The sequence below is a fragment of the Poeciliopsis prolifica genome, unplaced genomic scaffold, assembly GCF_027474105.1.
Source record: "Poeciliopsis prolifica strain line A6 unplaced genomic scaffold, Auburn_PproV2 SCAFFOLD059, whole genome shotgun sequence".
In the NCBI taxonomy this organism is placed as follows: domain Eukaryota; kingdom Metazoa; phylum Chordata; class Actinopteri; order Cyprinodontiformes; family Poeciliidae; genus Poeciliopsis; species Poeciliopsis prolifica.
Genome location: NW_026562434.1, coordinates 2,085,939 through 2,158,027, shown reverse-complemented (window position 1 = coordinate 2,158,027; position 72,089 = coordinate 2,085,939). Strand labels below are relative to the sequence as shown.

Sequence of the window (72,089 nt, the reverse complement as noted above, 5' to 3'; positions counted from 1 at the left end):
GAAGCTGATGGATGTTCCAAACTGTCCTGAACATTGTGTGGAAAGAGCCTTTATTTCCACTGTCCCCAAGTTCAGGGAAACTGAGGTCCAAGTTCAGCACCAACCTTTTAAAATGTGTTTATATCCTGACATTCTCGCTGGACAAAAACTAGAACAGGGGGAGACAGTTACATTTTCTTATGCAATCTTGGAAGTGAATGGAGAACCAGCATAGGGACATCTGCTATCTCGGTCTTGTGAAGAGGTTTTATTCGTATTAAATGATGTTCCTTTATGTGTCATATAAATGTAATGTTTTTTGAATCACAGTCAAGGTGTTTTTCTGTGCAGCTGGAAATGGTGTACAACCTAATGAAACATGATGTGTCTACTGAAGTAAGTTTCCCAGGGTTGCTGAACTTCCCCAGACAGTTATTTGGGAACTCGCTGTTTTTCCCGTGGCCTTCCCTATGGAGATAGTGTTTAGTTTTCACCTCCCATAGACATTACAGTGAATGAGCATACAAGGTTTCGTATGTTTTCCTTTGTTTCTTTTGTTTGGTCTTCGAAGATTGAGTCTCCGCCTCGGTAGTAAAGAAAGATGAATAAAGTAACTATGCAACTCTGAGTTCCTCAGAGCGGATCCTAATTTGTGCCTAATGCAGTGTATTTCTTGCTCTCCGTCTGCAGATGTATTAAAGATTGTTTTTGCTCCCTGACTTTTGTCTGGACCTCAGTCTCTGAATTGTGCACTTCACAATCTCCAGGAAAGTTCTCCTCCTGTCAGGGCAATTGTGACTGCAGGCATTCTGCTCCTCAATTCAACACTCTTCCTCCTCCTCCTTCTTGAGATGCTCTGTTTTTATGCTTTAAGGATTTTTAATGTGATATTCTTGGTGATTTCCTTTGTGAATTGGATGTTGGATAATATTTCCTGACTTCTAATTGTTCCTGGTTCCTCCACAGAGTGGACCAGCAGAGCTCAGAGGTTCCCAGGGGTCCATCTGCCCAGCAGCATCAAACACAGCTGGACTCCATATTTATGGTCTGTATATGAACAACAAATACTTTTCCATGAGTTCCGTTCAAAGTCACCTTCATGCTGCACTTTGTAGACCAGAGGACTGTCAGTCTGTCCAACATCCATCTGGTGTTTGGCTCCATAATTTCACTCTGATGTTTCCTTCATCTATTATTCTGTTCCAGCTGCTGGAGGACAACATTCTCACTTTTGTGAAGAAAGAACTGAAGAAGATCCAGAAAGTTCTGAGTCCAGATTACCCAGAACATTCAGAGAGTCAGAGAGATGATGAGGTGTTGGAAGGTGATGATGAAGAGCAGAGAGGAGCAGCAGAGAGGCGTGATGAAGATCACACTGAACTTCCTGAGGATGATGAAGGAGGACAAGCTGGCTGACCATCTGCAGACCAGTAAGAGGATTTCTTCAAAAATTTGATCTTTGTAGAATCAGACATTTACTGATGTCTGAAGAGACAGAATCATATTTATGCTAATCATCTTCTGAAGATGATTTTATTTAGTTGCTGATTTTATTTTTGTGTTAATTTAGGACTTTTGCTCCAATTTGTCAACATCAACTTAAATCTGGTCTGAAGAAGAAGTTCCAGTCTGTGTTTGAGGGGATTGCTAAAGCAGGAAGTCCAACCCTTCTGAACCAGATCTACACAGAGCTCTACATCACAGAGGGAGGGACTGGAGAGGTCAATGATGAACATGAGGTCAGACAGATTGAAACAGCATCCAGGAAACCACACAGACCAGAAACACAATCAGACAAGAAGACATCTTTAAAGTCCCACCTGGAAGAGATCAACCAATCAGAACAGTGATGACAAAGGGAGTGGCTGGCATTGGGAAAACAGTCCTAATACAGAAGTTCACTCTGGACTGGGCTGAAGACAAAGCCCACCAGAACATCCAGTTCATATTTCCATTCACCTTCAGAGAGCTGAATGTGCTGAAAGAGAAAAAGTTCAGCTTGGTGGAACTTGTTCATCATTTCTTTAGTGAAACCAAAGAAATCTGCAGCTTTGAACACTTCCAGGTTCTGTTCATCTTTGATGGCTTGGATGAGAGTCGACTTCCACTGGACTTCCACAACAAGGAGATCCTGACTGATGCTACAGAGTCCACCTCAGTGGATGTTCTGCTGACAAACCTCATCAGGGGAAACTGCTTCCCTCTGCTCTCCTCTGGATAACCACACGACCTGCAGCAGCCAATCAGATCCCTCCTCAGTGTGTTGGCATGGTGACAGAGGTCAGAGGGTTCAATGACCCTCAGAAGGAGGAGTACTTCAGGAAGAGATTCATAGATGAGAAACAGGCCAGCAGGATCATCTCCCACATGAAGACATCACGAAGCCTCCACATCATGTGCCACATCCCAGTCTTCTGCTGGATCACTGCTACAGTTCTGGAGGATGTGTTGGAGACCAGAGAGGGAGGAGAGCTGCCCAGAACCCTGACTGACATGTACATCCACTTCCTGGTGGTTCAGACCAAAGTGAAGAAGGTCAAGTATGATGGAGGAGCTGAAACAGATCCACACTGGAGTCCAGAGAGCAGGAAGATGATTGAGTCTCTGGGAAAACTGGCTTTTGATCAGCTGCAGAAAGGAAACCTGATCTTCTATGAATCAGACCTGACAGAGTGTGGCATCGATATCAGAGCAGCCTCAGTGTACTCAGGAGTGTTCACACAGATCTTTAAAGAGGAGAGAGGTCTGTACCAGGACAAGGTGTTCTGCTTCGTCCATCTGAGTGTTCAGGAGTTTCTGGCTGCTCTTCATGTTCATCTGACCTTCATCAACTCTGGTGTCAACCTGATGGAAGAAACATCAACATCTAAGAAATCTTCATTATTTAATAAACTTAAATTGAAGTCTCTCCATCAGAGAGCTGTTGACCAGGCCTTACAGAGTCCAAATGGACACCTGGACTTGTTCCTCCGCTTCCTCCTGGGACTTTCACTGCAGACCAATCAGAGACTCCTACAAGGTCTGCTGACAAAGACAGGAAGTAGCTCACAGACCAATCAGCAAACAGTTCAGTACATCAAGGAGAAGATCAATGAGAATGTGTCTGCAGAGAAAAGCATCAATCTGTTCCACTGTCTGAATGAACTGAATGATCGTTCTCTAGTGGAGGAGATCCAACAGTCTCTGAGTTCAGGAAGTCTCTCCACAGATAAACTGTCTCCTGCTCAGTGGTCAGCTCTGATTTCATCTTAGTGTCATCAGGAAAAGATCTGGATGTGTTTGACCTGAAGAAATACTTGCTTCAGAGGAGGTTCTTCTGAGGCTGCTGCCAGTGGTTAAAGCCTCCAACAAAGCTCTGTAAGGACACAGATTGTTACTGCATTTATTTTTATATAAATCTGCTATTGATGTGGTAAATATAGATTCATGTTTCAGATTATTTATAGGTGGATTGGCTCTTCAAAATGTCTAAATTGAATAGTATTTTAGATTTTTGTCTTACTTCAGGTTAACTTAGAAAGTGAGCTATTACTGTTACAGGTTAAGTTTCTAAACTAACGAAAAGTAACTGTTAGAGATGATCATTAAACTGAACTGATATTTTTGCAATATTAACACAGGTGTTATGCCAGATTTACCAAGATTTTATTTTATCATTGTTTTTTACAAAATTAATTGTAAGAATAATTGATAGATTACTTGATTACTAAAATATTTGTTTTAAGCATCCCTAGTAAAATAAAGTTTTCCGAAAAATATTTTTGATAGGGAAAAAAAAATATTATGAGGAATTGTTTAATAACAGATTTTCCTCCCTGTCTCCTCAGACTGAGTGGCTGTAACCTCTCAGAGAGAAGCTGTGAAGCTCTGTCCTCAGTTCTCAGCTCCAGTCCTCCAGTCCAGAGAACTGGACCTGAGTAACAACAACCTGCAGGATTCAGGAGTGAAGCTTCTCTCTGCTGGACTGAAGAGTCCAAACTGCAACCTGGAAACTCTCAGGTAAAATGTTCTCAATCCTGGTGAAACCAGATTTCTGTTCATTACTTGCTATAAGATATTATGTACATTTTATTTCAGTATCAGATTATAACATCAATAGATGTCTGACTGTGATGAGGCTAATCATGCTAAGTCTCAACACATAAACTCAGCTGGTTTTCATTTATTCCAGGCTGAAAGAACCAAGAAGAGAGGAATGTAGAAAGATGGAGATCAGGCTTTACTGTTAGTGTAACTGGACACTTGACAGATTGTTGCATCATCAGAGTACAAAGCATTATTGCAGATTCTTCCTCCAACCAGTTGTTAGACTTTATCATTAATTTTACAAATAACAAATTTAGATATATATTACCTACAGAGTGAAATACAGTTTTATTTCTATTTTATGTTATTAACAGGTGAATCTCCAGTTTCTTGAGAGTTTTCCTCTCATGAAAATATCCAGTTCAGACCTTGGTTTCTACCTCCATGTTGTCATTTTCTCATCATGTGATGAATTGTGTGTGTCTGTAGTTATCAGGCTGTTTGGTCTCAGAGGAAGGTTGTGCTTCTCATACTTTCAGAGACAATAGAGCAGCTACTCAGTCTAAAGGACAACTGAAAAACCAACCAGTTGAGCAATATTTAACAGTCATGTTCTCTGTACCCTAAACTATAGATTAGTTAAATAAATCTCATAACACTTATTATGTCAATAATGTCTAGTAAAAGAGGGAAACATTCATTCAAAGTCAATTTCAGATTGCATCAAAATAAACAATCCTGAGTTACTAAATCTAAACTTCCTGAGAGCAGCTTGTTGATTAATGCTGATTCTGATTGGCTGGTTCTGACATAGGTGAGTAATTCTGCAGAACACAGGAAGAGGGAGAGGAGATTGATTATCATTATTATTTATTTATTTTTTATGAATTATGTCTCATGTTTTAGAATAGCGACAGCTTTAATATGTGAATTGTTTTTGTTGTCATTGTTTACATTACCTGCTGCAGCTTTAAGCAGTGAGTTCACTGCAGGTGGAGGTTTAGCAGCACCATGTCTGTGAAATATACAGTGGGGCAAAAAAGTATTTAGTCAGCCACCAATTGTGCAAGTTCTCCCAATTAAAAAGATGAGAGAGGCCTGTAATTGTTATCTTTTTTACAGAAATCTGCCGATTATGATCAGAGGCCGATCACTCAGCTCACCTCTAATTAATTCATAAATATCATGTGTTAGGAAGGTCTAAGGATGGAAATGCATGCTCTTGTTTTGCAGAACAAACTTTGGGATTAAATGGATGTACAACTTCGCAAACAGCAGCCCTTAAAGTTGCAAACATGGATTCTTTCATCTGGTGCTTAATGTACCTAGGAAACCAAACCATCTACTGGTATTTACTGATTATTTATCGGTACATTGTTTCATAGTCTGCTGCTAGCAGGTGATGAGTAAAAGAGAGACCGACTTTCATATACAACTATTATGATGTTACATGTTGAAGCAGCAGAAATTCTCTACTTTCTATTGAAAGTGTTTCTGAATTAATGCAGTTTATTGTAGATTTTAATATTTCTCTTGCCAGTGTCCTTGTTGCCTGTAGTTCAGTTCTTCAAGTCTTGAGTCCCAACTATAGAATAAACCAGTTCAAAATAAAGATCATATAGTTTAGAAAAATATGACCTATTCTTCAATCAGTCCAAGAAGAATATTGTTGACTGTAAAGTAACACAAACATTTGATGGATTAATAACAGATTTTCCTCCCTGTCTCCTCAGACTGAGTGTCTGTAACCTCTCAGAAAGAAGCTGTGAAGCTCTGTCCTCAGTTCTCAGCTCCCAGTCCTCCAGTCTCAGAGAACTGGACCTGAGTAACAACAACCTGCAGGATTCAGGAGTGAAGCTTCTCTCTGCTGGACTGAAGAGTCCAAACTGCAACCTGGAAACTCTCAGGTAAAATGTTCTCAATCCTGGTGAAACCAGATTTCTGTTCATTACCTGCTATAAGATATGATAAATTTTATTTCAGTATCAGATTATAACATCAGTAGATGTCTGACTGTGATGAGGCTAATCATGCTAAGTCTTGACACATAAACTCAGCTGGTTTTCATTTATTTCAGGCTGAAAGAACCAAGAAGAGAGGAATGTAGAAAGATGGAGATCAGGCTTTAACTGTTAGTGTAACGCTGGACACTTGACAGATTGTTGCATCATCAGAGTAAAAAGTAGCATTAATGCAGATTCTTCCTCCAACCAGTTGTTAGACTTTATCATTAATTTTACAAATGACAAATTTAGATTTTTATTATCACCAAAATCAAATAGTTTTATTTCTATCTTATGTTATTAACAGGTAAATATCCAGTTTTTGTGTGTTTTCCTCTCATGAAAATATCCAGTTCAGACCTTGGTCTCTACCTCAATATTCTCATTTTCTCATCGTGATGAATTGTGTGTCTGCAGCTTATCAGGCTGTTTGGTCTCAGAGGAAGGCTGTGCTTCTCTGGCCTCAGCTCTGACCTCCAACCCCTCCCATCTGAAAGAGTTGGACCTGAGCTACAATCATCCAGGAGACTCAGGAGTGAAGCTGCTGTCGGCTGGACTGAAGGATCCACACTGGAGACTGGAAGCTCTCAGGTATGGAGGAACCTGCTGCAGGAGCAGAGAAGGTCTGATAGAGGAGGAAGAGGGAGAAATGTCTTTAGTCAGTCTGCTGGGAAACATTTAGTTTGAAGATTAAAATTTATTTTGCTAATTCAGTATCTGGCTTGTATTTATTACAGTTTAATTATAAATATTGCTGGTAATTTTAGCTTTGTAAGTTTGCAAACTACATCCAATTAAAAACTGTAGGAATCTTCCACATGGTTCTGAATGAACCTGGGAAACCAACCATCTACTGAACCACAATAACATGGTATTCAGAGCAGCAGGGGGCCAAATATAGCTCCATGTGGAACCAAGAGGTTGGAGAGAGAAAATCAGTTGAAACTGTTTCCTATCAGAGTTCAGTTTGTCTCTCTGTCTTCACAAACCAGGAGCATCATGGGCTGGGCGGGGCTTCCACTGATGGATCTACTGAGGAAATACAAGAAGCTGATTGGCTGATGGACAGGAAGTTAAAATATGAAGATTAATAACGTCATAAATCAGATATTATTGGTGTTGTGTATAGATGTAGTGCTGGATCACATGGTGTTAGTGATTATAGATCAGCTGTTGCTCACCTGGTGACTTTAGTCAGTGATGATGGAGGAGGTTTAGTTTTTACTGATCACTTTAAGCTTTTATGTTTTTATCTCTGATCTTTGTTTAAACCTGTTAATCTGGTTTTAATGCTTTTGGACACAAATATTATCCACTGATGTTCTGGATCTTTGATGATATTGAAGAAAATAAAATCATCTTAACTGCAGATTGGATTTAAGTTTTGATCAGAGATTTTGTTTGACAGTCGCTAATAATTAGTAATAAAGAGACATGGCTGAGAGCAAATATAGATTTTAGAATCAGTTTAAATGTTTCAGTGACAGGAAGAAAGAAACAAGAAACATAAATAGAGGAGCTGATCAAGAAAGATATAATTATTATCAATAACATGTAGTAACTTTAATGCATATGGAATATAATGGGATGGAAACAGAAAACTGAAAGTAACTGAAAGAGCAGAAGAACATTTAGAGATACGAACTGATGATGTTTGAATGATGGAAAAGAGACAAAAGATGTTGATGAAGGAAACGGATCAGTTCTTGATTTAACACTCGTGATTAGGAAGATTTCAGCTGATTGTGGAAAATTCTTCTGACTAAGAACGTGAGGAGAGCCTGGAGCTAAATAGGAACTGGAAATAATAATGAATTTATTCTGATTCAGCATCTTCAAACTGTCACATCACTCATTCAGGAGTCTAAGGAGTTCAGCTGTTAGATTCCTATGATGATTTACTGAGGATAGAAACATTAAAACCATGTTGGATGGAGCTTCAGACCAATCAGCCCCCAGAAGCAAAGAGGAGAAGAAAAGCAGCTCCATGGTGATCAGATGGATGTTTAAAGATCTCCGAGTGAAATAAATAAATTCATATTTAATGCAAACCTCTCAACTTTAATTATTTGTGTTTTAAAAATATAAAACACATGAAAAAGTGAAGAAAACTATTCATAATGCAAAGAGATTTAGAAGTTCAGTAGATCCATCTATGTGGCAGTTTATCTCCACCAGGGGGCGACATCTGGAAAATGATCAAAAGTATGAATGAAATCAGGGAATAAATTAAATCTCTTGTTTTCCAGAATGAAGGAAGAATTGAAGTGAATGATGGAAAAAGTAGAAAAAGTAAAAATGAGAGCAGAAACTGGTTCAGATCCAAAGTTCTGATAAATTTACTAGGAAAGATAAAAAGACAAGATCAGCTCATCCAGAACTTCTGCAGTGGAGGGAGGATTACTTTCACAAGCCATTACTGCAGCTGCTGGATTCAGGGTGGTGCTTCTTCTTCATGGGCTCATTGTAAATGTGTGCAGCGCCACCTGGTGGTGCTGGTTGGTAGAGGAAGTGCTGAAAGAGACTGATGGTCTGACCCCCCTCCTCCTTTCAGGGTGGAGCCTGCTGGAGGCCGATTCTTGACTCCAGGTCTGAGGAAATGTAAGTGTGTTTTTCATCTGATTCATGACAACAAAGCAGCTCACATTCAACCATCTTCAAACTGTCACATCACTCATTCAGGAGTCAAAGTGTCAATAAATGATCAATAACTGCAGCTGGATTGTGTTTGTTCTCTCCATCAGATTCCTGTCAACTCACCATCGACACAAACACAGTGAACAGAGAGCTCAAACTGTCTGAAGACAACAGGAAGGTGACATGGGTGAAGGAGCTTCAGTCATATCCTGATCATGCAGACAGATTTGATTTCTGGTATCAGCTGCTGTGTAGAACTGGTCTGACTGGTCGCTGTTACTGGGAGGTTGAGTGGAGAGGAGATGTTTTTATATCAGTGAGTTACAGAAGAATCAGGAGGAAAGGAGACAGTATAGACTGTGTTTGGATATAATGATCATTCCTGGAGTCTGAGATGCTCTGATGTTAATGGTTACTCTGATCGTCATGGTTACTCTGTCTGGCACAATAACATAGAAACTTGTCTTTCCTCCTCCTCTGTCTCTAACAGAGTAGCAGTGTATGTGGACTGTCCTGCTGGCATTCTGTCCTTCTACAGAGTCTCCTCTGACTCACTGATCCTCCTCCACACCTTCAACACACATTCACTGAACCTCTGATTCCTGGATTTACAGTCTGGTGGCCCAGTTCTGGTTCCTCTTCAGTGTTTCTGAGGTGATTTGAGTCTAAAGAGTCTAAAGTTTTCATCCTGCTAGAAAATCTCACTGATTAAAATATAGTTCAGTCTCTGTCTGTTTCATTCAGAAACATATTTTCATGGATCCAAACTGCTTCTTGGTTAAACTCTTCTACACAACCCTGGGATTATTCCAGGATTATTCCAGGATTATAACTGGATCAACATGTTTTATCTTTTTCCAGTCAAAAATTCACAATGAATCTCAGGATGTTTTTTCTCTCTCTCTTGATTTTTTTCCTTTCATTTATCATCAGATTCTTTGAATTTACTGCAGTTTTTCTCAATCACTGAATAATTTGTTTCTGTTATCTCCTATATTTTTAAATTAATCTTGGATTCAAATGTTATTTTTTGTATATTTACTGCAGTTGTACTTCATGTGTTTTATTGAACAATAAACATATTTTATTCATTTGCTGCTCATCCTGTTCTGTTCCTGTTTAAATGTCTGTAGATTATTTTTCAATTTCAAATCTGACTTGTAATTTACATTTAAACATTCCCATATTGAAACATTTTAAAATAAATTCTTATTTATTTTTTCTTTCTTTCTTAAAAATGTTTTCTATGTTTCATAAGTTTCAATATAATCTCAACAATTTCCCCCTTTTTGAAGTATTTTCTATATGGAAATACATTAATCAAAGTCCACTACTGCAAATAAAAATTCTGATGGAACAGATTCATCATTGTACCTTAAAACAAATCCTTAGTATTCAATGCTAAGTTTTCTTTCTCCATTTCACTGTTCCAGGTATCTTTTATGCATGATAGATTATTTTTCTACATCCAACACCTTTAGTTTCGCTACTATTGTTTCTGTTTTATATTTGATCAATTAACCGAGTGTCTTCAAAGAATTGCTACCTATTATAACGTTTTGTCAAATTTCACAAGGTAGAACATTTCCTTTTATCCCCCAAAAGATGTTTCTAGTTGGTTCTTCTCCAAAATACTGTTCTCACTTTTAATGAAAATTAGCCTTTCCAAAATTAAATCAAAATCCCAAATTGTCCAATTTCCAAAAATGTGTCAATTTAACGTCCATTAATCAATTAATCCTGGATTTAAAATTTCTAAACCTCAGTCAGAAACCAGGTTACTTTATCCACACGTTCTTTTCTTTTCAAATCAAAGTAATTAGTTACTTTATTTTCTAATATCAAATGAATAATGTGATCACTTTCTCAACTTCTGTGTACAATTTGTTTGCTATTTTCATTTTATTTTCTGATTTTATTCTAATCACACAAAGTCATACTATGTAATCACAAACAAACAACAACACAACAAACAAAAACATAAAACATTTAGTCTCGTCGTGGTCAGTCACAGTCAGTCTATTATCTACATTTTTCTTTCGCTCAAATTTGTTCAAAAGTATATTGAAACTTCAAATATTTTCCAAATGTTTTAGCATTTTTTGATGTTTTCCTGTTTAATTTAGTCTTCAATATTGTAATTACCATGTGCACATTCTAAAAAGATCACTAACTTTATTAGGGCCTGACAACAATTAGTAATTTCCTGCTGTTGAAACATGTTGTCAGTTTCAATAAAATATAGATTCATTTCCTTTAGTTTAGAATGATCTATTCCATTTTAGATGCATCAAATACTTAAATACCACTGTCTCTATAATTTTCAACAATTTAAGTTCTCAACAAATTCCTTCATTGAGGAAATTCCTTAAATTTCAACTTACTTCCATAACTAAATAGTTTAAAGACCTCTTAATTTCTTTATTTTATTTTCAGGATTGTTCGAATAAATTTGTTGTTGTTAATGTTTATCTTTATTAGTTTGTTTACTATTTTGTTAAAGATCACTGCCCTTTTCTTAAAAGAAAACTCTCACAACAAACATATCATTTATCTTTTAGGAAGATTTAAACCTTCAAGATGACTCTATTTTTTTCCCAAAACACTTCACATTATAGTTTTAATGTTCATCACATCATCTTACACATTAATAATTTTTTAATTCGCAGAATTTTATGATGTTTTAACTCCCTTGCAAAACATAAGTGGTTATAGATTCACTTCTCAACTTTCTTGATTTTTTGTTCTCAATATTCAGGGATCACTAGAACAACTTTTCAGAATTTCTGCATTGTAGAATCATTAAAAACATCTATTAATGCGTTCTTTGTTTATTTGATAATTCTTATATGAACAGATTAGCAAGCAAACAGTCTTGGCTGTGATCACAATGTGGATAAAATATATTACTCTTAATATATTTTATATTAATTAATATATTATTATTTTATATTAATTTATATTAATATATTTATATACTTTTCCTTGTTTTATATAGTTCTTAGGTTCCTTTTAGCTATCAGCTTTATTGCTGCATTTGTCTTTTCTCACCAACTTGCAACCTTCCCACAGGAGATTCATAACCAGCACATTCCTAAGTTATTCTGATTTTATCACTTGAACTAATAAAACAGCCTTTTTCTCATCAAAGCATAAATTGAGACATTAAATTAGATAATGTCCTCTCAAAAGATCACAGTACCAAATTAGTATTTTCTTTACAGTTGTACATTAATATAAAAGTATATTTATTTTTACAAACTGTCCTAAAGAATTTTAACTAATGTTTGACAAGGTATGTTTACCAATTTTTTAGACCCAGCGTTTGATGTTAAAAATGTACATTTAACATTTCCATATTATTTCATTAATCTCAATTAATTTGCTTGCTTAAACAATCCACTCTAAAAGAAAATGGTTCTTTGAACTTAGATGGGCCATAAAACAATTTCACACCTCCTTCACAAACTTTCCCTCACCTTGTGAAAGGAAGTATTTCATGGCAGCAGGAGAAATCTGCTGTTCATTCAGATTTTAGCATTTATATCTCAAATTCATCTTTTAACTTAAATTGTTTGGGGTACTTCTGTTTACATTCTTTAACCTTTTATTACGCACTGATGTTTTGTCATCAGGACTTGTTCTCACCTTTATATACAGCTTAAGATGTTGAACTGATGTTTAGATCTGCTATTCAAACTATTTTCTTTCTGTTGAACCAGCTGCAAGATCAGGGGAATAAGGCACAGCTACAACTTCTGCATATTGTAGTTCCTATTGTTCCTATTGCCTGTTGTTCTCCTGAACAGACCTGTTGCTTTGTCCTGCTTACTTTATTTTCAACATTGTCTCCTGTTGATTTTGTATTTTTATGTTTATCCATAACACTGAGATCATAGCATTAACTTTCTGTCAATCATTTGTTTCCCAAATGTTTCATCTTTCATCTGCACATTTGGAGTTTTGTTGTTGCTAACTTTGTAGTCTTCTTTAGCTAAATATTTCAAACAAGGCTAAAGTTTCCTTTTATTGGGGTCAATTTATTAAGTTCTAGTTCATAATTTTTTCTCTCATCCTGAAATTGTTTTAGAAAAACAGAGTTATCCTAAACTCTAAATGCAGCATTTCTCCAGTCTGCAATCAATGCTGAATCAGAGCTGCGTGGGGGTTTATTTGGGCAATCTAATCAATAATCACAGAACAGTTGCCCTGCTCTTTTGAGGACATCTGTTTTCTCCTGACTTTTCTATTTAGTTTCATTTTTGTTTCTTATATACCTAATTTATAATCACTTGTAATCATGTCACCACATTTTGATATCTTCAATTGTTTCAAATACTGTTTTTCCCATTAATCAATAAGTTATTTCAAACTTTAATACCCTTCTGACATCAAATCCCGTAAATATCAGCAAACTTTCCTGTATTTAATCAATTTCTATTTATCAAGAGAGTTACCTCTAGTTTATCCTGTACTGTAATTATCAATAAGTCCTGTAGATCTAATAATATTGATCCATTTTAATAGAGTTTTGTTCATTATTAAAAGAATGTTATTTGTTAAGGGCTTCTCTCCCTAAAGCTCTGCTCTTTTTATTATTTTATAATCAATTCATAAAATGTCCCTATTGTAATTTTTGTTTTTTTTTTATTCCTCCTTTTGACCTCATACAAAGTCCATCATGATGTTTCTCCTCATATTCTGGAGGTGAGGGCAAATCAGGGTATAATCTAGCACTCTGTTCAACATTTTTTAGATTTTTTCTCTCCAATCTCTCGTTTTCGTGCTACTTCTAACCAAAATTTTACATCACACCCTTCTTTGTATATATATATTTTTAATTTGAATTTTTTTTGTTTTATTTTATCTTGCAGTAGAATTAATTTCTGTATGTTCAGACTGCCATCAAAATGATACTTTGTTATCCATTTATCTAAGTGTTTTATTTTACACGGATCCTGATCTTTAATGAACTTCCAGTCGTTTGATTTGAGACTGTCTATTGGATTAGTTTTACTGATCTCTTTCCCCATTTTTTAAAATTTTTTAAATAAAATTTAGACCAGTTTCAGACTGATCCTTTGGACCTAGTCTGGCGAGGAGTAGCTGTATATTTTGGAGGTGCTCTTTTGATAGGTTGCAAAGGCACAGAGGGTGTTGCTGCTGCTGCTGCTTCCTCTGGCTCTTGCTTATCTCCTGCTTGCTCAATTAATCCCTGATAGGGTCCTGGCATTAATTCATCATCTTCCCTTCTATAAAACAGCACATTCTTTTCTTTTTCTTCATCTCTTTCTTTCTCTGCCTCTTGTTCTTTCTTTTTCTGCTCTTTTGCTCTTTTTTCCACTTCTCTCTTATTTGCCATTTTCATCCACACTCCTGTTTGTTCATAACCTTCTTTTTTCATCGGTTTTTCTTTGTCCTTACATTTTTCTCTTATTTCCCTTCTCAATTCTGCAATGTTTGCAGTGCTTAAATTACCATTAAAGCCATATTTGTGTACCCAGTATGCCAGTGGTTCAACTGCTCCTGGTTCTTGTTTCTCAACTACCTTCCAATCTTTACAAATTCAATCTTTTAGGTTTTTTTTTTTTCCATTTTTTAACTATGTTTTGGTCCAGTGTGGGGTAACACCTGGTGTGTTCTAACACTGGAATATTTTCAGCAAGATGATGATAAAACTTCCTGTCTGTGGTAAAGTTCACTTCAACTCTTTTGATTGGAACTTTCTTGCCTACATGCAGCCACAGAGGGTCACCATTTACTTCCTTGCTGTTTTGGTATGAAATCAAGTATCCAGTGATACTTAAATTTCCTTTCACTCTCACATACACACTCTGTTTTTTGTCATGGAATTGAAGCGCCTGTTTCGCTGGACTCCGCCGTCCATTTAAACACGGGTATTAGTCGGGCCCCGTTCCCACAACAGGTGGGGTTTGTAAGATCTCAAACCACGTGAGGTTGCAAAATACTGAAGCAGGTGAAGTTTGCCAGTCTTCGTCCCAGTAGGGTTTTACAAGACCTCCAGCTAGGTAAGGTTTACAAAGCATTATTTTCTAGTTTTTTTATGATTTTTTTTTTCTTCTTTTATTTTTTATTTTTATCACTCTTTATTTCTTCACTCTTTATTTCTTCAAGCAGGGATGTTAGATATTTTTTATTATTATCATTTTATTATTACTTTAGTTTATATTCAGTCTAAAGTATTATTGTGATTTAGTATAAACTGACCTGGAGGTTACAACTGTCTTCATGCGAGATAGTAAAACTTTATGGTTCTCAGACCCTAAAGTTTTCTCTGGTGTTTATCTACCCGGTCTTAGGTGACAGTTTGACCCAGAGCTGAACTGGGCTCAGATTGTAAATTAGATATCACACCTGGAACTGAGTTGTTGGTCTGTTTGTGTTAAATGTTTTACGACCTCTGTTGTTTGATGCTTTGACAATAAAGAGGGAGCTCACGTGAAAGCAGATCAGAACTCTCTTTTGACCAGCCCGGAGGAGCTGTTGATCGGGATTTCTCCTTCTGCAGAAGCCTGACCATATTTAATTCATATACGTTGTCTGTGGTTATTTTATTGTAGGTTCGAGGAAAATACCTAACAGGGAACTCCGTCATCCCATGGACTTTAATTACTTCTATGAGTAAAGGACTCCGCCGTCCTCACAGAATTTAACTGCTTGTTTTAAGTTACCTGATAGTGTCTAGAATTGTCAGGGTTTTATTTCTTCACTTCTTATTCTCTATTTTATTGCAATATCCATCATTCACCACTTCTTTTTAAAAGAAATTCCTACTCACTGATATGTGTCAGTTTCCCCTGGATGTCCACCAACCCCCAGATCCCAGCCTGTGAGAAAGGACCAGTCCTGGAAAGGGTCTTAGTGCTATGGCCACAGGCTTTTCCTGGATCTCGCTCACCCGCTGGAATCTGTAGGGTCTCGAGACTCCGGCTCGAAGGACCAATTTAATGTCAGGTTTAAACCCCTAACATTAGTAAAACACTACCTGGACAGAAAGACAGAACATATCAGTTAAGTTTTACTCGCGAGGAGAGTGCCTCAGAGACGTACATCAGTTACAATCTCCAACACACTCTGAGTACGTCTTGGCTCTCTTTTATATCCTTGGGTCACCCTGGTTACACAAGAGTCACAGCCTCTATAGGGGGAAGAGTAACAAATGGCTGCAACTCAGAGATAAACACATTCCAACATACAGAGTAAGAAAAACAAGAACTGGTTGCTGGTGCGACCTCTTGACCTGCACTACATAGTTTAAAGCCATCTGGTTGAGGTCTTTACAGCTCTTCCTCTCCCGCTGTTAAACCGACTCTTGCACACACTTCAGACCAGGCCGCACCAACTCAACAACAGACAAGAAACAACAATACATGGGATAACTTATATACAATTATTCCAACAGTCTGATAGAGGAGGAAGAGGGAGTCAGTCTGCTGGGAAACATTTACTGTGAGCTGAACAGTTAGGTTATTGCTCAAAGGAACAGTTTTTGTCTGTTTCTGCTCAGTTTTTCATCTCTGAATCCAAGCAGTTAAAAGAGAGAAAGGTAAAAATATGAGATTATTTCTGCTTTGCTTGAAGCTGGTGTTTTCTGTCAAACCAGCTCTGATGCTGTTTTTAAGACTAGATTTTCACTGGACTTTTTCTGTTAAAACTGAACCTGAATTCATTCATTTCATGGTGGATTATAATATTTCTCTTGCCTCCTTGTTGTCTATTCAATCTTTCAAGAAAGGAGGACCATCTACAAAATGACCCAGTTCAGAATAAAAGTCAACATAAAACTAGTAAAAAGTCCTTTCAGTCTTTCCAAGAACATTCTTGACTGGAAATAAAGAAATAAATATTTGAGATTTGTTTAATAGATTTTCCTCCCTGTCTCCTCAGACTGAGTGGCTGTAACCTCTCAGAGAGAAGCTGTGAAGCTCTGTCCTCAGTTCTCAGCTCCCAGTCCTCCAGTCTCAGAGAACTGGACCTGAGTAACAACAACCTGCAGGATTCAGGAGTGAAGCTTCTCTCTGCTGGACTGAAGAGTCCAAACTGCAACCTGGAAACTCTCAGGTAACTCTGGGCTCTTGACAAATTGCTGCATCTGAGGTGCAAAAAGAAGAATAATTATAGATCCATCCATCCATCCATCCATCCATCCATCCATCCATCCATCCATCCATCCATCCATCCATCCATCCATCCATCCATCCATCCATCCATCCATCCATCCATCCATCCATCCATCCATCCATCCATCATCCATCCATCCATCCATCCATCCATCCATCCATCCATCCATCCATCCATCCATCATCCATCCATCCATCCATCATCCATCCATCCATCCATCATCCATCCATCCATCAGTTCAGACCTTGGTTTCTACCTCAATGTTCTCATTTTCTCATCATGTGATGAATTGTGTGTCTGCAGCTTATCAGGCTGTTTGGTCTCAGAGGAAGGCTGTGCTTCTCTGGCCTCAGCTCTGACCTCCAACCCCTCCCATCTGAAAGAGTTGGACCTGAGCTACAATCATCCAGGAGACTCAGGAGTGAAGCTGCTGTCGGCTGGACTGAAGGATCCAGACTGGAGACTGGAAGCTCTCAGGTATGGAGGAACCTGCTGCAGGAGCAACAGAACTTATTCTCTCAAATAAGTTTTTCCTCCTGTCAGAGAAACTCTCTCACTGTTGAACAGATAGTTCAGTCTCTACAATCTATTTCTTGGTGAAATGATTCTGATTGAGTCCTTGGAAACTTTTTCTTCTTCCAGTCCTTTAAAGATAGAAATTGGGATTATTCCAGGATTATTCCAGAATCCTCATATTTTTCTCTGTTTCCAGTCAAAGCTTCACTCTGAATATCAAGATTTTTTTCTTATTTTTTCCTTTCATTCATCAGATTTCATTGAAATATTGATCAGTTTTTCTCATCTGATCATTTTCTGTTTCTACCGGCTCCTATTTTTCTCAACATGTGAGATTTGAATATTAAATTTTCCTTTTGTAAATTTGCTTCAGTTTTTCTTCATGTGTTTTAAATAAAAACATTTTTCTTCTGCATTTGGTTCATTTGCTCATTCTGTTCTTTTCCTGTTCAAATTTAAATATTTGTATTAAAAAGATTTTTTCATCAACTCTGCCTTTCACAATGTCCTAATTATAGTAAAACATTTCCATCCCATGAAGGTCAGAGGTCAATGCTTTGAAGCATAAAGTGGGAAAATCTTAATATTTTCTGTTTCATTCAGAAACTCTACCTGAAACTCAGAACCTGCAGAACATTTTTCTCTTTGGAGAAAAAATCCAAAAGCCAATCAGAACCATCATTAATCATTAGCTGCTCTCAGGAAGTTTTGATTCATTGACTTTTGATTGTTGATTTTGGTTCAAGCTGCATTTTTACTTTGAATAAATTTTCCCCTGTTTTATTTATGGAAGCCCATTTCTGCTACTCTGTTAAAAAAAAAAAAATTATCTCATTATAATGAGATAACTTGAGTTGGCCCTATAGTTTGAGATATGCTCAGCTTGATTAAAGAAATGGATATTGATAACATCATTGATTAATACTTCAGAAGTGGTTTTACTAATCTTGAAATCTTACGAGTTTTGGAAGAAGCCCATAATGTCACATTAAGTCTCCGGACGCTGGAGAGAAGACGGCAAAAGAAGAGCCTTTGGTGTAGAAAAAATAAGCCAGATGTTGCAGAAGTGGCTTCTTTTATTGAGCAACAACTCCAAGGATCTGGGAGACAGCATGGCTACAGGTGGATGCACCAGAAATGTTGGATGGCTGGCAGAGTCACAGACAGGGAAACAGAAGGTCTTTTGATGCACCTATTGGATCCCAACGGGGTCGACCTGCCTGCACAAAATCACTTGAGACGACGATTATATGTCAGTCTGGGACCAAACTATGTCTGGCACATCGATGGTACGACAAATTAAAGCCTTATGGGAAATGTATTAATGGATGCATAGATGGCTTTTCAAGGAAAATGATCTGGCTAGAAGCAAATAAGACTAATAGTGATCCTCACATCATTGCTGGCTATTTCATTGACGCTGTGATGGAGTATAATGGATTTCCTCTAAAGATACGAATGGATCATGGCACAGAGAACACTGATGTGGCAGCGATGCAAAGATTTCTGCACAACACCGAGAATGACAATGGTTTAGACTCTGTTATTCTGGGCCCAGTGCAGGAAATCAAAGGATAGAGCGATGGTGGTGCACTTTAAGAAGTGAATGTTCCCAGTTTTGGATGGAACATTTCGACCAGCTTAAAGCCGACGGCCATTTTGTTGACAGTTTTCTGGACAAATCACTGATCCAGTTTTGCTTCTTACAAACAATACAGGTACTATAAATTTACTGCTTACTTTCAGCACACAAATTTGAAATAAGTTACAAATAATACAAAAGCATGATTTTTTTGATAACTATTTTATTTTATTCTTTCCATTTTTTATCATACAGATGGAGCTGGATGAAGTTGTCCATGCATGGACAAATAATCCTCGGGCTCCTCCTGGTCGTCCCACATTAATGCCTGGTCTTCCCAACCTGTATGGGCTTCCAAACCTTTTACAGTCTGCTAATCTAACAAAGCTGGAAATATGTATAGAAGAATGCCATTTCAAGGACTTTCCCTGGGATGTATTTCACTTATGCACTGAACTCAGAGCACAGACTGGTGATGACAGACGATGTTTATGAAATTACTAATCTTTATGCAAGACTCCGCCAAATGATCCGTGATGGGCTGAGAGAATAGTTCCTCTAAATCGCCCAGGTCTACAAAACATCCAACAAGTCAGATATTATGTCAGTATGTTCTGTGTAAACACTGCCATTGTAAAACTAAAATGCATGAATGAGTTACAATTTGTTTCTATGGTTTATTTAAAAACACTAATACATTTTAGTGACCTTCAACATTGAGGTCAAGGTCACTCTATTAGTTTCTACGTATTTAATCTTCTTTATTATTGCAAAATACTAGTCTCTTCTTCAAAACAGCAATAAATAGTGCCAGCATTTGCAGCTTCTCCGTTTTCTTACCCTGACTTGGTCAGGGAAACTGTTGATGTCTGGACAGGACTGTTACATGTACAAGGCAACGTTTTAATCACGTTATTACTAAGATAACCATTTGTGACACTTTTCCTACCAATATGATTGTTTGCAGTTGGTATTAATTCGATAAGAGAACAAATGTTGTCATTACTCTTGACATTCAGTACAGAGCAAAAGTTTGGACTCACCTTTTCATTCAATGAGTTTCCTTTATTTTCATGACTATCAACACTGGAGATTCACACTGAAGGCATCAAACTATGAACTAACACATGTGGAATTATGGACTAAACAAAAAAGTGTAAAACAACTGAAAATACGCCTTATATTGTAGTTTCTTCAAACCTTTTGCTGTGATCACTGCTCTGCACTCTCTGCATTCTCCTGATGAGCTTCAAGGTCGTCACCTGAAATGGTTTTCACTTCACAGGTGTGTCAGATTAATAAGTGGCTTTCTTGCAGGTTGTGTCCAAACTTTGGGTCTGTACTGTATATATGTTTTTCAGTATTATGGCCAATACATTTATTTACAGTGCAACAGCAAATCATAAACAGACTCGACGCTTTACTCAAAATATATTTATTTTGTATTCTGCCAACAGAGAACAATCCATTATTTTGACATTCCACTGACAGTCAACAGATCTGAAATTGCAGAACTTGTGCATGTATGGTAGAGTTTGTCCCCTGTTGACTTTTGACAATCTACCCTTAAACAAACCAACTACTGTGCTGCACAAACAAGCATTCACCTTTCACAAATAGGTGATCCCTTTTTATAACATCTGTAGAAATTTGGGAAGGGTAACATCACCCAGGGAAAATGTCTAAAACCTTCAATTCTGACAAGGAAAGTTTGGGGGAAAACGTCGACTTAGATCTTGATAGGCAACTTGTTACTTTAAATAGCCACCTTAATGTCTTTTTCCCTCTTCCTCCACCACCTTCAAGTCTTTAAATAATGTCCATGAGCCAAATATTAGAGTCCAAAACCTTGTTCATTTCAGCACTGAAATCTGGACAGCTATCATAATAGATTGGCAGCTCTAGGACACGGCTACATGTGTGAGCCACAGGTCTTCTGAGAAACCCTTGAATCTTTGTAAAATCAATCAGAATATTCTTATCCAGGAACAGGTCTGAACCTGTGCAGAACCTTAGAAACAAGGACAGGTGCTGCAAATCTGCGTTCCTGATGTATGTGCTAGCGTACTTTTCAATGTCCGTCTGATGAAAACTCATTTCCTGAGGAAAGACAATGGACTTCAAAGTTTTTCTTGCATTTGGTTGTAAGTTTTCATACAGTGAAGAAAGGTCCTGGAAGCTGTTCCCGGTGATCCTGAGTGTTTTGGCCCACTGTTCAATAACATAAGCAGCTCTTGGACAAGCGCTTTGTGTGCAAGATCCTGGAGGATTTCATTTACATCGCTGGCAGTGGGCATTCGTCTGCAACTGTGCTTATCAAGAATCTCTATCAATTCCTCTTGGTCAACACTGCTGAAGTCTGACTGAAACACAAAGCGCTCAGATTCAGGAATGTGAGGAAATTTTCCACTACATCACTTTTTACCTGTCCAAAGGCTGCTTGCTCTAGTAGGACAGGTGCAATCTTCATAGGAAGACATTTCTCTTGTCCATCCAAAAACAATTATTCAGCCTTCACTCTCCCACCGGCTCTGTCCATAATCATGTCTCAGAAAAGCCACTCTGTAAGTGTTTCCTGCAGTACACTGGTCACACAATTCTTTCCAGAACTCAGAAAGACGGTCTCTGACGACTCAGCCGTCATCATAACCCATCTCAGGGGTCCATCTGGCAGGACAAGCTGGATTTTGAAGTCTCTAACTAAAAGTCCGTCACCACAGAAGTGAGCTATGAGCTCAGGAAGTACCTGTCCTCTGTGAACTATCAGTATCTCCTTCACTGCCTTGGCAGATGATGTGGATTGAGGGGATATTGGCAAAGTGTCGTCCAGAATCTGTGGCTCAGTGTCAGAAAACGGTCCTAGAAACACGATGCCACTGCTATCCAAATCCTCCTCCTCCCTAAGCTCTGCAGAATGAAGTGAAAAGTTTATACTGTCATGATTTGTTCTGTTTCCAATAAATAGGAAGTCAGGAGTTCCTTCTGTGGACATTGTGGATTGGCTGGTCATTGCAACATTAACAGCAGATGAAGAGGAGGGCCGACTCACAGAACTGTCTTGATCCTGAAAAAATGCTGAAGGCAAAACTTCATCCCTGACTGACTGGTCAGCCTTCTTTTTATGGGTGGTCAGGTAAAACCTGACAATAGTCAGTTTGGTAACATGAAACATTTGTCCAGCAGTGATTTTGTCATCAACTGCCACTTCCTGATAATCTTTCAGATCTATTTCAAAATCTGCTCTGGACCCGTCTCTATTTCTTCCATTTGGAAAGAAAATGCCAACAGCTTTGTGGATGATCTCACTTTTTTTAGCATCCTTTGAAACCTTCCTTGTTCCTCCACCTCTTCTTGCTCTGACTTGTTTAAAAGCCTGTTGGTCTTCATCATAAAGCAGCCAGCCTGTTTCTATTTGTCTCTTTGACTTCAGAGCATTCTTCTCAACGTTTGTTTTAGATTGCTCTTCTTTTTCCACACCACAACCATCTTGATGAGCAGTTTTCCTTTTACCCAGCTTTGATTTCAGGCGCTCAAACAGTTTTGCTTTGCGACTGTTTGGGGGCCATTTTCCTTCCTTTTACAGGATCCTAATAGGGCGATGCGGTCTCCATGCGATGGCAAATCATTCTTTAGCTCTTCATCTGTCATGAGCTGGATGACGCTGGTATCAATCTGAGCAAGGAGAATAACAAATAATTTATTTAAAACTGATGGAACTAGAATTGCATGCAAATTATTTGAATTAAATTACATAACATTGCTGGACACGTGCCTTAAAAAACTAGTTTTTGAAATACTGATTATTTTTTAGCTTGCACCTTCTCTCTCAGCCTGGTCTCAATAGTTTCCTCAGGAATATTTCTTTGTCTCAGGAATTCACTCAGGTCATCCATTCTGTGATCAAACACTGGAAGGGAAGATACACAAGACCAACATCATATATATGTTACAGTAAAATGTAAAGCAAGTCATACTACAAATTATAATTTTACTGAAAAATTAATCATAATATAGTCATTCATAATGCCATCTATCCATCCATTTTCTAACACCATTTTCTAATCCCTGCTGGGGTTGGGAGTTGCTGCTGCCTCTCAAGCTGCGTTCAGGGGGAGAGGCGGGTTCAACCTGGACAGGTTGCCTGGACAGGTTGCCAGTCTGTGGCAGGGCAACACAGAGACAGACAGGACAAACAATCACACACACACACACGCACACACACACACACACACACATATATATACACCTTTCTATGTGTTTCAATATGTGTGTAAATTAAAACAATAATAATAATAATAATGATAATACAGACCTTTGGGCATTTAAATAACTTTAAAACAACATATGTAGGAGAAAACATAAAATACACAGTACAGTACAATTTGCCCATTCAACTTAACTCACCAAACAGGATGTTTTCAGGCTTCAGATCCATGTGCAAAATTCCATGCGAGTTGAGTTCCTGAAGTCCAAGCAATAACTCCTCGCAGATTTTCAATCTCCACTGGTCAGTCAGGTTTTGTCGCTCCGGAAAATCCTTATTCTGGATCAAGTCCTTGAGATTATACTCACAGAGAGGGGAGAGAAAATAGAGAAAGTCTGAGTCTTCCAACACAGCAAGGGGCTGCAACAAATGTTTCATCTGTAATTTTTCTGAACATAAAAAGTTTGCAATTTTCAATTCGTTTTTGGCAACATGTTTGACAACTCTCTTCACTGCGACAGCACGGTCAGACAAGAGTCCTAAAAAGACTTCTGCTCCATTGCATCCATTTTAATCTTAGTGTTCAGATTGTAGACAAGGTCATCAATTTCTTTCACGTCAGGCTCAGTCTGCAGATTTTCCAGAGAGCTCTTCCATCGGGATTCCTTTACTGTTGAGCAAAAAAAATCTCAATTAGTTGATAGAAAACCAATTAAATACATAGAACAAGCATGTAATATACTAGAAAAATGTATAGAATTTCTCCAGTGAATGTAGATGAAGAATGAAACTGCCACACATCTTTACCTTCTTTTCCATCTGCTCTTTCCCAGATGATGAAGCGGGCTTCTAAAACAAATTACAATTACAGCATTGAATGAATTATGCAGGATTAAAACAATGGTTTGTTTAACCATGGACAGTATTTTGAAATTTTACAGGTTTCCTCTCATCCACTTTGAGATCTTCAGCCTCCTTTAGATTCAACCTGAAGCTTCTTCTGACAGATTAGCTGCAGCTGATATTTAGCATGATGTTTATTATTCTAGCCTCAGTTTTCTGTTCTTCATATGACTCCACTGAATCCAACTCTGATGTCGTCCACTTCACAAGTGATGAAAATCCATTTTTCTTTCACTTCCTGCTGATTTCTTTCCAAAGCTCCATTTTGTCCAGGAGGATCTTCAATGTTCTCTTTAGATGATGAAGGAACTCAGACTGACTCCACCCGGCTGGTGCTCCAGGTGAGCAGAAACAAACAAACCCTAAATTCATTCATAATGAAACCTGAGAACTGGTTCTGGTTCTGATCACTTTTGACCGTCTCTGACATGCAGCTCTGGAAGAAATGAAGAGCCACTGCACTGAAGCTCATTGAAAACCTCCTGGTTATTCAGCAAATATTGATTTCTGATCTCTTCCTGACTTCATATATTAGTATTGTTGTTTCTAAATCAACTTCTTTTCTTTGCATTATTTGAGGTCTGAAGATTTTTTTCCTTATTTCCACCATTTCTCATTTTCTGCTAATAAATTAATTTCTGAGAAATGTTGTCAGTAGTTCATAGAATAAAAGAACAAAGTTCATTTTACTCTAAGAGTTCATTCAGTTGGTTCCAAGTTAAAAAGGTTCTGGTTCAATTGGTGTTGAACAGAACCTGGATCAGCAGAATAACAGCAGATCCAGTTTTATGGGACGTGATCCTGTCTTCAGACGTCAACAGAATAACTTTCCTTTGACTCCCAGTCAGTGAGACCAGTCCTGACTTGTTTCTTCTCTTAAGACTTTCAGTTTAAACTAACCAGTTTATTTGTGGCACCAGTCTGGATCTACCGTGGTTCTGTTGGGTCTCAGGTTGTTGTTCAGATTTTCTTCATCACCTCTTTGGATCATTTGAACAAACTGTAAGTTTGCTTTGTTTCCTACTTGAACTTTGTCATCAGGATATTCCTGCTTGTTTCTGCTCTGATGTTTGGACAAAATGTTCACTTCTGATTTCAGCTGAAAAACTAAAATATCTGCTGTTTGAAGTTTTCTGCTGAACATCTGGTTTTCTTTATTTTCTTCTCTGAACAAACTGATTCTTGTTTTATTTCCTGGATTCAAACTCTGGTCTCCACCATTAAAGCCAGAAAGTCCTGTTGCTTCCTTTCAAAATGAAATAAGGTTATTTTAAAAATATAATATGAACAACAAATATACTTTTCCATGAGTTCTGTTCAAAGTCACCTTCATGCTGTACTTTGTAGACCAGAGGACTGTCAGTCTGTCCAACATCCATCTGGTGTTTGGCTCCATGACTTCACTCTGATGTTTCCTTCATCTATTATTCTGTTCCAGCTGCTGGAAGAAAACATTGTTACTTTTGTGAAGAAAGAACTGAAGAAGATCCAGAAAGTTCTGAGTCCAGATTATCCAGAAAGTTCAGAGAGTCAGAGAGATGATGAGGTGTTGGAAGGTGATGATGAAGAACAGAGGAGGAGCAGCAGAGAGGCAGTGATGAAGATCACACTGAACTTCCTGAGGAGGATGAAGCAGGAAAAGCTGGTTGACTATCTGCAGAGCAGTAAGAAGATTTCTAAAGAGATTTGAAATGATAGATAAAATACACATGTACTGATGTTGGAAGAGATGAAATCACATTTATTAACATCATCTTCTGAAAATAATTTTGTTTAGTTACTGATTTTACTTTTTGTGTTATTAGAACAATTTGTTGAAGTTTGTCAACATCAACTTAAATCTGGTCTGAAGAAGAAGTTCCAGTCTGTGTTTGAGGGAATTGCTAAAGCAGGAAGTCCAACCCTTCTGAACCAGATCTACACAGAGCTCTACATCACAGAGGGAGGGACTGGAGAAGTCAATGATGAACATGAGGTCAGACAGATTGAAACTGCATCCAGGAAACCAGACAGGACAGAAACAACAATCAGACAAGAAGACATCTTTAAAGTCCCACCTGGAAGAGATCAACCAATGAGGACAGTGATGACAAAGGGAGTGGCTGGCATTGGGAAAACAGTCCTAACACAGAAGTTCACTCTGGACTGGGCTGAAGACAAAGCCCACCAGAACATCCACTTCATATTTCCATTCACATTCAGAGAGCTGAATGTGCTGAAAGAGAAAAAGTTCAGCTTGGTGGAACTTGTTCATCATTTCTTTACTGAAACCAAGAAATCTGCAGCTTTGAACACTTCCAGGTTCTGTTCATCTTTGATGGCTTGGATGAGAGTCGACTTCCACTGGACTTCCACAACAAGGAGATCCTGACTGATGCTACAGAGTCCACCTCAGTGGATGTTCTGCTGACAAACCTCATCAGGGGAAACTGCTTCCCTCTGCTCTCCTCTGGATAACCACACGACCTGCAGCAGCCAATCAGATCCCTCCTCAGTGTGTTGGCATGGTGACAGAGGTCAGAGGGTTCAATGACCCACAGAAGGAGGAGTACTTCAGGAAGAGATTCAGAGATAAGAAACAGACTAGCAGGATCATCTCCCACATGAAGACATCACGAAGCCTCCACATCATGTGCCACATCCCAGTCTTCTGCTGGATCACTGCTACAGTTCTGGAGGATGTGTTGGAGACCAGAGAGGGAGGAGAGCTGCCCAGAACCCTGACTGAGATGTACATCCACTTCCTGGTGGTTCAGACCAAAGTGAAGAAGGTCAAATATGACGGAGGAGCTGAAACAGATCCACACTGGAGTCCAGAGAGCAGGAAGATGATCAAGTCTCTGGGAAAACTGGCTTTTGATCAGCTGCAGAAAGGAAACCTGATCTTCTATGAATCAGACCTGACAGAGTGTGGCATCGATATCAGTGCAGCCTCAGTGTACTCAGGAGTGTTCACACAGATCTTTAAAGAGGAGAGAGGTCTGTACCAGGACAAGGTGTTCTGCTTCGTCCATCTGAGTGTTCAGGAGTTTCTGGCTGCTCTTCATGTTCATCTGACCTTCATCAACTCTTGGGTCAACCTGATGGAAGAAAAACAAACATCTAAGAAATCTTCATTATTTCATTTACCTAAACTAAAGTCTCTCCATCAGAGAGCTGTTGACCAGGCCTTACAGAGTCCAAATGGACACCTGGACTTGTTCCTCCGCTTCCTCCTGGGACTTTCACTGCAGACCAATCAGAGACTCCTACAAGGTCTGCTGACAAAGACAGGAAGTAGCTCACAGACCAATCAGGAAACAGTTCAGTACATCAAGGAGAAGATCAATGAGAATGTGTCTGCAGAGAAAAGCATCAATCTGTTCCACTGTCTGAATGAACTGAATGATCGTTCTCTAGTGGAGGAGATCCAACAGTCTCTGAGTTCAGGAAGTCTCTCCACAGATAAACTGTCTCCTGCTCAGTGGTCAGCTCTGGGTTTCATCTTAGTGTCATCAGGAAAAGATCTGGATGTGTTTGACCTGAAGAAATACTCTGCTTCAGAGGAGGTTTTTCTGAGGCTGCTGCCAGTGGTTAAAGCCTCCAACAAAGCTCTGTAAGGACACAGATTGATAATACAGTTATGTGCATAAAAATCTGCTATTGATGAGGTAAACATGTATTTATGTTTCAGATTATTTATCGGTGGATTGTTTCTTCAAAGTGTCTAAATTGAATAGTATTTCAGATTTTTGACTTATTTCAGGTTAACTTAGAAAGTGAGCTATTACTGTTACAAGTTAATTTTCTAAACTAACAAAAAGTAACTGTTAGAAATGATCAATAAACTGGACTGATATTTTCATGCAATATTAACACCGGTCTTATACCAGATTTACCAAGATTTTATTTTATCATTGTTTTTTACCAAATTAATTGTAAGAATAATTGATAGATTACTCGATTACTAAAATATTTGTTTTAAGCATCCCTAGTAAAATAAAGTTTTCCGAAAAATATTTTTGATAGGAAAAGAAAAAATGATGAGATTTTTTAATAATATATTTTCCTCCCTGTCTCCTCAGACTGAGGGTCTGTAACCTCTCAGAGAGAAGCTGTGAAGCTCTGTCCTCAGTTCTCAGCTCCCAGTCCTCCAGTCTCAGAGAACTGGACCTGAGTAACAACAACCTGCAGGATTCAGGAGTGAAGCTTCTCTCTGCTGGACTGAAGAGTCCAAACTGCAACCTGGAAACTCTCAGGTAAAATGTTCTACATCCTGGTGACACCAGATTTCTGTTCATTACCTGCTATAAGATATTATGTGAATTTTATTTCAGTATCAGATTATAACATCAGTAGATGTCTGACTGTGATTAGGCTAATCATGCTAAGTCTTGACACATAAACTCAGCTGGTTTTTATTTATTCCAGGTTGAAAGAACCAAGAAGAGAGGAATGTAGAAAGATGGAGATCAGGCTTTAACTGTTAGTGTAACGCTGGACACTTGACAGATTGTTGCATCATTAGAGTACAAAGAAGCATTATTGCAGATTCTTCCTCCAACCACTTGTTAGACTTTATCATCCATTTTACAAATAACAAATTTATATTTTTTTATTATCTACAAAATGAAACAGTTTTATTTCTATTTTATGTTATCATCAGGTGAATCTCCTGTTTCTTGTGTGTTTTCTTGTCGTGAAAATATCCAATTCAGACCTTGGTTTCTACCTCCATGTTCTCATTTTCTCATCATGTGATGAATTGTGTGTCTGCAGCTTATCAGGCTGTTTGGTCTCAGAGGAAGGCTGTGCTTCTCTGGCCTCAGCTCTGACCTCCAACCCCTCCCATCTGAAAGAGTTGGACCTGAGCTACAATCATCCAGGAGACTCAGGAGTGAAGCTGCTGTCGGCTGGACTGAAGGATCCACACTGGAGACTGGAAACTCTCAGGTATGGAGGAACCTGCTGCAGGAGCAGAGAAGGTCTGATAGAGGAGGAAGAGGGAGAAATGTCTTTAGTCTGTCTGCTGGGAAACATTTAGTTTGAAGTTTAAAATGTATTATGCTAATTCACTATTTGGCTTGTATTTATTACAGTTAAATTATAAATATTGCTGGTAAATTTGGCTGTGTAAGTTTGAAAACTACATCCAATTAAAAACTGTATGAATCTTCCACATGGTTCAAAATGAAACTTGGAAACAAACCCATCTACTGGCGCCACAATAACATGGTATTCAGAGCAGCAGGGGGCCAAATATACCAAGAGGATGGAGAGAGAAAATCAGTTGAAACTGTTTCCTATCAGAGTTCAGTTTGTCTCTCTGTCTTCACAAACCAGGAGCATCATGGGCTGGGCGGGGCTTCCACTGATGATCTACTGAGGAAATACAAGAAGCTGATTGGCTGCTGAACCTCTAAACTTTAATGAATTTGTTTGTTTTAAAATATAAAACACGTGAAAAAGTGAAGAAAACTATTCATAATGCAAAGAGATTTAGAAGTTTAGTAGATCCATCTATGTGGCAGTTTATCTCCACCAGGGGGCGACATCTGGAAAATGATCAAAAGTATGAATGAAATCAGGGAATAAAATAAATCCCTTGTTTTCCAGAAGGAAGGAAGAATTGCAGTGAATGATGAAAAAACTAGAAAATGTAAAAATGAGAGCAGAAACTGGTTCAGATCCAAAGTTCTGATAAATTTACTAGGAAAGATAAAAAGACAAGATCAGCTCATCCAGAACTTCTGCAGTGGAGGGAGGATTACTTTCACAAGCCATTACTGCAGCTGCTGGGTTCAGGATGCTGCTTCTTCTTCTTGGGCTCATTGTAAATGTGTGCAGCGCCACCTGGAGGTGCTGGTTGGTAGAGGAAGTGCTGAAAGAGACTGATGGTCTGACCCCCCTCCTCCTTTCAGGGTGGAGCCTGCTGGAGGCCGATTCTTGACTCCAGGTCCATGGAGATGTAAGTGTGTTTTTCATCTGATTCATGACAACAAAGCAGCTCACATTCAACCATCTTCAAACTGTCACATCACTCATTCAGGAGTCAAAGTGTCAATAAATGATCAATAACTGCAGCTGGATTGTGTTTGTTCTCCATCAGATTCCTGTCAACTCACCATCGACACAAACACAGTGAGCAGAGAGCTCAAACTGTCTGAAGACAACAGGAAGGTGACAAATGTGAAGAAGCTTCAGTCATATCCTGATCATCCAGACAGATTTGATTTCTGGTATCAGCTGCTGTGTAGAACTGGTCTGACTGGTCGCTGTTACTTTGAGGTCGAGTGGAGAGGATATGTTAATATATCAGTGAGTTACAGAAGAATCAGGAGGAAAGGAAACAGTGGAGACTGTTGGTTTGGATATAATGATCATTCATGGAGTCTGATCTGCTCTGATATTGATGGTTACTCTGTCTGTCACAATAAGAGAGAAACTGGTCTCTCCTCCTCCTCTGTCTCTAACAGAGTAGCAGTGTATGTGGACTGTCCTGCTGGCATTCTGTCCTTCTACAGAGTCTCCTCTGACTCACTGATCCTCCTCCACACCTTCAACACCACATTCACTGAACCTCTGATTCCTGGATTCAGGTTCTGGTCTTATGGTTCCTCAGTGTTTCTGAGCTGATTTGAGTCTAAAGAGACTAAAGTTTCTCATCCAGCTAGAAAATCTCATTGATTAAAACATAGTTCAGTCTCTACATATTTTCATAGATCCAATCTGTGTCTTGGTTAAACTTTTCTACACAACCCTGGGATTATTCCAGGATTATAACTGGATCATCATGTTGTTTTTTGATGTTTTCAGTCAAAGATTCACAATGAATCTCAGGATGTTTTCTTGATTGTTTTTCTTTCTTTTATCATTTCAGTTTCTTTGAATTTACTGCAGTTTTTCTCAATCACTTTTTTTTCTGTCAACTCCAATATTATTAAATTCATCTTGGATACAAATGTTATTTTTTTGTATGTTTAATGAGCAATAAACACATTTTATTCATTTGCTGCTCATCCTGTTCTGTTCCTGTTTAAATGTCAGTAGATTATTTTTCAATTTTAACTCTAACTCTTCATTTACATTTAAATATTCCCATATTGAAACTAGTTGAAGTTGACGGTGCTTTACAGAATAACAGGGAGAACATGTTATTATATTTAGTTTCATTCAGAACCTGCTGTTGTTGCTGCACATCTCCTCCCATCCTTCTCTCTCTACTCTCTCTCTCTGCTTCCTCTTCTGAGAGAACGAGATGAGCTTCCAGCTCTCCGTCTAACGGGGGAAATGAGTTTCCTAAATCTGCTGGGATTCACCCTGTAGAAGTAGGAAGGAGAAGTAAAGCAAAGTTTACAGGAGACAAAAACAACCAGATTGATTTATTGAAGTTTAACTCTATTGTTGGGTCTTGATGTTATTGTGTGATTAACTTTTAAGGTAACTTTATCTATTGTTGCTGTTAAATTAAAATCTCCAGCATGGGGAACTGGGATGATCTCAGGTTTTCTTGACACTGCAGAACATTTTCCACCTTGGAAAAAAATCCCAGAAACTGGAAGATCAGATTTGGACAGAAAAGATCTGATTGATTTGAAAAATATCAGAAAATTTAAAATATGATTTTGTTAACAAAAATGAATTGAGTCTCTTTGTTGCTGCCAACAGCAGACATGGTTCAGTTTAATGGACCCAACATGTTGGAGAAGAAAGAGAGGAAAATATTCTGCTTCTCTGTGATTGTCATGTTATTATCAAATTGGTCATAAAATATTAATATTTATACAAATACAGCCGTCAAACCTGACCCAGTTCTACTGGTTCTGTCAGGAGGAATGGACCAGAACTCCAACAAGCTCTCATGAGAACCTTGTGGAGGAAACCCTGATATTTGACAAAGTTTCATGGAAATTTAACCAAAACCTGAGGAGATAAAACTCAGATTTACTGGAGGTTATTAGAGTACTGGGTCCTAAATGTTTTCACTTTATATAAATGATATTTATAATGAATCTAACTGGTTCACATTTACTTTATGTGCTGATGGTTCTACATTATGAAGCTCTGGGACATTTTTAGAAGCTTCTTTTTAGAAACCACCATGGGTCCATTAAGCCCACTATGGGTTTAATGGACCACATCCAACAGCTATGATGAAATGTATTATGAAATTGTCTGAATGCACCAAGTCTTGGTGCATCCACCATGTTGGAGCCATTAAATACAAGCATTGAACAAATTGGTATGGAAAGAAATACAATATCACAAATTTATGGCAAAAGAAGTTTTGATATTTAGTAACAAGAAAATAAAAAGTGATGTCAAGCTCATAATGATACAGAAATAAAATGAGTTTAGGAAATCTGATTTTTGCAAATGGTAATAGATCACAAATTGGAAGGAAAATCTTGACAGTCTTAAAGCTAATTCAATAAAAAAAAATAAAAAAAACTTAATTGATCCTAAAGAGAAATTAAATTTTGTTGTAACTCATAAATACAAAGTCTTCAAAGGGTTTTTGTAAATCATGATGGCGGTTGGCAGGTAAGATCTCTTAACCCTTTCATACATTTATAATATTTTTAAGTCAATGTTATTTTTCCAAAGTGGTTTTGATTTTCTTAAGAAATTTAAAAATGGTCTGAAAAAAATTTTGTAAAACAAAATATATCAAATTATAGGATTTATCCAAATATCCACTCAGGTGGACAACATGCACTTAAATTTTTTACTAATGAAATGCTTTATACATCAAAATGTAAATATATTTTGACATTAGTTTATGGTCAGTGATCTCATGCGGTGCTTTAGGCCAGTGGTGTCCAAAGTCTGTCCAGGAGGGCCGACATCCTGCATGTTGTAGTTCTGATTCAACAAACCTGAACCAAATGATGATTAGAGGCCTAAGCAGGACACTGACATGCTGAGGAGGAAGTTACAACCAGACAGAATCAAGAAATCAAATTTCTTTCATTTGTAATGAGAAGATCTGAGCATCTGGTTTGGTTGATCCAGAAGGTTCTGGACTGATCCAGAATCCCAGAACAACTGGACTTCAGTCACACCTTAAACAGAACATTTTTCTAAATCCAGAGTGGACCGCTTGATTTATTGTGACCTGAAACATAAAGTGCTGTGAAAAGTATTTGCTCCTTTACAGATTATTTCTGTTTTGCCTTTTTGTTGATCTGAAATGTTTCAGATCATCAAACTGATTTTAACATTTGATGAAGAAAACTTTATTAAATATAATAAACAGTTTTCAAATTATGATTTTATTCATTAAATGAAAAGAGCAAAAAAAAAAAAAAAAAAAAAACAAACACAAAACCAAGACAAACTCAAAGCTGGAAAAACAAGACAAGAATTGAAATAATTAAAGAAAGTTTAAATTACTGTTAATGGCAAGAATACAAAGTGTAGACTGAAAAAAGTTCAGATAGAAAAAACAAACTTTTCAAACTTTCACTCTTTTCTACAAATCATCCAAATCAAAGCAGCAAAATATTTCCTGTTTATTTTTCTAAAACATCTTCAAGGATTTCCAGCTAAGTTTGTAGAGAAACTTTAAAACATCATAAACCTGATTTTATTTGTTTAGCAAATATTTTAAAGAGAGAAAAACACTTTTATCTCCTCACTAAAATATTGCAAACTAGAAATCCTTCTAACTGAACTACAATTGTTTTAATATTCATCCTAAATAAATCATTTTCTATTAGTTTATAGTTTCTTTCATTTCTAACAATGTTTCTTTACATCATGAAAGTTTATTATAGACTTTGTAAATAATTAATGTTGTTCTGATCTCTACTAAATCATAACATTTTAAAGTTTGCACTTTCATTTATTTATTTCCTTGTTACTAAATATTAAAATGTTTCCATAATTTAGTGTTAATCTATTTTTGTCACATCAATATTTGTAATTCTCCTTCCATTAAACTGTTGCTGCTCCAAACTGACCAGATCAAAATAATGAATCAGCAAATAAAGTAAATGTTAACAAATTAGATTCATTGCATAAATCATTTATGTAAAGTAATAAAGTTTAGGATCCAGTTCTGACCCTTGTGGTTTTCCACAAGTAACTTTTAGTAAATTATAATTCATATTATTTGTACATTTTGATGTTTTGAGTAACTTTTACCAGGAATGTGAAATGAATCATGATTCAGAAATAAGAGAATAATTATATAAATATATATTGGAGACAGTTTATATGAGCTATAGTAATAATCTGTGGGATTATTACTATATCCCACAGATTATTACTTTCTACTGCAGCTGAAATAATGTTATTTCAGCTGCAGTAGTTTGGTGATATCAGGAACTACTGATTATTTTGTTGGATCTTTCTGATTATCTTCAGTTTGTATTTATAGTCAGTTCAGTTACTGCTGCAGGAATCAGCTGATATTTTTCTCTGGACTTTTTTCTCCTCATGATTCCATCATGAAACATTTTCATCAGAACTTCTCTTTTCCTCATGAAGGTTTTATCAACACGTCTCTAATTTCACTGCAGATTTTCTGCTGCTCTGAAAGAAGAAACTAAAAATCATGTGAGTTGTGATGTCATCAGTCCCACCACATCCCTCACATTTACTTTCAGTTTTAGAGTCAGACTGTTGTTCATATATTCTTCATCAACTCTTTGGATCATTTGATCAAACTGTAAGTTTTCTTGTTTTTCCTATTGAACTTTGATTTTCTTGTTTGTTTTCTCTCATGTTTTTAGAAAACATCCACTTCTGATTTCTGGTCAAAGTTTCATCTCTCTTCCTTTTAAAGTTTAATCTTCAGGATTATTAGATTAGTGATGAACAGCTGATGTTTCTTTGGTTTTTCTCTGAACAAATTATTTCATGTTTCTATTTCCTGGATTCAAACTTTAAGTTGTTTCCCAAAAAAAGATAGAAGAAACCATGATTTATCAGATATCCTGACTTAATTACACCTTGATTTGGTTTCTCAAAAGCAATAACACATCTGTTACATTTATCCAATTATCCACATATGTGACAATTTATCCTCTGCCAATAACCTGGCAGAGGATAAATTGCTGTTCTTAGTTCATCCTGGTTCCCCAAACCCATCAGAAACCAAAGTGTTTATCAGTGATTCACCATCTTGTCTGCATGTTTTGGTCTTTTTTCCCTTCCTGAAATAAAATGCTGCAAATTCATGTTGATATTCAGTCATGTACTATTATTATTTTTAACATTATGATGGTAGAAAATACTATTATCAAGCTTAAAAAGATTTATGTTACAGTTTGTTTCTGAAGACTGATGTTCTAACTTTGTCGAATTACACAGTGAGGTTGTAAAAAACCTCTAGATATGAAAAGCAACATGTTGACAATATAAAAAACAGGACATGTGGTATGAGAGGGAGAAATTATGGAGAAATGAGGTGAGCAACGCAGCAACCTGGTGCGTTGCAGCAACCTGGTGCATTGCAGCAACCTGGTGCGTTGCAGCAACCTGGGTTGCTCTGTGGGGGATGAGGGAGGGGAGCCGGCGACGCCAGCATCTCAGTGGGGAGCCAGACTCAGATGACAATAATTGTTCTCACTATTACACCTCAATGCCAACTCCAGACAGACAAATTTATGATCGGTTCTGCTGAGCTGAGCTTGCAATTTCTCCAAGGTTTATTCCTGAGGTTTCAGGAACTGCAACTGAACTGTTCCTCTCAGTAAGAACCAGTTCTTGTTTGTGGTTCTGCTCACACAGCATGTGAGTCTGAATGTTCACAGCAAGGCATTTCCTTGTATAAGACAGGCAGCCTCTCAATGGGCAGAACAGCTGCCAATGTTTTCTGAATTGTATGATATACCAGATAACTGACAAGCCCAAAAAGCAGAAATCCTGTTATCATACATTTAATTATATAACATCTTAAAATCCTCAACCAACAATATGGACAGACGGAGGGTCTTCCACTTCCCCCAGGGATTCATTATGTATAAATATCCTGTTGGGTAAAAAAGGCTCTCCTTTGCTCATTCTCCTCATCAAACCCAGATCCATTGTTTACAATTTGAAAGATATGAAAGAGAGGATCCAAAAGTGATGGTGCAAAACACAGAGCAAAACGCACAGCAGATGAGGAAGATAATAGGAGAATAAAAGCATAAAAGACAAATAAATAAACACTATCAGGCCCCCACATTATAATATTGACTTTCTGATTTATGAATTTAAAGTTGTTAAATTGAGCAAATGGCTGATTATGATGATTTTTAATAGGAAATTGTTTGAAAATGTACATTTTGAGCAAATTATGCCTTCAATCATTCAATCCACTATTGGTTACTATTGTACCAACAGTTGTTTTGCCTTGAGTTTGATGTTCTTCAATTCCTCATAATCTTCCATCAAAAGATGTTATTTGTTTGGTGTGAGGTTTGGTGAATGGAAATGATCTATTATAGCATCAGTGAGCCTGTGAGCGAACTCATGGTTTCTTTAAGACATTTGTTAACATATAGTCATCTGATTTATTTAGGCCTGGCTCAAACTAAGTGAGTCACAACTCCTTAGTTTGGTTTGTTTTTGTGAAATGGATAAAACTAGAATGAACTGATGGCGTTGTGTCAAGATTGGCTTTATCTCTCATCCTGGATTTCTGAATCAGACTTTTGTAAAAGAGCTCTCCACCATTAAAATCATATGCAACAGTTTCCTGCTGCTTCCTTTCAATATAAAATATTAAAATGTGTTTGATTCAGTCAGAATATTAGCTTTTTAATCCAACTCCTTCACTGAATTGGCAGTTTTGTGCGGGCCTGAATCACTGCCAACAAAAACACACAAAATATGCATCCAGTTTTTCATTTTTCCTTGCTCCCTTTTTTTCCATCATTTTCACTTTGACGCTCCATGGAGCTCCACTCATATCAACGTAGTCCATAAAAATGTTCTAGCTAGTTAGCCATCTGTTGCCAAGTGAATCATGGACGGCTGGAAAGAAGCTTCACCAAGAAGACTCTTGGATACAATATGGACAATCCACTTGAAACTTTGTCATAAAGTTAAATGTACTGGAAAAATGAAGCCAGTCATGGAGCATTTTATGAAATACTTTTATTCAATATTTTACACCCACTATGTCGCTAAAACCATGAGACACAGTGGCGGAGCCAGAGGGGTGGCCGGGGTGGCACTTGCCACCCCCAACAGACCCCTGGCCACCCCTACTGCCACCCACTGGAAATGGTCATTTTAAAATATAACACTTATGAGATCGGCAAAGATTTGCCAGGAAAACTGTAATTTCCGATTGTCCCTGAAGGTAGCTAGATGCCCGACGCTGTTCATTGGTTAAACTGACATGTTGGTTCCTTCTTGATCCAAAACACATCCGCGGCTTTAGAGTTACACCGTCAGGAGTTTTGCAGGTATTTACAACATTTTACCGCTCAGCTGTAACCGCTGTTACCTTCCTAATGAGAGGCGGCACTTGTCATACATTTCTAAAAAGAAAAAAAAATGGTTGTGTACCGCTGCATAGTGCCTCGTTTATTATATTAGCTATGCTAGTGCTGATAGATCGTGTTTTAGACAGATTCTTTTAACATATGTTTTAGTGACATGCTGCCCTGTAACGTTTTCTATCTCCCAGCTCTTGCTTGAAATGTCTGTGGTAAGAATATGTGAAAAACCATTAAGTTTTATAATGACTGAAATGTAAGTAGGCTATGTCATATGAAAGCTTTGAATTATAATCTAACTAGTTATATTAATTAATTTTGAACGAAAGGAAACAAATATTTTTTCCTTTCGTTCCATGGAACGGTCCATTTGTATGTGGACCCCTCTGATAAAGCCTTGCTCACCTTTGGCCACCCTTGAAAAAAAGTCTAGCTCCGCCACTGATGAGACAATGCCTCGGGCAACCTACTAAATAATCCAAATTCCTCTAATTCCCATCAAACGTGATAAAGGCTTGAATCTGACTCTAGTGGACTGATAGTAGAAGTGCAGCAGCTGATGGCAGCTTCCTCTGCCTCTCTGCTGTCTGACTGCATTCACCTGACACTGATATGAAGCAGAGAAGAAGAGCCAATCAGAGGAGGAGCAGCTGATCTTTTTCCAGCACTAATGATGTAAAGGATGATCAGAGTTGATGTGCAGATGAATGATGTGTGTTTCCTCTGCAGGTGAAGCTAGAAAGTGTGTGTGAGCTGATGTGGATTCAGCAGCATGGATCAGTGTGAGGACAGAGAGGAGGGAGTCCCTCCCTCTAAAACCACTCTGTGTGGGGAAGATGAGAGCCAGAGCAAAGGTCAGAGGTGAGGTCACCATCTCTAACTGTCCACAGCCCTTTTCACACAGCGTTCACTATATCAGGCCAGAACAGACGTGGTGATGAAGCTGCTGCTGCTCCTCTTTGCTGATTAAGTTTTAATCATCATGTTTCTGTCAGGATCCATCAGAGACTCAAACCAGAACCAGAACCAAAACCAGAATCAGAACCCAGCTGTGTGTCCTTGAAGAGCAACAGGTCAAAGGTCGAAGCCATTCTATTTAAATATTCTAGAGCCTCATTATCAGAGAGGTGAGCTGTTTCTAACTGCTGTAACTTCTATTTATATCTGTTATTGTGGCCATGTGATGATAAGTTCTGTTTAATGGGAATATTAGACTTTAGATTATTTTCTTTTTATATGTCATACATCAATGACATTGATGTCTCTATGCTTACATGGTCTAATAATCAACTTAGGAACTTTGTATCATGGACTTTATTGGTCTCTATATATGTATATTTTGGGTTTTTTGGTGACTAGATGGGACAATGGCCTCCAGTATAAGAACCAAGAGTTAACAGGTGTTGAACCTTGAAAGGCATACAAGTTATTGACTGCTGTGGCAGAGTCATTGTTAACGCTGTTGCCATGAATACTGGAGTAATTGGGATTTGTTCACAAATTATTCATCTGACTGGAATGAATTTGAACAACAAGAAGATCTCTGGATTGACTTTACATGCAATCAACAGGTAGAAAATTAACCGCTCAGCACGTCTTAACAAAGCCACAATGGATCAACACTTAAGTATTACTTACGACAACCAGTTTCATACTGGCTACCAATGGCTGCAATGAAGTCGAACTGAATTGTTGGTAAATTAATAAAAGATCTTTGGAGTATTAATCAGGTCCGTTTAGATCCACAGTCTCTATCCATAGTTTTTTCAGGTCCATCTAGTTAACATAGGTCTAGAAATCCCATCTGATTTCCAGATGTTTCCCTGATATTAAATAAACAATCATTCATGTAGTGATAATCCTCTCTATAGGCAACCAGAACTGAAACATTACTGCTGATGAATAACAGGAAACAAAATATCCAACCAGAATAAACTCACTTTTCTGCTTTAACCTCTAAATGTAAAATATAAAGAACAAGAAAATCCTCAATCAGGACATAAAACTATTATGCTGACATGACCTTTGAACCTCACATTTAACTGCATTTTATTCTGTTTTGCATCAACTTAATTTTTCCAAATGAAACAGGCACATTTAATTCATCAAATATTATTAAGATACAAACCAAAAGAAAGAAGTGAATTTAATGTCTAGGTTGATATTAATATTGTTGTTTAAATCTGATGAATGATTAATGTTGAAAGAAAAATGTTTACATGGATTTTGTGATTCCGATTTTAACCATCACCCAAAATCTCAGAAACAAATCTTTCTGCTCTTTAAAAAGACGGACATTATGTAGGAGGATCAATGATCAGGAATGTGTTGGAGGATTGGACCGGTTCTGATGGGAATCAATTAGAACATGAAGTTGATGAAGTTCTGTTGTGTCTCAAACCTCTTTATTTTACAAGGAGACAAAATAAAAATGATCTTTAAATCAAACCTCCACAGAAAATTTATAATGGATGTTTTTCTATCAGGATCCATCAGAGATTCAAACCAGAACCAGAACCAGAACCCAGCTGTGTGTCCTTTAAAATTGACGTGTCAATGGATCCTCCCATTCACTTTAAATCTCCTGGATCTCCATCATCAGAGAGGTGAGCTGTATCTAGTTGCTGTAACTATGGAAACTGAACCAGTAAGAACTCAGATGTTTCCAGTTATATTTCCAGAGGTTTGATCCATTATCTACAGAAATCAGCTGCTCTGTTCTCATGAAAACACCTTCACATCTTTATCTCTGGATGTTGATGATGATGTTCTGTTGCTTCCTGGCTCCATGTCAGACTAACAGTGGATCACATTTCCACTGGAAATACCTGGTAAAGCCATTCTGGTCCATCAGGACTTGGTTCCTGTGTGCATTGTGAGAGCAGTTCAGGGAAGGAAAGCTTCATGATGTGGTTGGTGAGATCTGTTAGGATTCAAGTTGGTGTGAGTGCTCCTCCGAATAGACGATCTTCGTGGGAGCGTTCTGGCAGGCTGATGCACCTGAAGCGGATTTCTGAAATCGGCTGCAGGATTCTTAAGAAGCGGTGGATCAGCCATTCATCGCTCGATGGTCCCACTTGTTGATTTTGGATGCACTGCCTGGACCCAGCTAGGAACCACGCCCACCCGAACACTGACACCGATTGCCCACCGGACTGAACGCTCTCGTCTGCCGCGCGAGCCCCGCAACCTTCTCGGAGCCTTTGCACTAACGGATACCTTCTCCTCGGCATTCCTCCATCAGATGAACTGTAAGCCTTTCCCTCCACTTTCCTGTCAAGTTCCTCTCAAGTTCCTCTCACTCCAGCTCCTACTAACCTCTCCCCTCTCCAAGCAGTACCTGAGCCGCCCAGCCGCTCCCGATCCCAGAGGACAACTTAGGCTCAATATATTCAATAATAACTGTAAATAAATCATTGAATCAAAAACCTTCCGGTCTGATGTCTAAACCTGCATGTGGGTAAAGAAACTCAAACCCAACATGACAAGATCTGCTGGAACTCAACCAAACTGAGCTGATGTGGACCATCAGAGGTTCTGCTGGTTCTTAATGGGATCAGCAGGAACATTAAATCTTTACTACTACTTAGATCACCTGGTTCACTGCTCACAACCAGATATCACTTCATGGACCTTTACCTTCTGATTGTCTCTGTGTGGACAGATAAAATGTGAGCTCACTGGATTCCAGGGATCTAATGGATCCATTTTAAAATCCCCACCACAACATCCAGGAGAGGATCCCACATGGACACACCCACATATTTCAGACCTCCTCCATGTCCACATCACCTCATATCTAGTCATCAGAACCTGATGGATGTCCCACACTGTCCTGAAGACCTGTGTGGACAGAGCCTTCACTTCCACTGTCCCCGAGCTCTGGGAAACTGTCTCCACCAGCATCAGATCTACTGACAGTTTGGACTGTTTGAAGTCCAAATTCAAAATCAACCTTTTAAAATGTCTATTGGATGATTCTGGTGTTATTTTACATCATTTTTGTATTGCATCTTATTTTTAATGTCTTTGTATTGTGTTTATGTGACGGTCTATTTTTCTGCTTTAGGGCTTTAATTGTGAAACTTTTGATGATTTAATCTGTTAACTGCTGGATGAATATTTCCTGACTTCCTAATTGTTCCTGGTTCCTCCACAGAGTGGACCAGCAGAGCTCAGAGGTTCCCAGGGGTCCATCTGTCCAGCACCATCAAACACAGCTGGACTCCATATTTATGGTCTGTATATGAACAACAACTTTTCCTTGAGTTCTGTTCAAAGTCACCTTCATGCTGCACTTTGTAGACCAGAGGACTGTCAGTCTGTCCAACATCCATCTGGTGTTTGGCTCCATGATTTCACTCTGATGTTTCCTTAATCTATTATTCTGTTCCAGCTGCTGGAGGAAAACATTGTTACTTTTGTGAAGGAAGAACTGAAGAAGATCCAGAAGGTTCTGAGTCCAGATTATCCAGAACATTCAGAGAGTCAGAGAGATGATGAGGTGTTGGAAGGTGATGATGAAGAGCATAGGAGGAGCAGCAGAGAGGCAGTGATGAAGATCACACTGAACTTCCTGAGGATGATGAAGGAGGAAAAGCTGGCTGACCATCTGCAGACCAGTAAGAGGATTTATAAAGAACTTTGAAATGATAAATAAATTACACATTTGCTTTAGTGATGTAATCAAATTCAAAAGATGATTTTTTTTCATATCTGATTTTCATTATTGTGTTAATTTAGGATATTTTGCTGCAGTTTGTGAACATAAACTTAAATCTGGTCTGAAAAAGAAGTTCCAGTCTGTGTTTGAGGGAATTGCTAAAGCAGGAAGTCCAACCCTTCTGAACCAGATCTACACAGAGCTCTACATCACAGAGGGAGGGACTGGAGAGGTCAATGATGAACATGAGGTCAGACAGATTGAAAGAGCATCCAGGAAACCAGACAGACCAGAAACAACAATCAGACAAGAAGACATCTTTAAAGTCCCACCTGGAAGAGATCAACCAATCAGAACAGTGATGACAAAGGGAGTGGCTGGCATTGGGAAAACAGTCCTAACACAGAAGTTCACTCTGGACTGGGCTGAAGACAAAGCCCACCAGAACATCCAGTTCATATTTCCATTCACCTTCAGAGAGCTGAATGTGCTGAAAGAGAAAAAGTTCAGCTTGGTGGAACTTGTTCATCACTTCTTTAGTGAAACCAAAGAAATCTGCAGCTTTGAACACTTCCAGGTTCTATTCATCTTTGATGGCTTGGATGAGAGTCGACTTCCACTGGACTTCCACAACAAGGAGATCCTGACTGATGCTACAGAGTCCACCTCAGTGGATGTTCTGCTGACAAACCTCATCAGGGGAAACTGCTTCCCTCTGCTCTCCTCTGGATAACCACACGACCTGCAGCAGCCAATCAGATCCCTCCTCAGTGTGTTGGCATGGTGACAGAGGTCAGAGGGTTCAATGACCCTCAGAAGGAGGAGTACTTCAGGAAGAGATTCAGAGATGAGAATCAGGCCAGCAGGATCATCTCCCACATGAAGACATCACAAAGCCTCCACATCATGTGCCACATCCCAGTCTTCTGCTGGATCACTGCTACAGTTCTGGAGGATGTGTTGGAGACCAGAGAGGGAGGAGAGCTGCCCAGAACCCTGACTAAGATGTACATCCACTTCCTGGTGGTTCAGACCAAAGTGAAGAAGGTCAAGTATGATGGAGGAGCTGAAACAGATCCACACTGGAGTCCAGAGAGCAGGAAGATGATTGAGTCTCTGGGAAAACTGGCTTTTGATCAGCTGCAGAAAGGAAACCTGATCTTCTATGAATCAGACCTGACAGAGTGTGGCATCAATATCAGAGCAGCCTCAGTGTACTCAGGAGTGTTCACACAGATCTTTAAAGAGGAGAGAGGTCTGTACCAGGACAAGGTGTTCTGCTTCGTCCATCTGAGTGTTCAGGAGTTTCTGGCTGCTCTTCATGTTCATCTGACCTTCATCAACTCTGGTGTCAATCTGATGAAAGAATCGCAAACATCTAAAAAATCTTCATTATTTAATAAACCTAAACTAAAGTCTCTCCATCAGAGAGCTGTTGACCAGGCCTTACAGAGTCCAAATGGACACCTGGACTTGTTCCTCCGCTTCCTCATGGGCCTTTCACTGCAGACCAATCAGAGACTCCTACAAGATCTGCTGACAAAGACAGAAAGTGGCTCACAGACCAATCAGGAAACAGTTCAGTACATCAAAGAGAAGATTAATGAGAATGTGTCTGCAGAGAAAAGCATCAATCTGTTCCACTGTCTGAATGAACTGAATGATCGTTCTCTAGTGGAGGAGATCCAACAGTCTCTGAGTTCAGGAAGTCTTTCCACAGATAAACTGTCTAATGCTCATTGGTCAGCTCTGGGTTTCATCTTAGTGTCATCAGGAAAAGATCTGGATGTGTTTGACCTGAAGAAATACTCTGCTTCAGAGGAGGTTCTTCTGAGGCTGCTGCCAGTGGTTAAAGCCTCCAACAAAGCTCTGTAAGGACACACATTGTTATTGCAGTTATGTGGATAGAAATCTGCTATTGATGAGGTAAATATTTATGTTACATTTTATTTATCAGTGCATTGTGTCTTAAAAGTGTCTCTGGGAGACAGATTTCCTTGAGCATCTGGACATAATTTTACATATTAAAGTAATAAAAGAACTCTGTTTTATGTTAAAATTGATTCACTTACTTCCTTATGGAATTGTATAATTTTGTCCTTTAAACTGGAGGATTATACCATGAACATCAATAGGTGTAAAATGTAGGGCTGAAACGATTCCGCTAATGATTCGAATATTAAAATTCGTCAAGAAAAATGTACATGCCTCGTATGAAACATATATTTTTTTCCCTGCACCTGGTTCCTGCCAGAACATTATTTGAGTTACACGGAGCTCTGACTTCTCCCTCTGAGTTGTTGATGAAAGTTAAGTGTTAGTGACATAACGTCCAATTTTCAAGTTCGGCTCTTGGGGATTTTATTGATTGATGATCATGCCTGGGGTTTCATCATTTTTGGGGGACTAATGGACATCCTTAAAATGACTTGCAGCAGCCTTTCTCCTCCCGGAGCTGCTGGTTCTGAGTGAATAGTGGGAAGAGCGCTATGTTTATAAAATATTACTACCAGTAATGAATAGTGAAGGTTCAACAGCAAGAGCAGAACCAGTGTCTTTCACCACCAGCTTGAAGACTCGGATTATTTTTCAGGTTATTTGTTTATCTTTCTGACCGTGATGCTGATCCAGGTGATTGTTGGTAGTTGAGCTGCTTTACCTGCTGTCTGGTCGCTCAGGATGTCATTTTGTTTCTGCATTGAGCCTCAATGTAGCTAAACTCCATCAAATGCTTGTTTATTAAATGTCATATTAGATTACTTTTATTGATGGATTTTAACATGCTTCACCTGTGAGGTAATTTCCCGCTGCAATACACAAACTTCCCCATTCACTATCAGAGTGTTATAGTTCCTCATGACAGGATTTGTTGCTGTGCAGTGAGAAGGAAAGATGAGATGAGCTGCACATGCAGGCTGAGAAGTGAGATTAATGTGATCGACAACAGGAGACGGTGATCACTGATCATATACTTTTTCATGGAAATCAACCAATTATGATCGGTGGCCGATCAATCAGCTCACCTCTAATTAATTCATAAATATGTTAGGGGGTCTAAGGATGGAAATGCATGCTCTTATTTTGCAGAAACAACTTTGGGATTAAATGGACTGTACAACTTTGTAAACAGCAGCCCATTAAAACATTAGGATTCTTTCACTTGGTGCTTAATGTACCTAGGAAACCAAACCATCTACTGGTATTTACTGATTATTTATCGGTACATTGTTTCCTAGTCTGCTGCTAGCAGGTGATGAGTAAAGGAGAGACAGACTCTCATATGCAACTATTCATGATGTTACATGTTGAAGCAGCAGAAATTCTCTACCTTCTATGAAAGTGTCACTGAATTAATGCAGATTATTGTAGATTTTAATATTTCTCTTGCCTCCTTGTTGCCTGTAGTTCAGATCTTCAAGTCTTGAGTCCCAACTAAAGAATAAAGAAGTTCAAAATAAAGATATCATAAAGTTTAGAAAAATATGACCTATTCTTCAATCAGTCCAAGAAGAATATTATTGACTGTAAAGTAACACAAACATTTGATGGATTAATAACATATTTTCCTCCCTGTCTCCTCAGACTGAGTGGCTGTAACCTCTCAGAGAGAAGCTGTGAAGCTCTGTCCTCAGTTCTCAGCTCCCAGTCCTCCAGTCTCAGAGAATTGGACCTGAGTAACAACAACCTGCAGGATTCAGGAGTGAAGCTTCTCTCTGCTGGACTGAAGAGTCCAAACTGCAACCTGGAAACTCTCAGGTAAAATGTCCTCAATCCTGGTGAAACCAGATTTCTGTCCATTACCTGCTATAAGATATTATGTAAATTTATTTCAGTATCAGATTATAACATCAGTAGATGTCTGACTGTGATGAGGCTAATCATTCTAAGTCTTGACACATAAACTCAGTTGGTTTCATTTATTCCAGGCTGAAAGAACCAAGAAGAGAGGAATGTAGAAAGATGGAGATCAGGCTTTAACTGTTAGTGTATCGCTGAACACTTGATAGATTGCTAAATACTGCACGACACAAAAAAGCATTATTGCAGATTCTTCCTCCAACCAGTTGTTAGACTTTATCATCCATTTTACAAATGACAAATTTGTACAATTTATCACCTACAGAATAAAATACAGTTTTATTTCTATTTTATGTTATTAACAGGTGAATCTTGATAGGTATTTGTGAATCTAGATAAAAGAACAAACAGACAACGCAAGTGAATTTTATGAAAGCTTTTGCAAAAGGAGACAACCCAGCAAACCGCTGCTTCCAGCCGTTCACTGAGCGCTCTGAAGACCCTTTGTTAGGGCTTTCTCTTTTATTACAAAGTAGAAAAGGAATGTGGAGGGAGGCAGATAGGAGTATCCCGAAGATACAAGTGGCTGCAGCTCCAAAGTCTAACAAGTATGAGAGCTTTTCTCAGGGATGTGAATAATAAATCTATTATAGCTACCAATGTAAGAATGATAACAAAACATAATTATTCTAACATTCCCCCCTGTTTATAATTCTTATGTAATAACTATGCAAAAAATAGTATAAAAATAAAAAGAATGGATTACACATGTTATACAAGAGTTGTAGAATACATAATATATAATATAAGAAGGATAGAAAAAAGAAAATAAAAAAGAAACATTAAAAACCAAATGCATATAATGTTTTGTTAATAATATAATAATGTTGAATGTAAGAATGAGAACACAGAAAAAAACAACCCAAAAACAAACAAACAGCAGAAAATCAAGTGCAGTTATCATCACTAACACTATTTGTTTTCACATTTTCAGTGTAGGAGTCATCAAGCAAATGATTCAATCTGTTTATTAATTTACAAGACATCATCTCATGTACTCATTTTCCAGTCATCTTCTTTCTTCTGGAGCAACATGTAGTCCTCATCTGTGTCAGAGGTTACTCTGACCAACTGATAGCTGAGCAGAGCAGTGTTAAATGTCTTTAACAGCATGCTTTGAAAACATGAAATGATGCAGGTTGTGAACAGACAGAATAGGATCAGTCCAGTCAAGATGGGTGTTCCAATCTTAAACAAAAGCTGCCACCAGAGTCTGTAGGTCAGCCAAGAAAGAAAGTCAAAAGTTTGTGAGCCCTGAGTTGCACTGTCCACATAGTTCTTAAGCTCTTCCAAATCATGCAGGGCATCATGAATAGTTCCACCAGTTCCTCTTTCATCTCATACTGAACCTATGATCTTGCAGACGCCTCTTTGAGAGGTTGTGAGAAAAGCCAACACAACACGGTTTTCAAAAACGTGTAAGCTCCATGTCCACACAGGAAGTACCAGTCAGCCATCACCTATTGACCATAGTCTCCTGGCACTATGGTGCTGCAACAAGCTGTCTCCTGTCGTCCTCTCGTCTGCAGAGTGATGTCGAACGAACCTCCTTTCCTGAAGCAAATCGTGACAGTCTGGATTGTCGTTCCAGATGCTGCAGCCTGAGGTTGGCTCCTGACCTCTGCAGGCGATGCAGTCGATGGATTCCGGTGTTGTTTCGCAGAAGGTGTAAACTGTGTTACACAGGTTCCATGGGAGCATTCCCAGGGTTCTAGTTCCATTGTTGTAAATGCAGTTCCTGAGAGACCCTGGTTTGGCTCCTGCCAAGGAAATGGTCTCTGGTTTTTCATCACAGTCTGTGGAAATGGAAGAACATCAGCAGCAAGTGAACAGTTCATAGCTCCAAAAAGTTCTTTAGCGGCAGCTCCTGGTCGAAGGCCTGAGTTGTGTGTGGCGTAGGGCAGCTGTGCACACACACAGCAGTTCACCTCGTTCACCTCATGAGCAGTCCTGTTCATTAGTTGCCACCACAGGTTAGTGCTGTAGTCATGTGGATGAGACTGGGGGAAGAATGTTTGTGCTTCTCTCCTTATCTTGTGGAGGCTGAGGCAGCTTCCACTCCAGAACAAAAAACATGCTGCAGTCACAGCGCAGCAGAGATTCCACCTGGCCTGTGAGAATCCCATTGCTGCTCAGATTGCAGAGATGTTAGAAGTTACCCAGGACTCTATAGAACAGGGGGTTGATGATTTCTTCACCACCGTTGAGACGAGTGACCCTAAAAAGCCAGTCCCCTGTGAAGGTGGACTCCCACCTGCTCCCACCTAGGCTTCCAACACTCTCTGTAACTTACAGTGACTGAGATGAATCCAGCTGGGTCGTTCAGCAATCTTTACAGCAGTTGGAGTCGTTATCAGCACTTAGAATGGTCCCTCCCACCGCGGGCTGGCCCAGCTCTTCCTCTTTATGACTTTGATGAACACCCAGTCTCCTGGCTTGGTGGGAGTGGTTTCCTGCGGGAGAGGAGAGTCAGAGGGCAGTAAATTTGCATTTGACACCTTCTTCTGTTTCAGAGTCCTGATCATGTAATCTGCCTGTGTTTGCTCCTCATCTGCATGTTGCAAATCTGGAGAAAATATTGGTAATCTGTATGGTCTGCCATGAATTATTTCAAATGGTGTTAATCCTTCTTGTGTGGGTGTAATTCTCATGTACAACTTTACCAAATCTAAACATTTTAACCACGGTGTTCCACACATTTTCTTTAATCTACTTTTCAGTCTAGTTTGTGGAGTTGGAATAATAGTTTACATAGCTTTAGCTACTGTCAAAGCATCTGGATGCTTTGCTAGAACTATTTCAACCCATTTAGAAAAAGCATCAATAATTACCAAACAATATTTGTTTGCATTGTTTGGAATGGATAAGAAGGCTTTGGGAAACTTCCTCTTTTTGGCCTTGTGTTCCCTTGTGGATTGTGTCTAACACAAACTATGCAGAACAAAAATTTTTAGATAAGAATTTAGTCCATATGTTGTTAAATACTGTAGTATTATCCCCACTATTCCCCCTGTTGACACATGGCATCGCCCTTGTGCCACAATTGCGGCTGCTTTAGATAAGACTTTGGGAGAACTGGTTTGTTATTGACTTGAAAAATTTCCTCATCATTCATTTTGCACCCTGCTAGTTTTAGCTAACAGTTATATTGCTTGAAGGATAGCTGTTAGCAAAGAGGCATTTTGTTAAAGATCTTACATATGGATGTTATCAAATTCATCAAGGTGAAGCACTTTTGTTTTACTCCTGACAGAAGGCACAACCCAGAGTTGGCTCTGCTGCAGAACAATGTTATTACCCTTTTACATGAAAATTACCATTCTGAAATTAAGCCAAAATCTCAAATCCTCTAATTCAATATTCCTTTATGAATTTAATGATCATCAATTAATCAACCTTGGATTAAAGGTTTTAAGCGTTATCTAGAAAACATTATGTTAATTCAAAAACATCAATTTGGAGTAACTAGTTAGATAAAATATAACAATTTAATTTAACCTTGCATTTCAGACCAGTTGACAATGTAATTTTTATGATTTAAATAATAATTTGATCAGTTACTCAGTTCTTGAGTGCAATCTGTTTGTTCCCATAATCACACTCATTTCCATCAACGTGATGCGACACAAACAAAAACATGAAAATTAATCAGATTTTTTAGTCACAAATTTATAGTCTGCTTCCATTGTCTTCCTTTGCTCAAATGGTTATACAATTTTCCGAAGCTTCAAGAATTTTCTTTTATTTGTCAACAACATTTCAATGTGTTAATATTTATCTTTAGTTGTCAAAATCTTCTTTTAAGAAATGTATACATTTTAAGAGCTATCTCAGACATGTTGGAAACCAGCCACAACTGAATGTCCTGCTGCTTAAACACTTCACCTATTTCAATAAAATGTAGATTCATAACTGTTCAATTTAACTGCAATTAATATTATTTCATTTATTTCTTATTTATTTATTTTAACATTCAGAGATATTTGATTTTAAATCCACTCTAGCATGTATTATCAAGATAGTCCTAAAAAAAGAAAACGAAAACTTTTGTAAATAATTATTAGCTTAGAATCTTTGATCATTTTTAGCTGGTGTAATTTAGTGGCATAATTTCCATTAGTTCTTTGCTGATCTTTTAGCGATTGCAGTTTTCTCTTCACGGTTTCCCAACCTGTGGCTCATGGACCCTAAGAGGATCCTTAGCAGTGGCCCTGCTGTTCAGGACTCAGAGTTAAAAGGGACAAACTGAGAGAATTTGTCTATCATTGAACAAAAAAGCCGTTAAGACTTTATTTTCTGGATAGATAATATGTGAACAGGGTTATAAAGCAAGCAAGTCTTCATTGCAGTAGCAGTTTATAACAGTTGTGTATGTGTATAAAACATATCTTGGATGAGCTCACTTCTCCGTCCTCCTCCTGCTGCTGGCGTCGCTGCAGCCTGGTCCTCTCCTCCTCTCTCTCTGCAGTTTCCTGTCAGTCCAACTGGTTCTGTATTGGATCTTTGAGTTGCCCAGACTGTCCCTCACTCAATGTCCATGCTGTCCACAAATGAAACAAGGGTCAAACAGTTCAGTTTGTTGTCTCTGAAGCACATTATCCTTCCTTTTCCAGACTGATGTCAGGGAGAAGACCAGCGGAGGTTGTAAGAGTTCAGTTGCATCCAAACACAGGAATGTAGTTTCAGTCCAAATGTCCAGCAGGACTCCATGCAGTAGTTGCTCAATGACAGTTCCTGGTGTCAGAAAATTAGGATCAGCAGATCTCTTCTTTGTCTTCTTTATCACTGTCATTAGCTGGTGAGGGGGGAGGAACATCATCTCGGCCATGGTAAGACAGGTTTGAGTTGAGGTCAGAGGTCAGACGCACCGCAGCGAGGCTCAGACAGAGGAAAAAGAAAGAAGCAAATAGGAGTCAATTAGAGTTTGTCTTTCTTTCAGTTTTTTTTATTTCTAAATATATATCTGTATATATATATATATATATAGAGAGAGAGAGAGAGAGAAAAATAAAAAATTCCCTTCTCACCCGCGGGTGGTTCTTATCCTCTGAGCTCGGGTCCTCTACCAGAGGCCTGGGAGCTTGAGGGTTCTGCGCAGTATCTTGGCTGTGCCAAGGACTGCACATTTCTGGACTGAGATGTCTGATGTTGTTCCTGGGATCTGTTGTAGCCACTGCTCCAGTTTGGGGGTTACTGCCCCGAGGGCCCCGATGACCACAGGCACCACTGTGGTCTTCACCTTCCAGGCCCTCTCCAGTTCTTCCCTGAGGCCCTGTTATTTCTCCAGTTTCTCGTGCTCCTTTTTCCTGATGTTGCAATCACTTGGTATTGCTACATCAACCACAACGGCTTTCCTCTGATTTTTATCCACTACGACAATGTGGTTGGTTCGCCATTACCATTTTGTCTGTCTGGATCTGGAAGTCCCACAGGATCTTAGCTCTGGTGTTCTCTACCACCTTTGGGGGTGTTTCCCACTTTGATCTCGGGGTTTCCAGTCCATATTCTGCACAGATGTTTCTGTACACAATGTCTGCCACTTGGTTATGTCGCTCCATGTACGCTTTCCCTGCCAGTATCTTGCACCCTGCTGTGATGTGCTGGACTGTCTCAGGGGCCTCCTTGCACAACCTACACCTTGGGTCTTGTCTGGTGTGGTAGATGGGCCTCTATTGCTCTGGTGTTTAGGGCCTGTTCCTGGGCAGCCAGGATGAGGGCCTCTGTGCTGTCCTTGAGTCCAGCTTTTTCCAGCCATTGGTAGGATTTACTGATATCAGCCACTTGGGTTATTTGCTGGTGGTACATCCGATGTAGGGGCTTGTCCTCCCATGATGGTATCTCTGGCACCTCAACCTCCGTTCCCTGTTGTCTGAGACATTCACTTAGCACATTGTCTGTTGAGGCTTTGTCCCTGATGTATTTATGGATCTTAGTTGTTTCGTCCTGGACAGTGGTTCTCACACTCACTAGTCCTCTGCCTCCGTCCTTGCGGCTCGTGTACAGTCTCAGGGTGCTGGATTTGGGATGGAACCCTCCATGCATGGTTAGTAGCTTTCTAGTCTTAATATCTGTGGCTTTTATCTCCTCCTTTGGCCAGCTAATTATTCCAGCAGGGTATCTGATTACTGGCAGGGCATAGCTGTTTATCGCACTGATTTTGTTCTTGCCATTGAGCTGGCTTCTCAGGACTTGCCTTATTCGTTGGAGGTATTTAGCTGTGGCTCCTTTCCTTGTGGCCTCATCGAGGTTGCCATTTGCTTGTGGTATACCTAGGTACTTGTAACTGTCCTCTATGTCTGCTATTGTTCCTTGTGGGAGTGAGACTCCTTCTGTGCGGATCACCTTCCCCTCTTTGTGATCAGCCGACCACACTTCTCTAGTCCGAATGACATCCCAATGTCAGTGCTGTAGATCCTGGTGGTGTGGATCAGTGAGTCGATGTCTCGCTCACTCTTGGCATACAGCTTGATGTCATATATATATATCATATATATATACATATATATATATATGTATATATATATATATATATATATATAATATATATATATATAATATATATATATATATATATACATATTATATATATATATATATACATATATATATATATAATATATATATATATATATATATATATATAAAATAAAAATTCCCTTCTCACCCACCGCGGGTGGTTCTTATCCTCTGAGCTCGGGTCCTCTACCAGAGGCCTGGGAGCTTGAGGGTCCTGCGCAGTATCTTGGCTGTGCCAAGGACTGCACATTTCTGGACTGAGATGTCTGATGTCGTTCCTGGGATCTGTTGTAGCCACTGCTCCAGTTTGGGGTTACTGCCCCGAGGGCCCCGATGACCACAGGCACCACTGTGGTCTTCACCTTCCAGGCCCTCTCCAGTTCCTCCCTGAGGCCCTGGTATTTCTCTAGTTTCTCGTGCTCCTTTTTCCTGATGTTGCAATCACTTGGTATTGCTACATCTACCACAACGGCTTTCCTCTGATGTTTATCCACTACGACAATGTCTGGTTGGTTCGCCATTACCATTTTGTCTGTCTGGATCTGGAAGTCCCACAGGATCTTAGCTCTGGCGTTCTCCACCACCTTTGGGGGTGTTTCCCACTTTGATCTTGGGGTTTCCAGTCCATATTCTGCACAGATGTTTCTGTACACTATGCCTGCCACTTGGTTATGTCGCTCCATGTACGCTTTCCCTGCCAGTATCTTGCACCCTGCTGTGATGTGCTGGACTGTCTCAGGGGCCTCCTTGCACAACCTACACCTTGGGTCTTGTCTGGTGTGGTAGATCTGGGCCTCTATTGCTCTGGTGTTTAGGGCCTGTTCCTGGGCTGCCAGGATGAGGGCCTCTGTGCTGTCCTTGAGTCCAGCTTTTTCCAGCCATTGGTAGGATTTACTGATATCAGCCACTTGGGTTATTTGCTGGTGGTACATCCCATGTAGGGGTTTGTCCTCCCATGATGGTATCTCTGGCACCTCAACCTCCGTTCCCTGTTGTCTGAGACATTCACTGAGCACATTGTCTGTTGAGGCTTTGTCCCTGATGTATTTATGGATCTTAGTTGTTTCGTCCTGGACAGTGGTTCTCACACTCACTAGTCCTCTGCCTCCTTCCTTGCGGCGTGTACAGTCTCAAGTTGCTGGATTTGGGATGGAACCCTCCATGCATTGTTAGTAGCTTCTGGTCTTAATATCTGTGGCTTTTATCTCCTCCTTTGGCCAGCTAATTATTCCAGCAGGGTATCTGATTACTGGCAAGGCATAGCTGTTTATCGCACAGATTTTGTTCTTGCCATTGAGCTGGCTTCTCAGGACTTGCCTTATTCGTTGGAGGTATTTAGCTGTGGCTCCTTTCCTTGTGACTCATCGAGGTTGCCATTTGCTTGTGGTATACCTAGGTACTTGTAACTGTCCTCTATGTCTGCTATTGTTTCTTCTGGGAGTGAGACCCCTTCTGTGTGGATGACCTTCCCCCTCTTTGTGACCAGCCGACCACATTTCTCTAGTCCGAATGACATCCCAATGTCAGTGCTGTAGATCCTGGTGGTGTGGATCAGTGAGTCGATGTCTCGCTCACTCTTGGCATACAGCTTGATGTCATGTAGAGAAGGTGACTGATGTTGGCCCCGTTTTTGAGTCGGTATCCGTAGCCAGTCTTGTTGATAATTTGGCTGAGGGGGTTCAGGCCTATGCAGAACAGTAGCGGGGACAGAGCATCTCCTTGGTATATGCCACATTTGATGGACACTTGTGCAAGTGGTTTGCAGTTGGCTTCAAGGGTGGTTTTCCACAGCCTCATCGAGTTTGCAATGAAGGCTCTCAGAGTCCTGTTGATGTTATACATCTCTAAGCATTCAATGATCCAAGTATGCGGCATTGAGTCATAGGCTTTCTTGTAATCAATCCAAGCCATGCACAGGTTGGTGTGTCGGGTTTTGCAGTCTCGGGCAACTGTGCGGTCTACGAGGAGTTGGTGTTTGGCTCCTCTGCTATTTACACCGATACCCTTCTGTGCCGTGCTCATGTGTTTATCCATGTGTTTGCTTATCTTGGCCGCTATGATGCCTGACATGAGCTTCCAGGTTGTGGAGAGGCAGGTTATTGGTCGGTAGTTGGGTGGGACTGGACCCTTTGATGGATCCTTCTGGATTAGGATTGTCCGCCCTTCAGTTAACCATTCAGGGTGAGTCCCACTTTGTAGCAGCTGGTTCATTTGGGCTGCCATTTGCTCATGGAGAGCAGTAGGCATCCAGTAGGCATGGATCATGTCAGGCCCTGGTGCTGTCCAGTTTTCATACCTGAGACTCTTTCTTGGACATCTGTCACAGTGATGGTTACCGGGGCTTGCTCAGGGAGGTTGCTGTGGTCCTCTCGTAGAGAGATCAGCCACTGTGCATTGCTGTTGTGGGACGCCTCCCTTTCCCATATGCCTTTCCAGTATTGTTCCGTCTCCAGCCTTGGTGGGTCTGCTCTGTTGTTATTGTTACCCTGCCATTGAGAGTACACCTTAGCTGGTTGAGTGGAGAAGAGCCGGTTAATCCTTCTGGATTCATTCTCCTTGTGTATCTCTTTAGGCGGCTGGCCAAGGCTTGGAGCCTCTGTTTGGCAGTCTCGAGTGCTTCAGGTATGGGCATCTGCCTGTACTTTCTGGGTACTGGTCTTTCATTGCACCCTTGTGGAGCTCTGACAGTTGGCTCACTTCCCTCCTTGTTACCTTGATTTTAGCCTCTAACCGTCTTTTCCATGGTGGGTATTGGGTCTCATGGTTGTCTTATAGCCAAGTATCTCAAGGATCACTGATGCTGAGTTTTAGATCAGCTCATTGGTTTCTGTTATGGTGTTGGTAGGGATCGTTCTCAATGCTGCATTCACATTCTCAATGAGACTTTCAGATGGTACTTCACTCAGCCGTTGTAATTGGCGCCGGGGAGGCCTGGTTGTCATTCGGGTCATGATTCTCTCTCTCAGGTCAGCAGCTGTCTCGTTCAGCTCTGTTTCGCTCATTGGGGCCGTGTATCCCCTCACTGGGTGGGGACTTGTAGTTAAGTCCCCACAGTCCTGACATCCGGGTTCCTCCCTTTTGCCGTAGCATTTGTGTTGTATCTCATCAATCTCAAGTTGTGATAGCAGTTGCCGTTTGCGGATGTTGGAACACTGAGCTACTAGTTGTTTAGCGCTTAGTGTTGACTGGGATGTCGAAGTAACCATTCCTTCCCCAGTCTTTGCATGTAACCCTCTGACTAGGGTTACTTGAGTAGTAGCATTCCAACAGATCCATTTCATCTCTCGCCCATTTCCGTCTTGTTCCAGTAGCCCATTTGTCATCAAGGTGCTCTGGTTCCCCAACACCTGACGCAGACCTTGTTTGGCCGGGCGACGTCTGAGCCGGCATGTTATGCAACTTAGTATCTCTCATGGTATGAGGTAGGCAGTAGCTTGAAGGGTCTTGCCTAAGGACCCAGACTGGATTCGAACCCTGCCCTCTCGGGTGATATACTGATGCCTTATGTATTGAGCTATCCAGTCAGCTATATATATATATATATATATATATATATATATATATATATATATATATATATATATATATATATATATATATATATATATATATATATATACCATCATGGGAGGACAAGCCCCTACATGGGATGTACCACCAGCAAATAACCCAAGTGGCTGATATCAGTAAATCCTACCAATGGCTGGAAAAAGCTGGACTCAAGGACAGCACAGAGGCCCTCATCCTGGCCCCCCAGGAACAGGCCCTAAACACCAGAGCAATAGAGGCCCAGATCTACCACACCAGACAAGACCCAAGGTGTAGGTTGTGCAAGGAGGCCCCTGAGACAGTCCAGCACATCACAGCAGGGTGCAAGATACTGGCAGGGAAAGCGTACATGGAGCGACATAACCAAGTGCCAGGCATTGTGTACAGAAATATCTGTGCAGAATATGGACTGGAAACCCCGAGATCAAAGTGGGAAACACCCCCAAAGGTGGTGGAGAACACCAGAGCTAAGATCCTGTGGGACTTCCAGATCCAGACAGACAAAATGGTAATGGCGAACCAACCAGACATTGTCGTAGTGGATAAACATCAGAGGAAAGCCGTTGTGGTAGATGTAGCAATACCAAGTGATTGCAACATCAGGAAAAAGGAGCACGAGAAACTGGAGAAATACCAGGGCCTCAGGGAAGAACTGGAGAGGGCCTGGAAGGTGAAGACCACAGTGGTGCCTGTGGTCATCGGGGCCTCGGGGCAGTAACCCCCAAACTGGAGCAGTGGCTACAACAGATCCCAGGAACAACATCAGACATCTCAGTCCAGAAATGTGCAGTCCTTGGCACAGCCAAGATACTGCGCAGAACCCTCAAGCTCCCAGGCCTCTGGTAGAGGACCCGAGCTCAGAGGATAAGAACCACCCGCAGTGGGTGAGAAGGGAATTTTTTTATTTTTTTTATTTCATATCTATATCTCTTCTCTCTTTAGATTATAATTGTAGCCACTTTTTACCCAACATTTTATTTAAAAGTTATGAGTCATTAACTTATTTGAACACATATAAAAATGAAACATGTTAAACCCACAGTCTCTTTTATCCTTTGCCCTGTTAGAGTTTAATGTAGAATGTAAGTTAATTTAAGTTTAAGTTAACTTAGTCTGAGAAAACATCAGAGATCAATGAATTACTTTAAGTTGTTGATCCTAATGCTGAGGTGTGAAGTCAGCGTTTTAAGCCTAAGTGAGATAAGAGGCTGGATAATGTCCAGGTCGGTACCAAAACTCTGATCGCTGACCCCCCAAACATACAGCCAAAGGATCACAGCACCAAAGTTGGTGTCATTTTCTTTTGTAATTGTTCTACCAAGTAATCAATACATTGAAAAAAAAAGTTGTTGTCATCTGTTGCTTTCCCTGTGTAATTTCCCTTTACTTTTGCCCAATTTTTCCCTAATGAGGACATGGCTGCATCTCCTACTTCTACCCCATTTAGTCTGTATGAGTGAATTAATCCAGCCATGTCTTCTATCCACTTATCGGGGTCCTCTGCAACATGTGTTATTCCTTCCACAGCCTTCCTGGCCTCTTCTAAAGTCCAGGGTCTAAAAACATAAATATGTGGTGACTGGCCATCTCTAGGATTTGGGTTTGGGACCTGGATCATTGGATATTGTTCTGTACCGTCAAAACTGTTCAAAACTTTTGGCTGTTTGTACTGCCTGAGATTATATGAATGTCCCTGATTAGTGGGACCTGCGCCTTCCTTCTCATATAGCAACGCCAGTAGACAGGAAGGGGTGGATAAAGTGTATTTGGAGTGAGAACTGACAGTGGATCTGTGGTCAGCTCAGCTGGTGGTGATTTTGCAGGAGTGAGAGTTGGAGGGGCTGAGGGGAGCTGTCTGTGTGCGTGGAGGAGGGGCCTGCATTGCACCTAGTATGGGCTCGTTATCTTCTGGCTTTACAAACAAAGTAGTGGCTTCCTCACTTTTACTCCTTTTGTCTTTGTTTTTTCTAATTTGTTCTCTCCTTTCTTTAGTTGCATCTAACCATTGCTTAGCACATTTCAGTTCTTCCACCTTTCTTTCTCAGCTACGCTTTTTCTAATATTCCCACTAAAGTTTGCCACGTTCAATTTTTAATTTCCCATCTATCTTGTATTTCTTCTTCCATTTTGACATGTGTACTGTGCTACCAGGAAATCTGGACAGCATGTACTTTTCATCCCCTGTGGGATCCTCAACAAGTGAAGAATTACAAGAATTTTTATTTCCCATTATTTAAGTACTCTGCAATTTAGCTTTAGAAGTGACTTGATATTTTGTGCTCTCTCTCAAGTAAGTGCTGGAGGTCAGCGCTTAGTGTCCCCTGAAGAACAGGGTTCTAGACTGAGACTAGCCTCAGTCCGGTTCTTCACTTAGGATTCTAATTCTGAGGACAGAAGTTTTACTCACAGAGAGATGAGCACCACTCGCTCTTGTAAGCACACACACACACACACACAAACAAACACACACACACACACACACACACACACACAGCACGGCAGCAATGACACAGCAATAAAAATCGCAGCAACTAACAATTTTCTATCAGTGCGAGGATTCTTCCTTATGGGAAGTCCTCATTAAAAGAGGGGCTCTAAAAAACCTCTCTCGTAGATTTTAGTTGAGACAACAGGGATTCTACACCCTCTGGGACTTTAGTCAAGTTGTTCCGACAAGGACTCCCAACCTGTTTAGCTGATAAACATCAACTGGGACTTGAACCCGTTTAGTCAAAATACTATTGACAAGGACTTTAACCTGTTTAGCTGATAAACATCAACTGGGACTTCAAACCGAAAAAAAAACAAAAAACGCTTATCCACTCACGCTTCTGTCGGTTCGTCTTGTCCGGTCGGATCTCGGCAGTCCTGTCGCTGGCAGACAAAGTCGGACCCAAGGCGCTGGCCTGGCGAAGAATTCACTTCCCGGGTCTTTCTCTCCAAGTCCTAATGACTCTGGCCGTGCACGGTTTCAGCGCGTCGTTCTTCATCTGTCAGCGAACAAAACGCGAGACCGGGTCACGGCACCAAAATGATAGGTATTTGTGAATCTAGATAAAAGAACAAACAGACAACGCAAGTGAATTTTATGAAAGCTTTTGCAAAAGGAGAGAACCCAGCAAACCGCTGCTTCCAGCCGTTCACTGAGCGCTCTGAAGACCCTTTGTTAGGGCTTTCTCTTTTATTACAAAGTAGAAAAGGAATGTGGAGGGAGGCAGATAGGAGTATCCCAAAGATACAAGTGGCTGCAGCTCCAAAGTCTAACAAGTATGAGAGCTTTTCTCAGGGATGTGAATAATAAATCTATTATAGCTACCAATGTAAGAATGATAACAAAACATAATTATTCTAACAAATCTCCAGTTTCTTGAGTGTTTTTATTAACATTTTATATTAACATGATAATTAATTTCATTTCTTGCGTGCTTGCCTCCCATAAAAATATCAGTCTTTTGGTTCTACCTCAATGTTCTCATTTTCTCATCATGTGATGAATTGTGTGTCTGCAGCTTATCAGGCTGTTTGGTCTCAGAGGAAGGCTGTGCTTCTCTGGCCTCAGCTCTGACCTCCAACCCCTCCCATCTGAAAGAGTTGGACCTGAGCTACAATCATCCAGGAGACTCAGGAGTGAAGCTGCTGTCGGCTGGACTGAAGGATCCACACTGGAGACTGGAAGCTCTCAGGTATGGAGGAACCTGCTGCAGGAGCAGAGAAGGTCTGATAGAGGAGGAAGAGGGAGAAATGTCTTTAGTCAAGGCAAGGCAACTTTGTTTATATAGCACCTTTCAGTCAAAGACAACTCAAAGTGCTTGTACAAGAAAAATAAGGGAAACATACTGTTAGAATAAAAAAAAATAAATAAAAAAAATAATAAATAAATAAATAAAAAATAAAGAAAATATAGACAAAGTAAACATTAAAATTGTAATTATAGTAAATGAGTGGGATTAAAAATGTAAGAATAGACAACTTCAAATAAGAAGGTTTTTAACTTTGTTTTAAAAGAACTCAAGTTAGGCGCAGACTTACAATGAGCAGGAAGTTTATTCCATAGTGTTGGAGCATAAAAACTAAAGGCTGCTTCTCCGTGTTTACTTCTGACTCTCGGTGTAGTTAATAGGTTTGAGTCTGATGATCTTAATGATCTGAGTGGTACGTAGGGTTGCAGAAGAGCGGAAATGTAGTTTGGATTTCTATTATGAAGTGCTTTATAAACTATTAAGGAAATTTTAAAGTCAATTCTTTGAACAACAGGCAGCCAGTGCAGAGATCTGAGAACTGGACTGATGTGCTGGTCTCTTTTTGTGTTAGTAAGAACTCTTCCAGTAGCATTCTGGAGGAGCTGGAGCTGTCTTAATGCTTTTTTAGGTAATCCAGTAAAAATGGCATTGCAATAATCAATTCTGCTAAAAACAAAGGCATGAACTAGTTTCTCAGAATCCTATATGGACATGAGTCGTCTGATTTTTGCAATATTTTTGAGGTGATAGTATGATGTTTTTATAATAGATTTGATGTGGTAATTGAAATTCAGATCAGGATCCATAATCACCCCTGAATTTTTGGCTTTATCAGAGCATTTTAATCCAACAGATTGAAGGTAGGTGATTATTTTCAATCTGTGCTCTTTTGGTCCTAATACTAATATTTCAGTTTTGTCTTGATTTAGTTGAAGAAAGTTATGGCTCATCCAGACATTAATCTGCTCAATACATTTAGTGAGTACTTGAACCTGATTGTAATCTCCTGGTGAAAGACTAATGTACAGTTGTGTATCGTCGGCGTAGTTGTGGTATTCTATATTTTTATTTCTTACCATTTGAATTAATGGGAGCATGTAAATATTAAAAAGAAGTGGCCCCAGGATGGACCCTTGGGGAACTCCATAGGTAACTGTATTTTCCTTGGATTTAAAGCTGCCTATTGAAACACAAAAGGTTCTATTGGACAGGTAGGATTTAAGCCAGCTGAATACCAACCCGGAAGTGCCAACCCAATTTTCTAATCGAGATAATAGAATGTCATGATCAACTGTGTCAAATGCAGCGCTCAAGTCAAGTAGAACTAATATTGAAATTTTATTACGGTCATTGTTTAGACGGAGGTCATTGACTATTTTCACTAGTGCTATGATGTTGACGGAAGCCTGATTGATGGACATCAAAACAGTTATTCAGAGCTAAAAAGCCATTAATCTGTTGGAAAACAATTTTTTCTAATATTTTAGCCAAAAAAGGTATATTTGATATTGGTCGATAATTGCTTAGAATAGATGAGTCCAGATTATGTTTTTTGAGAAGTGGTTTAACTACCGCAGTCTTTAAAGCCTGAGGAACGACTCCAGAGGAGAGTGACTTATTAATTATTTGTAAAAGATCAGGAGTAAGAACATCTGACACCTTTAGGAACAACCTAGTAGGTATGATGTCAAGGGAACAGGTTGAAGAATTCATATGATGTAAAGTGTAACTCAAATCTTTTTGAGTGACCAGGTTAAAGTGGGTCATCATAGGTAAGTCCTGTTCGATGTAAAACATAGTAAGTTGTTTCCTAACAGCAGAGGAGTTTACTTTCTCCCTTATTGTCACCGTTTTATTTATAAAAATGCAGCAAATTTGTCACAGGCCTCAGAGGAGAGAAATTCACGGTTAACCGAAGAAGGTGGATTTATCAATCTGACAACAATCGAAAACAGAGCACGAGAGTTGTTAATTGAGGTAGAAATGATATTAGAGAAAAAACTCTCTCTTGCATTTCTCAATTCAAGATTAAACATTTTGAGTTTATTTTTGTAAATATCTAAATGGGTTTGCAGCTTGGTTTTATGCCACTGATGTTCTGCTTTCCTTCATTCTTTCTTCCCTTTTCTAACTGACTCAAAATTTCTCCAAGGTGGTTTACGTTTTCCAGAGATTATTTTTGTAGTAACAGGAGCAATGGTGTCAATAACCTTCTCAATGTTAAAATTAAAGTTGCCTACTAGATCACTCAAAGAAGTACAGGAGTGTATAGTGGTTGACGGAAAAGCCTGAATAAATTGTTCGGCAGTAGTTTCTGTAATTAATCTTTTTGAAACTACTTGTGTACAGTTGTCTTTTTGCACAAGGAGAAAACTGTCCCAAAAAATACAAAAGTGATCTGAACGTGCTACATCAAGCACTACAATGTTAGATATAATGAGTCCTTTAGAAATAATAAGGTCCAAAGTGTGTCCATGATTATGTTTGGGTTCCAGGACATGTTGGAGCAGTCTGTAGTTGTTCAGGATCTGACGTAGCTCTTTACTGCCTCGATCAAGGGGATTATCAATATGAAAGTTAAAATCACCAACAATAAGAACAAAATCAAAATCAACCAAAATTACGGACAATTATTCAGTGAAATCATCAAAGAAGTTTACACAGAGTTTCGGAGGTCTGTATAGAGTCAGCAGCAAGATACGAGAGGATGAGTTTAGTTGCACTGCAACATATTCAAAAGATAAAAAGTTAATTTAAGTTATTTGCTTACAGCTGAAGGCAGAATTAAACAAGACTGCAACTCCACCTCCCTTTTTGTCTATTTTAGTCTGGCTTATAAAGCTGAAATTTAGAGGACATGATTCAATAAGAGTAGATGAGCTGTTATTTTGATTGAGCCAAGTTTTGGTCAGGAACAAAAAATCAAGATGATCAATAATAAAGTCTAGAATTAGATATGATTTTCTTGCCAAAGATCTAATATTCAATAAAGCCAATTTTAATATGCAGCATGGAGCTTTAAGATTTCTGTTTGGTTTCAACATTGGTAGAAGTGGAATAGATAGTAAATTTTGCAATTTACAGACTTTTTTGTCTCTGCGTGATTTTATTAATTTTTGTCTGTTATTTATCAGAAATGATTTTATTGAGGGTCCCTCGAAAGTAGAAGTTGATTTCACTGAGCTGATGTCAGGAATATGAATCTCAGCAGCTTTCTTCTGTAATATCTTAGTCCGTCTGCTGGGAAACATTTAGTTTGGAGATTAAAATGTTGTTTCCAATTGAAATATTTAGTCTGAAACTGTGATATTGATAAATGAATGAATAACTTGGTGAAATATAACGAGATTCTGAAACTGCTGCTGTCTCTTATGACAGTTAAATAAATCAAATTATTACTGTGGTTTAATCCCACAGGCAAATATTGTTGCCAGACATTTTTTCTAACTTCTAGAAGCTTTAAATTAATTGTTTTGACATTTGGCAGCTGCATAAAGTTTTAAAATAAAATAATAGTTTGTGTACTCTAAGCAATATCAATTTCATATATCCAGGGTGAAAGGTCATATGACCAACCCTCTTTGTGATGCTGGTATTGTACTGACTACCAGAAGAAGCTAGTACAATATTTAAATAAACTAATATAAATAAAATATTTTAAACATATGTTCTTCCAAATGTCTACTGCTGATGTATAAAGAAAATTACATCCCTTCAGTCATATGTTGATCATAAGAAGAGTGAATGTAAGCGTGGCAGCAATGGTTGGCTGTAGCATAAACAGCATTATGCTATGCATTCATTGGTTTGCTGTTTAATCTATCTCTTGTTTCCACACAGCTTAAAACCATCAGATATTTTAGATCTTCTAGATCTGAAGGAACCTCAAAATGATATCTTCTGCATCCCTGTCATTCCCACAGTTGAACTCCTCCCCAAAACCTGATACTTTCCACAAAGTTTGCTCTAAGCACTGAATAACTGCTACAAGATGAAGCCACATCTGAAACTAGTTTAGGGCAAGGCTGAGGTGCAGTGCTTGGTCTGGTGGAACAGGGAAAATGTTCTCCAAGATGAACATTTATTCATTCTAACATTTTTACATGACCTTGCCACATTGATGAAATGACCAAATGAGGTCAAAGGTCACTTGGCAAATTGAGACAATGAAACCTGCAGGATGTGGCATTGAATCTTTATGTATCTAAAATATTTCAGAACACTTTTGTAATCATTCTTTGTTATAATAGGTTGTGCATGTCATAATTTTTCTTATTTTATATGTATGAATAGGTCATATTTGTGTAATTCAGACTATGGAGTTTTCCATCGGCAAGAATTGTTGCCAAGTATAAAACCAACATTTTCATTTACATTACCAAAATAAAATGTATTAATTCTAGGGATGCTCCAATGAAGTTTATTGCTGGCGATTCCGATACCGATCACCCATGAGGTCGATCTCTGCCGATCACCTGAATTGGTTATTTATTTTTCACGTTCATTATAAATGGCATTATGTGATGTGGCAAAATGAAAAAGTCATCTGGTAATAAATTCACCTAATTAACATAAACATGCAATAGAGCAGCTACTCAGTCTAAAGGACAACTGAAAAACCAACCAGTTAAGCAATATTTAACAGTGAAGTTCTCTGTATCCTAAATTATACATGAGTCAAATAAGTCTCACAACACTGTCTACATAAAATAATGTCCAGTAAAAGAGGGAAATTCAAAGTCAAATGCAGGTTGCATCAAAATCAACAATCCCGAGTTACTAAATCCAAACTTCCTGAGAGCAGCTAAAGATTAATGCTGATTCTGATTGTCTGATTCTGATTGGCTGGTTCTGAGATTGTTGAGTAATTCTGCACAACACAGGAGGAGGCAGAGGAAATCGGTTATTATAATAACCCTTTTTTCATGAATTATGTCTCATATTTGGGCATAGCGACAGTTTTAATATGTGAATTGTTGTTGTTGTCATTGTTTACATTACCTGCTGCAGCTTTAAGCAGTGAGTTCACTGCAGGTGGAGGTTTAGCAGCACCATGTCTGTGAAATATAACTACCAGTAATAAATAGTGAAGGTTCAACAGCAAGAGGAGAACCAGCATCTTTCACTGCCAGCTTGAAGACTTTTTCTAGTTATTTCTGACCGTGATGCTGATCCAGGTGACTGTTGGTAGTTGAGCTGCTTTACCTGCTGTCTGGTCGCTCAGGATGTCATTTTGTTCCTGCATTGAGCCTCAATGTAGCCAAACTCCATCAAATGCATGTTTTTAAATACCATATTAGATTAATTGTATTGATGCATTTTAACATGCTTCACCTTCGAGGTAATTTTCAGCTGCATCACACAAACTTCCCCATTCACTATCAGAGTGTTATAGTTCCTCATGACAGGATTTGTTGCTGTGCAGTGAGAAGGAAAGATGAGATGAGCTGCACATGCAGGCTGAGAAGGTAGATTGGTTTTGATGATCGACAACAGGAGACAGTGATCACTGATCATATACTTTTTCATGGAAATCAACCAATTATGATCGGTGGCCGATCAATCAACTGACCTCTAATTTATTAATAAATATCATGTTAGGAAGGTCTAAGGATGGAAATATATGCTCTTATTTTGCAGAAACTACTTTGGGATTAAATGGACTGTACAACTTTGCAAACAGCAGCCCATTAAAACATTAGGATTCTTTCACCTGGTGCTTAATGTACCTAGGAAACCAAACCATCTACTGGTATTTACTGATTATTTATCGGTACATTGTTTCCTAGTCTGCTGCTAGCAGGTGATAAGAAAAAGAGAGACAGACTCTCATATGCAACTATTCATGATGTTACATGTTGAAGCAGCAGAAATTCTCTACCTTCTATTGAAAGTGTCACTGATTTAATGCAGTTTATTGTAGATTTTAATATTTCTCTCTCCAGTGTCCTTGTTGTCTGTAGTTCAGTTCTTCAAGTCTTGAGTCCCAACTATAGAATAAACCAGTTCAAAATAAAGATATTATGAAGTTTTGAAAAATATAACCTTCAATCAGTCCAAGAAGAATATTGTTGACTGTAAAGTAACACAAACATTTGATAGATTAATAACAGATTTTCCTCCTTGTCTCCTCAGACTGAGTGGCTGTAACCTCTCAGAGAGAAGCTGTGAAGCTCTGTCCTCAGTTCTCAGCTCCCAGTCCTCCAGTCTCAGAGAACTGGACCTGAGTAACAACAACCTGCAGGATTCAGGAGTGAAGCTTCTCTCTGCTGGACTGAAGAGTCCAAACTGCAACCTGGAAACTCTCAGGTAAAATGTTCTCAATCCTGGTGAAACCAGATTTCTGTCCATTACCTGTTATAAGATATTATGTAAATTTTATTTCAGTATCAGATTATAACATCAGTAGATGTCTGACTGTGATGAGGCTAATCATTCTAAGTCTTGACATATAAACTCAGCTGGTTTTCATTTATTTCAGGCTGAAAGAACCAAGAAGAGAGGAATGTAGAAAGATGGAGATCAGGCTTTAACTGTTAGTGTAACGCTGGACACTTGACAGATTGTTGCATGATCAGAGTACAAAGAAGCATTAATGCAGATTCTTCCTCCAACTAGTTGTTAGACTTTCTTATTTATTTTACAAGTGATAAATTCAGATTTTTATTACCTACAGAATGAAGTAAAGTTTATTACTTTTTAATCTTATTAACAGGTGAATCTTCAGTTTCTTGAGAGTTTTCCTCTCATGAAAATATCTAGTTAAGACCTTGGTTTCTACCTCAATGTTGTCATTTTCTCATCATGTGATGAATTGTGTTTCTGTAGTTTATCAGGCTGTTTGGTCTCAGAGGAAGGTTGTGCTTCTCATACTTTCAGAGACAATAGAGCAGCTACTCAGTCTAAAGGACAACTGAAAAACCAACCAGTTGAGCAATATTTAACAGTCATGCTCTCTGTACCCTAAACTATAGATTAGTTAAATAAATCTCATAACACTTATTATGTCAATAATGTCTAGTAAAAGAGGGAAACATTCATTCAAAGTCAATTTCAGATTGCATCAAAATAAACAATCCTGAGTTACTAAATCTAAACTTCCTGAGAGCAGCTTGTTGATTAATGCTGATTCTGATTGGCTGGTTCTGATTGGCTGGTTCTGACATAGGTGAGTAATTCTGCAGGACACAGGAGGAGGGAGAGGAGATTGATTATCATTATTATTTATTTATTTTTTATGAATTATGTCTCATGTTTTAGCATAGCGACAGCTTTAATATGTGAATTTTTGTTGTTGTCATTTTTTACATTACCTGCTGCAGCTTTAAGCAGTGAGTTCACTGCAGGTGGAGGTTTAGCAGCACCATGTCTGTGAAATATAACTACCAGTAATGAATAGTGAAGGTTCAACAGCAAGAGTATAACCAGTGTCTTTCACCACCAGCTTGAAGACTTTTTCTAGTTATTTCTGACCGTGATGCTGATCCAGGTGACTGTTGGTAGTTGAGCTGCTTTACCTGCTGTCATTTTGTTCCTCATTGAGCCTCAATGTAGCCAAACTCTGTCAACTGCATGTTTTTAAATACCATATTAGATTAATTTTATTGATGCATTTTAACATGCTTCACCTTCGAGGCAATTTTCCGCTGCAATACACAAACTTCTCCATTCACTCTCAGAGCGTTATAGTTCCTCATTCAGAACTTGTTGCTGTGCAGTGAGAAGGAAAGAGGAGATGAGCTGCACATGCAGGCTGAGAAGTGAGATTAATGTGATCGACAACAGGAGACAGTGATCAGTGATCAGACACTTTTTTACAGAAATCAACTGATTATGATCAGTGGTCGATCAATCAACTGACCTCTAATTAATTCATAAATATCATGTTAGGAAGGTCTAAAGATGGAAATGCATGCTCTTGTGTTGCAGAAACTACTTTGGGATTAAATGGACTGTACAACTTTGCAAACAGCAGCCCATTAAAACATTAGGATTCTTTCACCTGGTGCTTAATGTACCTAGGAAACCAAACCATCTACTGGTATTTACTGATTATTTATCGGTACATTGTTTCCTCGTCTGCTGCTAGCAGGTGATGAGTAAAAGAGAGACAGACTCTCATATGCAACTATTCATGATGTTACATGTTGAAGCAGCAGAAATTCTCTACTTTCTATTGAAAGTGTCACTGTATTAATGCAGTTTATTGTAGATTTCAATATTTCTCTCTCCAGTGTCCTTGTTGCCTGTAGTTCAGTTCTTCAAGTCTTGAGTCCCAACTATAGAATAAATTAGTTCAAAATAAAGATATCAAAGTTTAGAAAAATATAACCTTCAATCAGTCCAAGAAGAATATTGTTGACTGTAAAGTAACAAATATTTGATGGATTAATAACAGATTTTCCTCCCTGTCTCCTCAGACTGAGTGACTGTAACCTCTCAGAGAGAAGCTGTGAAGCTCTGTCCTCAGTTCTCAGCTCCCAGTCCTCCAGTCTCAGAGAACTGGACCTGAGTAACAACAACCTGCAGGATTCAGGAGTGAAGCTTCTCTCTGCTGGACTGAAGAGTCCAAACTGCAACCTGGAAACTCTCAGGTAAAATGTTCTCAATCCTGGTGAAACCAGATTTCTGTCCATTACCTGCTATAAGATATTATGTAAATTTTATTTCAGTATCAGATTATAACATCAGTAGATGACTGTGATGAGGCTAATCATGCTAAGTCTTGACACATAAACTCAGCTGGTTTTCATTTATTTCAGGCTGAAAGAACCAAGAAGAGAGGAATGTAGAAAGATGGAGATCAGGCTTTAACTGTTAGTGTAACGCTGGACACTTGACAGATTGTTGCATCATCAGAGTACAAAGAAGTTTTATTGCAGATTCTTCCTCCAACCAGTTGAAAGACTTTATCATTAATTTTACAAATGACAAAGTTAGATTTTTATTACCTACAGAATGTATAAAGTTTTACTAACATTTTACATTAATATGAGAACTAATTTCATTTCTTGTGTGTTTGCCCCATAAAAATATCAGATCTTGGTTTCTACCTCAATATTCTCATTTTCTCATCATGTGATGAATTGTGTGTCTGCAGCTTATCAGGCTGTTTGGTCTCAGAGGAAGGCTGTGCTTCTCTGGCCTCAGCCTGACCTCCAACCCCTCCCATCTGAAAGAGTTGGACCTGAGCTACAATCATCCAGGAGACTCAGGAGTGAAGCTGCTGTCGGCTGGACTGAAGGATCCACACTGGAGACTGGAAGCTCTCAGGTATGGAGGAACCTGCTGCAGGAGCAGAGAAGGTCTGATAGAGGAGGAAGAGGGAGAAATGTCTTTAGTCAGTCTGCTGGGAAACATTTAGTTTGAAGATTAAAATTTATTATGCTAATTCAGTATCTGGCTTGTATTTATTACAGTTAAATTATAAATATTTCTGGTAATTTTGGCTTTGTAAGTTTGCAAATTACATCCAATTAAAAACTGTAGGAATCTTCCACATGGTTCTGAATGAACCTGGGAAACCAACCCTACTGAACCACAATAATGGTATTCAGAGCAGCAGGCCAAATATAGCTCCATGTGGAACCAAGAGGTTGGAGAGAGAATCAGTTGAAACTGTTTCCTATCAGAGTTCAGTTTGTCTCTCTGTCTTCACAAACCAGGAGCATCATGGGCTGGGCGGGCTTCCACTGATGGATCTACTGAGGAAATACAAGAAGCTGATTGGCTGATCGACAGGAAGTTAAAATATGAAGATTAATAACATCATAAATCAGATATTATTGGTGTTGTGTATAGATGTAGTGCTGGATCACATGGTGTTATTATGATTATAGATCAGCTGTTGCTCACCTGGTGACTTTAGTCAGTGATGATGGAGGAGGTTTAGTTTTTACTGATCACTTTAAGCTTTTATGTTTTTATCTCTGATCTTTGTTTAAACCTGTTAATCTGGTTTTAATGCTTTTGGACACAAATATCTGTTATCCACTGATGTTCTGGATCTTTGATAATATTGAGGAAAATAAAATCATCTTAACTGCAGATTGGATTTAAGTTTTGATCAGAGATTTTGTTTGACAGTCGCTAATAATTGGTAATAAAGAGACATGGCTGAGAGCAAATATAGATTTTATCAGTTTTAAATGTTTCAGTGACAGGAAGAAAGAAACAAGAAACATAATAGAGGAACTGATCAAGAAAGATATAATTATTATCAATAACATGTAGTAACTTTAATGCATATGGAATATAATGGGATGGAAACAGAAAACTGAAAGTAACTGAAAGAGCAGAAGAACATTTAGAGATACGAACTGATGATGTTTGAATGATGGAAAAGAGACAAAAGATGTTGATGAAGGAAACGGATCAGTTCTTGATTTAACACTCTGGTTTAGGAAGATTTCAGCTGATTGTGGAAAATTCTTCTGACTAAGAACGTGAGGAGAGCCTGGAGCTAAATAGGAACTGGAAATAATAATGAATTTATTCTGATTCAACATCTTCAAACTTTCACATCACTCATTCAGGAGTCTAAGGAGTTCAGCTGTTAGATTCCTATGATGATTTACTGAGGATAGAAACATTAAAACCATGTTGGATGGAGCTTCAGACCAATCAGCCCCCAGAAGCAAAGAGGAGAAGAAAAGCAGCTCCATGGTGATCAGATGGATGTTTAAAGATCTCAGAGTGAAATAAATAAATTCAGATTTAAAGCAAACCTTAAAATATAAAACACACGAAAAATGAAGAAAACTATTCATAAGGCAAAGAGATTTAGAAGTTTAGTAGATCCATCTATGTGGCAGTTTATCTCCACCAGGGGGCGACATCTGGAAAATGATCAAAAGTATGAATGAAATCAGGGAATAAAAGAAATCCCTTGTTTTCCAGAAGGAAGGAAGAATTGAAGTGAATGATGAAAAAGTAGAAAATGTAAAAATGAGAGCAGAAACTGGTTCAGATCCAAAGTTCTGATAAATTTACTAGGAAAGATAAAAAGACAAGATCAGCTCATCCAGAACTTCTGCAGTGGAGGGAGGATTACTTTCACAAGCCATTACTGCAGCTGCTGGGTTCAGGATGCTGCTTCTTCTTCTTGGGCTCATTGTAAATGTGTGCAGCGCCACCTGGTGCTGGTTGGTAGAGGAAGTGCTGAAAGAGACTGATGGTCTGACCCCCCTCCTCCCTTCAGGGTGGAGCCTGCTGGAGGCCGATTCTTGACTCCAGGTCCATGGAGACTGAAGAGATGTAAGTGTGTTTTTCATCTGATTCATGATAACAAAGCAGCTCACATTCAACCATCTTCAAACTGTCACATCACTCATTCAGGAGTCAAAGTGTCAATAAATGATCAATAACTGCAGCTGGATTGTGTTTGTTCTCCATCAGATTCCTGTCAACTCACCATCGACACAAACACAGTGAACAGAAAACTCAAACTGTCTGAAGACAACAGGAAGGTGACACGTGTGGAGGAGCTTCAGTCATATCCTGATCATCCAGACAGATTTGATTACTGGAATCAGCTGCTGTGTAGAACTGGTCTGACTGGTCGCTGTTACTGGGAGGTTGAGTGGAGAGGATATGTTTTTATATCAGTGAGTTACAGAAAAATCAGGAGGAAAAGAGACATTAGAGACTGTTTGTTTGGATGTAATGATCATTCCTGGAGTCTGAGTTGCTCTGATCGTCATGGTTTCTCTGTCTGGCACAATAACATAGAAACCAGTCTTTCCTCCTCCTCTGTCTCTAACAGAGTAGCAGTGTATGTGGACTGTCCTGCTGGCATTCTGTCCTTCTACAGAGTCTCCTCTGACTCACTGATCCTCCTCCACACCTTCAACACCACATTCACTGAACCTCTGATTCCTGGATTTACAGTCTGGTGGCCCAGTTCTGGTTCCTCTTCAGTGTTTCTGTTCTGATTTGAGTCCAAAGAGTCTAAAGTTTTTCATCCTGCTAGAAAATCTCACTGATTAAAAGATAATTCAGTCTCTATATGTCTGTTTCATTCAGAAACATATTTTCATGGATCCAAACTGCTTCTTGGTTAAACTCTTCTACACAACCCTGGGATTATTCCAGGATTATTCCAGGATTATAACTGGATCAACATGTTGTTTTTTTCTGTTTCCAGTCAAAGATTCACAATAAATCTCAGGATGTTTTGTTTCTCTCTTGATTTTTTCCTTTCATTTATCATCAGATTCTTTGAATTTACTGCAGTTTTTCTCAATAACTGGACATGTTTTTGTTTCTGTTATCTCCTATATTCTTAAATTCATCTTGGATTCAAATGTTATTTTTTTGTATATTTACTGCAGTTGTACTTTCTGTGTTTTAAT

The 72,089-nt window shown here is 38.9% G+C and overlaps 1 protein-coding gene across 1 annotated transcript; it reads left to right on the top strand.

Annotated features, from left to right (window-relative positions):
- Positions 1 to 40,477: 40,477 nt before the first annotated feature.
- Positions 40,478 to 71,669, top strand: LOC129379605 (NACHT, LRR and PYD domains-containing protein 3-like). Its single transcript, XM_055060420.1, is given in 8 exon segments — positions 40,478 to 40,639; positions 41,816 to 42,032; positions 42,154 to 42,768; positions 42,771 to 43,944; positions 45,656 to 45,829; positions 65,872 to 66,045; positions 70,937 to 70,992; positions 71,134 to 71,669. Coding segments are annotated over 8 exon segments (3,108 nt in total).
- Positions 71,670 to 72,089: the final 420 nt, after the last annotated feature.